Here is a 71,678-nt window from a genome sequence, read left to right on the forward strand (position 1 = left end):
TTTTAAAATACAAGATAATACTGAACAATTATTTTTTTACTGTTTAGGAGAATTTAAAAGAATAATTTTATTAAAAAGAAGAAGTATTTTTGAAATTAAAAAAAAAATAAACCTCACTCAAACTATTTTTGTTTCTTGGAAATGCTTGTAAAAAATTTTAAATTATATCTTAAGTACTTGGACGTGAAAATATTAGTGAAATATAATAAAATAAAAAAATGTAACTAATCGTTTAACTGATACAAGTTTATTTTACACAAAAATTAGCATGCAGTTTGTTAATTTCTTATTGGTTATAAAATAAAATGAGTCTATTATATTTTTGCCGAACATAATTATCTTTAACTGATAATTTTTTGGCTTCATAAAAAAATCTTGTGTTTAAATATACTTCAATAATCCATTTACATAACTGATAACGATGATTATCAGAAAAATTTTGAAGTAAAACATGATCGTTCATTTCTTTATTATCAAACATTAGTCCTATTTTTCGACATATTTCATTTGTAACAATAGTTTTTATATTTTTGTTCAGTAATTCATGAGAACGTTGTCTAATTATTTTTTCTGAAGTCTTACAAATACTAATAACATCTTTCGATGGTATTTTAAATGGTCCTCTATTTTTGATAAGAGATAAAAGAGGCATAGATTCACTTGATTCATCCGAAATTAATTGATTTTTGCAAACAGGACAGAATATTATTTTAGAGACTCTGTGTGAAACATAACCCGCTATATATAGAACAATATTTTCAACAAATGGAGATAAATCCCAGCAATAACGAATATAATCGTGATCCGAAATATCGGGATTTTCAGTGTTTTGAAGCAAATCTGCATGTCCAATTTGGTCGTAACAATTTCTTGTGTTTGATGATACGTGTAAAATGTCTACATTGTCAAAGGCGCAATTACCATTTTCGAATTGTTTCAATTCATGCCTTACTAACAAACGCTTATACGCATTTTTAAATTGTAAAACATTAGGATTATTATTGAAACCTCCACGACTTCTGATAGCGCTAAAAATGTTTCAATGTAATCTTGAGACAGCTTATATGTCAATAAATAAGTCATTCCTTCTTTTTTTAATTGATCATAAAGAGGAAATATATTCCTTAGAGCTATAATCATCCCAATAAAGCCAGTTTTTCGTTTAGTATAAATTAAAGATGTTCCCTTGTCATTACATAAATTAATAATTTAATTTTCAAATTTTAAAGCATGGTCTTTCATTTTCAGATAAGTTTCATCATTCAAAGGGGTATTGAATTCACCCATAGAAAATTTATTTTTACAATTTAACATATCACCAATATTGTTAAAATTTAAGCAAAATAAAGCTGTTTCAGAACTACCTTCGAAAGTCCTTTTGGATTTCTGGATCATCAATTATTTGTAAAAACTTTAAAGCTTTTGACACACTTTCGCTAAGTGTTTGTATGGCTAATTTTACGTTCATTTTATTATTTTGATAATTAACGTGTTTTTTGGTTAACTTATTAGTTACTCTCAAGCCTTCTTTGCATTGTAGGTCATACAATTTCTCAATGTATGACCACAAAATAGATTTATTATCAACAGTTTTGATTATTTTGTGATCTCCAAAAGTATTTCGTATTAGTTTAATCATATGACAGAAATCATAAAATATATAACATTTTTCAGATGTCGCCGGATTAGTAAAGTAAGGCTTAAAATTGGGTCCGAAGTTCAAATTAGCACCTAAAGAATTGCACATGCTTATATTTATAGCTGCTCCGTCAAATGTTAATGAATAAACTTTGCAATTAGCTTTGTGTAGTAGCTCAAATGCCAATCTCAAGATACTTGCCCGCTCTTCACTATTCAATGATCTAACCAAAAAATAACCAATTGGGATTTTCCAATTTTCGTTCATCGAAACTGCCATTAAAACTAATGCATTTTTTGCTGTAATAGGGTTATCATTATCAGAGTAAGCAGAATCTGAATTTTGTACTGTCCCGAAGCTTATGCCTCCATGAAATTCTTTTTTATCATAAATTATTTCTTCTTTTATTGACATTTCATCCAGAACCAAATTAACTATACCGCTCTTCTCTGCACATCGCAATTCAATAGCTTTAAAAGATTCATCTGTAAACCCAGAAGATCCATCCACTACTCTGTACCAAGATTTTATAGTTGATACAGATGGTAAATTGTTATTGAACTTTTCTCGAACGTATCTGTAAGCCTTAGGCGAATAAAAATGTAAAGATAATGCAAAAGAACGGACTTGCGGTGTGTATCCTCTTCCATCTTTAACCTTCATATTTGCAATATTTGTTAAATCTTCTGGCATCATACTCTACATAGAAAAAAATATTATGAAGAAAATTATCGATCTAAAAATTTGACATTTTTTTTTTCATTTCGCCATCTTTCCATTTAAAATAAAACAAACTTAATTTGTAAATAGTGATAAGCGAAATATTTAATATTAGTTAAAATTTTTATACCGAAATCCGCTGAGAAAAGAAAAATAAAGTAAATATGTACAATTGCTACAAATATTTGATGATAAATACCTTATCATAAAACATCAATAAACTAAATTATTAGTTAAATTCGTGATCCATAACATTTGTGTAAAATATTTACAATTTTATAATTATACAATTTATATTAGTTAGAATATACTATACCATTAGAGCATCACCACTCTCATCAGTTAACATACGGTTTTTCTTAAGATGATTTATTAAATCTTGCAAAGATGAAATTTTTTTCTCGAGGTTCCTCGTTTGCCTCTGTAGCTGCTTTATTTTATCCGATTTTTTTTTATCAGTCTCTTTTATTAAAGAAAGGGTTCTTTTACTCCTTTTAGGCGTCGCAAAATCTGATATTGAAATTTCACTAACATGACGAGGCTCGTAAAATTTACGCTTTCGAAATTGATTTGGGGAATCAATTTCATGTGGAACTTTAAATAAGAATAAAACAGTATTAATTAGAAAAATATTTGAAAAATATTAACAATAAAATATAATATTTATTCTCACCAGTATTTTCGTCTTCGCTGATAGGATTTGATTTTGCATTTTCTATAAATTCATTTAAATCAGATTGGTTACAAGAGGCTCCTGGAATTAAAATATTTAACAATATTAAAAAATTAAATTTTTCCATTAAACTTACCAAAATTAATGCTACTATTATTTGAGGTTTGACATTCAGTATTGTCTACTTCAAAACATTTTTTTGGACCTACAAATAGTAGAAATAATATATAAATATTTTTTTTGTTACTATCCTTCTATGTTTATACATAAATCTTATTATTTTACTTTTTTGCAAAGTATTGAGTACATTATATTGGTTGACAATATTATTCTCAGAAAAACATGATGACGATTGATTACTGACTCCATTCTCATTAAATACTTCCGATAGCGGCGTGTTTGGTGGTAATTTACTAGTTTTATCAATACTGAGTGGATTTGTTAAATAAAGTGTAGGAACTGCATTACGTTTTGTAGAAGATTTAACAACTCCAAAAATTTTTGATTGACAAATATCATCAGCTTTGAAATGTCTGGAACATATGCAAGTTCTTTTTACATCATTATTTTCAGTTAATCCACAAGCATTTAGCCACTTCAAACGTATCTCCAAATTTTTCGGAAATCTAAAATTGATCAAATTTAAATATTATTAATAACATAATAAAGGATTTCATCTAAAAAATTAAAAATAATTTGCACTTACTGATGCAAAGAAATATTGTCAGCTCTCGACGCTTTTCTATCACATAAATAACACAACTTCACCACTTTTCAATAACTGATTGTTGGAAAAAGAATATTATTTAAATAAAAACAAAAGTTTTTAAAAATTTATAATTGTTTTTCTGAATTACAATAATAAATATATTTGTAAACAGAATCATAACCACAAAATTATTCCCCTCATTCTTCCCCCTCTATTAATATCATGGGGAATTCTCAAGCATGCGCAACGTGAACCAGGTATCTGGGACAAGAGAGAAAATAGTATATGTCGGCACCTTAATAGTGGGACATTCCTTCCCATTTAAACTGTCCATATAGAAGTATTACATATATGTGTCAAGTTTATAACGTCATATTTTTCATTAACAATTGTTGATAATACTGCATCATAAACAACTGTATTAATGTTTTTTTAATTTATAAAAAGTAATATTTATTTAAAAATGGTAAATAAATGTATTGTTTATGGGTGTACAAGTGGACGAGTCAAGGATCGTAATAAGAATGCTAAATTAAATCAGAGAAATACATCTTTATTCACTTTACCACAGGTAATATAACTTTAATTGATAATTATTAATTACTAATATAAAAAAATGCAATGATGCAAATGGTAAAAAATCTAGTCTTGTAAAAAGTGCAATTTACGATAATAAATTACAATTTACTTTTAATTGAACTTTTTAAATTTAGTTTTCCATCCTTTACTCAACTGCGACTAGGTAAGATGAAATTGAATAGATTTACACAACAAGTTGACGATAATATCTTGGAAATAATTGTAAAATAATAAAAGTTTTTCTTATTGCTATTTTTAACGTTAATTATAAGATTTGGTTAATTTATTTTGACTAACGCGTGAGTAGAATTGTTACATTCCCGCGACAATAAACAAAGTTTTAAAAACCTGATATTAGCCACACTAACGCGCTCTAGTGGCAAAATATCTGTCCCGCCATTTTCGAACATTTGTAATACATTGCGATCGCCCTCCAGTGCTGTCAGATCGTGGGTAAATCTTACCCTCTCCCTGTGCCACTGGGATTGTACACAATGAAAGTTTTCCATGTCCGTGTGTTTGGGATGTCGAGGAAAGCCGAGTGTAACCGAAGTTGGCGGGCACGCCGGAGTGGCACACTATGAAAGCGACTCGTGTCGTCCGAACACATGGATACGAGTCGCTTTCATAGTGTGCCACTTCGTGGCCAACCGCCAACTTCGGTTACAGTGCTTTCCTCGAAATCCCAAACACACGGACATGGAAAACTTTCATTGTGTACAATCCCAGTGGCACAGGGAGAGGGTAAGATTTACCCACGATCTGACAGCACTGTCGCCCTCCTGTTACCTAGGCTCCGTGGTGTTAATCATGTCTCGTTATAATGGATCTCATTGTAGATCATTGTCTCGATTGAAATTATGCTGATAAACACTTCCAATATCACGGAAGTGTTTTTCTACCTATTATCTTACTATCCGACCTTTATCGCAAAACACTATCAGTATCGATTAGTGTTCGGTATCAAATCCTTTATAGACCATAAATCTTATATTTTGTTATTTTTCTTAATATTCAATTTCTGTTAAACAAGATCCTGCGATAAACTTATAAAATAAAATATCATAGAATAACACGTTAAGCGCCACGCGAATTCTTAGGGAAATTCTCGTCAGGCCACAGGCGTTACTTTGTATTGAAAAAATAGTTAAACGTCTGCAGTCACCCGTGACGGACGCGGCCTAAACAAAAGTCGTACTTTACGAAAATTTAAAGTCGATTTTCTCGAAAACAAAGCCTCAAACGAAAAATTGTTATTCTATATTTTCGATTTAATTTTCATGTAGAATCACCACCTTTTCGCTTGTACCACCAGTTACCGATCATCCTGTATAACACTGATGAAAATTATTTTTCATATCGTTTTTTTAATACGTCATCGTACGCCACCTGCAATGATAAGAAATGGCGAATGTGTGATTTGTTAAAATGTTTGTGTAACTAATAAATATATATTAATATTATTTATTTACTTCTCTTAATAAAAAAACATTAAGTAAATTTTCATTGAAAATATTCAATTCTGCAGTAACTCTAAGTATTTAAAAATACATCAATATCAACGAGATGGATAAAGTACCTTTGGATGACGAACCCGCGGTAAATTTTCAAACAGCTACCTTAGAAATTGCTAAAGATCCAGAAAGTATCGATGGTAAGCTTGAAATTATTATTAATAATATTATTATTATTTTAATAAAGAATGTGTTAAATATTAAATAAAATATATATTTAAATTAATAAATTTTCATATATGACTGAATATATTTTTATGTATGCTATCTAATCTATTTAATTATTATTACTATTATAATTAAAATAATTTATACATATTTATTTCAATGCTGTAGTATTTGTTTATATGTATAACAATTATATTTAAAAATATCATATATATATATGTAACATTTTTACAATTTCATATTATTTACATTTCATAATATAACCTATATATATATTTAATTATTAAAAATATTTTATAATAATTTTCAATATTTAGAGATATATTTAATCTAATTAACAAGAAATATATTTTTTTATCTTAAGAGTTAACCACTGCAAAATTAGATACAGAAGATAGTTCTAAAACCACAGAACAAGTTCCATCTATTAAAGATATTTCCTACTTTCCATTTAAAAATGTGGACGTACATACTTTCTTTACTGATAGAAAAGAAGTGGTTGAACGCGCAATAAATGATTGCCAAGAATTTTTGAAGGATGTCAGTAGCAATGACATTGTTGGAAGCTGGCTTTTAACTGAGTAAGCATTACTTATACATAATTATTTATTATAATAAATTGTGATATATATTTAATATTTTAATAAAACAATTATCTATGTAAATGTATAGGTAAAGCATACAAAAATTGATACAAGTAAATTGCATGATTTTGCTAAATATTTAATAAATAAAATATTTTTTTATAGAATCAGTTTGTGGGATACCGAAAAAGAAAGGCTTGTATTGCTTACAAGTACATATCTTTACTCTGTGAAATATGATTTTATTTCATTAAAAATATTGGAGTATAGTAAAATACCTTTAGCAAATCTTGACACGGTAGTTATAGGCGAACTGATTTATCCTATATCATCCCTTGCCCCGTAAGTTTAATGGAAACATAATATTATTGTTCTATTAATGTTAAAGTGCTACTATTATAATTAAATGTAATATTCTTCATTTTATAATATATAAGAAAAATAAACTTTTTATAGACGATTAAATGGTTTGGCAGAAGTAATGTCATACGTAATTAATTGTGCCGTACGTCAAGAATGGTCATCACTCACTACATGTTCCAATCTTACTCAATTTGAGCCTAGGTATATTAATAGAGTGAATGGAATTTCATATTCACTTTAATTATAATTGTTCGCTTTTCATTATTGATTATATTTAACAGCTTTTGTGATATTTATATATATGTATTACATATCATTTATAAAAATCTTTATTATACATAGCAAATCATATAATTATATTCATCTAATAAGAAATGTCGCTTTTGTGTGTTTTTAAAGAGTTGTCTTATATGTGCCAACAAATGTGTAAATGTAAGTTCTGCTATTTTTATATTGTGTTTTGTGTATGTCTTCTATGATTTTTATAATTGGTTATATTTTTGAATTGTACTTTATAAATTGTTTGCATGTTTTATCGATGTTTTATATACTTTGTAGTTTTATGAATTGACAAACATATAATATTTAAAGATATTTAAATTTAGAAAAAAGAGAAAAAAGGTTTGTAAAATTTGAAATTGAATCATATTAACTAGTCTTCAATTTTCAGAAAGCGACATATGTTAGGCACACGATTAATGTGGAATAAAGGTCATCCGCTATCTCTAAGTAAAAAGTGGAATCCATTTGCAAAAAATATACCATGGCTTACGTATGCGAGTCATCCGTTATTTTGGCATAAAGGTAGATTAAGATAATTTATATATTTATATAAATTTTGCATATTATCAATAATAATGTTGCATATATAAAAAAATAATTGATGATATTAGGTTCTGAAATGGACAAGACAAAATTTGACGTAGAAGCTATGCATGCAGCAATTTTAAGTTTATTACCAGAAGAATGTAACATGGTGACTGGACCTATAATTGTAGAAAATTACTGCGGTATTGGTGCATTGGTACATAATAAAAATGCTTTAGGTTTTTTCAAGGTTCGAGGTAAAGTAAGTTTTTAAAAAAAACGTTCCAAAATTTATGTATAAATGTTTAATCTAATTCAAGTATTGCTAGAAGTATTAAGAGAACTTAATGCTATATAGTTTGTCCTACTATTGTCATTGTTCTACTATTTTTACATTCTGTATTTAAATATCTCATTATCTATATATATTTTAAATCAATAGAATGCTACTATTTTACTACTAGTCACATATCTAATTTTTAATAATTTAATTGCAATTAAATGATAGTTTTTATTTTAATAAAGATATAAAACATACAATGGAAAAAAAGAATCTAATATGTATATACCTTTTAATATCCAAATTATTTATACACTTTAAATGTACTTGAATATATAAAAATGTATACATATTTTAAGCCTCTATGGGCCAGTGTTACTTTCAAGTGACATGCTAATTTTTCGGTATTTTACTAAATAATTTTAGTTTTTTTTAATGAGATATATACATCTTAATTCTATAATATCTAACTAATACCAATATTCATGACAGTTGCTATTACCATCAACCTGAAAGGACAAAATAAATGATGGGTAAGCTGTCAACAGTAAAAACAAGCAAAACCATTTTTTCCAATTGATATTATTTGTGCTTCTGTCGGTTTTTATTGAATAAAAAATTATGTATATAATTGTTCTAAGTTTAAATATCAACAATAACTTTTTTGTTACATTTTAAATATCATTTTATTACTATTTTTTTATGATACAGTTCTGTTACTTTGAAGTAATAATGGCCTATAAGGCCTATAAGTATTTCTGTATATTTAAGATAAAGCTTGTGTGTTCTGTCAAATGTCGGAACAAGTTGAGGAATTTGTTGAACAATTCCTGACCATGTTTATCAGTTCTATTGTGGAAGAGCTATAAAGATATCAGAGGAATAAATTGTCACGAAAGAAATGAATGATATTTACTTAGTTTACACCGGTCGTGTATCCGTTGATAAAATTCAACGCATTCTGTAAGCCCCAGAAATTAATATAATTGATTGACATATAAAACTGACATTCCATTTTGTTTGTCAGAAGCACAAAGGAATCTGTAAGAAAAGAGGGCGTCTTGTTTATTCCAAAATAGATAAACAAATAAAAATATAAAAAGAAGACCAAATACAGTACTTCCAGTACAAAACGTCCGAAAAGATTCAATTTTTTTGGACAATAGGAGGATGCTGCAAAAATCCCGGGTATAAAGGAATTCTGAAAATAAAATGTTCAAAATGCAATGTATATTAATATTTAATGCCAACTAATGGTGCAAACTAATTCGTAGAATTTCACACGCTTAAGTTTTTATATGTAGAAGTGGAGACCTTATGGACCGTTGTTACCTGAAAGTAACAGTAAAGGGTATAGCCGGATAAGTATGGGAAATCTGCCCCCGTGGCTTTTTTGACTCGCACTTGGGGGATCGATTTGGTGTCGAATAAAAATAATTCATCTCAAATTTTAGCTTTTACTCAAACGGTTCTCGAGATTTTCAAAAAAACCTGTTTTTTCGATTTTATTTTTTTTTTTATAGTAAAATTCAAAACTAATCAATGATGATTTTTTTTCTAGTTCTTAGGTGTCCAAGACATGAAAAAAAGTATGATCATAATATTTTAACGAAAAGCCGATTTTTGGCGGACGAAAGAAAATTAAAATCTTTTTTTTTTTTAGCTTTTTTGGAATATGTCACGCACCAAAACTCGTCAGAAAATATCTTTTATACTCCTCTACACTCAGGAATTTTCTTGAATTTTTTGAAGTGGTGGAACAATATGAAAAAAATTAAAAATTCATTTTTTTCTAAAATCTCAAGTTTTAACTAACTTATATATATATATTTTTTTTGAATTTGGAACAAGACTTGATTCTTATCTTGATCTTACAAAAAAAATAATTGCTGCCATGAATTCAAAAAAAGATCAAGAGAATACTTTAGCCTTGGAGATAGAAACTAATCGTTGGGCCAGAAGAAAAGTTCCCTTTGCAATAATAACTTCAGAGCAATTAACTGGCTTTCCAGAATTATCAGAGAAAGAACTCAAAATTCTTTTCACTGGATCATATCAAATGTCTCAAGCTGTATCGTATTTAGCTGAGATGATGGATAAAAACGGAATAATTACATTCCATTATTTAAAAATTACACCTAATGTTATAAAGTTCGAAGTCAGATCTTGACATATTAATTCGAAGACATATCGTTGTTTTATTGAATATCAGCCAGATAAGAACGATATTTCCGGAATAACTCGATATTGTTGTGATTGTGCGAATGGTAGACGCACCCCGCATAACATAAAAACTTTCTATAAACTTTCTAAAACATTTCTTGAAAAGCTTTAAACCTTTCAAAAAGGTTTTTAAAAAATCTTTCTACAAGGTGAAAATATCCGCGTTAAGAGACTTGCAAAAGATTACTCTATCAGTAAAATATTTTAGAAATATTTTTGTAAAATATTTTATGAATCTTTTTCAAAATATTTTAGAATGATGCCTGCAAGGTGTCTGAAAGATTTTTTGGAAATATTTTACGAAACTTTCGCTGAAAGATTTCAAAACTTATCGTGTTATGTGGGACTGTTGGATGTTGCTCTCACATTGCTGCTATCATATATTATTTATCTTACGCTCGATATTTGGCGAAAATTGTAAGACTTGCTGAGATCCTGAGTCGCCTGTTCATCGATGAAAAAATTAGTGTCGTAGTGAATGAAGACAGTGATGAAGACTAATATAGTTACATCTTTTATTATAATTTTTATTTTTGTTGCATAAGGTTTAGAATAATATCTAACCGTATAAAAAATATATAAGTACCATTTTTAAGTGTATTTTCAATAATCAATAACCCTTCTAATTACGTTAGACGGAATATATCTTAATTGTTTTATAATAATCTTTATGTTTATTTCTGGCAAAGTGTATTTTGAGTGAAAAATTTTTTCACATTTTTTTTAACTAAAAAAAATATAAGTTAGTTAAAACTTGAGATTTTTCTGAAGAAAATTCACAATATGATAAGTGCCCATCTGGCGATGATACCTGGCGTTCGTATCAAAAAGCAAAAGCTTATAAAACTTTTGATTTTTATAAACATAAAAATTCAATTCCTGTAATTGTTCAAGAAGTAATTAAACCGGTGTACGATAGATTAACTGATACCGATTTATTGGAACGTTATTTGGAAGGATATACCCAAGATATCAGTGAAAGTCTGAACGCTGTAATTTGGTCTATGGCTCCAAAAGTACATTACAATGGGACAAAAATTATTGAAATTGCATTTATACACTATAAAACATACACTATACTAGTGTATTATATATAATACAATTATTAAAACTAGAAATCGGCCTAAATGCGCTGCAATTAGTTGAAAAGTTGGATTCTCAACGAATATCTATAGCTGACATAAGAGCGCAACGGAAGACTAAAGAGGCCAGAAAATTAAAAAGAGCAACACAAAAGGAATCAGAGGACATCACAGCAATAATAGAAGACCTCATGTACGATTCAGGAATCTCAAATTAAAAGTAATTTTAAAAAAATGTGATTTAAAGACGCTTACGTCGTACTTTTTTCTTTTGTTTTTCTTGAAACTACTTTTTTTTTAAACGGTGTACACGATATTTTAAGATTTACTCAACCGATTTGTTTGAAAATTATAACAGTTACACTTCATAGGATTGTCTAAGACCTCATAGGACCGTTTTTTGATTGGGTGTCATGTTCAAAAGTTATTAATTTTTTAAACTCAAAATTTCAAGAAAAATTTGTATTTTTTTTTCAAACAGCTGCTATTTTTACAAAAAAATTTTCTTAATTTTTTTCCCTCGATGAGATCTTAACCATTACTTTTCTTATTATTAAACAATTATTATTTTTTTTAGAACATCTGTTAAGACTTACTGTAAAAGGTGGCGGTGGATCTGTATTGGTACGGAGTGCAATGACTATAAACGGTACGGGCCCTATTCACCACGTCGAAGGTATTATGAACAAATTTAAAAAAAAAAAAGATCTAAAAAACAAAATCTAAATATTGTAAAGGATCAGTTAATACCATTTGCTGACTAGTATATGCCACATGATTGGATTTATCAAGCAGATAATGATCTGAAACACACTGATATATACATAATCGGTTTTCAATACTTTGAATATTTTTGTCGCATACTTTACAATAAAGACAAAAACTAATCAAGTTGAATTCTTCGAGTCTATTATTACCATAATATTTAATCATGGCTTAAAGTATACTCATATGATGTATATATAAAGTTGTTATAAACATTAGCGTATAATTTTTATGCATTTATTCTTTTATTTTTTAAATTTTATTTTATTTTAAACATCTATTTAAATATTACTTTTTAGTTATTAATGTACAATTTGTAGCGTTGTTTTTTCATTAGATAGAAAAATTAATATTCGTTGAAATATAATTACAAATATAAATAAATTTATTTTTTGTATCAAACGTTGATGATTATTAAAGCGAGTATTTCTTATATATTTATCACTTTTATAATATATACTAATAATATTGTTGAGAAAAATGTATAATTTATGTAATATATAATAAACCAACGATTCATCGACGATTTAACAATACTTAGAGTTGATAAAAACTACCCATTTCTAATATATAATAAAATTTATTATTTCTTTTAATTTATTTTTAGAATTATTGTGTGTGTGATGTGCGTCTTCTTTTTTATTTTTATAATGTTCTTTACCTATTTTAACAGGATCATGTGATTAACTCCCTCTCCTTGTTTTCTATTTTTTTACTTTGGTAAACTTATCTTTCTTTTCTTATTTTTTATCTTATCTATTTTTCTTGTTCCAGATTTTCATATAATACAATTATATAGAATAGAATTTATTATCATTGGTTCTTATGTTGTATTAAAATTCTTATTTATGATCTTAAATAAATAAATATATTTATGAAATAATGTATATATTATTTTCTTGAAATGAAATAGAAATACTGATCATTATACAAGAAATAATGTGTATTCATTTAATTATATTTGATATTACTGAAATTCATAATTTACGTAATAAACATATAATAACATAATTATTATTATTTATATCATCACTATGTGTCGGAAATAATCTCATCGTATGATTCATATCTGTACGATCTTACTTTCTTTAATATTTTATATATCTTTTCAGCTAAATTTTTTATCTAAATTTTTAACCCCTTAACGCACAGATTTTTTTTTTAAACAGGCTAAAAAAATCAATTTTTTTTATGTAAAAATACACACTTTAGAACATTGTCTTGGCAAAAAACTAAAAAAAAAATACAAAATGAATCAAAATTTTTATCTTGAGTGTGTACAGTTTGACCTGTTTAGCGCGCTCGAATTAACTCGAGCGCACAAATTAAGGGGTTAAGGCTTGGAAATGTAATATAATTTATTTAGTTAAATTATTTCTTCTTCATTGCTATACTTAATATTAGATTTATTATTGACATTGATTGCGTATTTTTATCAAAACCCGTCATATTGATTATAAATAACCTTTAAAAATTCTTGTTTTGTTTTGTTATAACATTAATTTGCGTTTTATTATTATTATTATTATTAACTAGCGTTAGGAACTGGAAAGTTCATTGCCACGAATACCAAATCCCGCCAGTGTTCCCGTTCTTGAGCGCTACTCCTCCATTTGTGGTTTTTGTACCCCATTTCCTTAAGATCCCTCCTAATATTGTCCTCCTATCTACGTTTTGGTCTATCCAGTGGCCTTTTCCCGTTAGGTATACCGATCAGTATTTTATGCGCTGTTCGTTCTTCACCCATGTGCGCCAAGTCGCCTGCCCCGATTAAGATCGGCGTGATTTTACGACGTTAATAATGCCTGGTTTGTTATACAATCGGTGTACTTCTATGTTACGTAGTATTCTTCATTCGCCCGTTTCTTCATCGCGTTTTGTATCGAAGATTTTTCGAAGAACTTTATTTTCGAATACCCTAAATTTCTTTTCGTCTCGTAATGTAAGTGACCACGTCTTTACCATAAAGGACTACCGGTAGGATGATCATTTGCGTTTTATTATGCAAATTAAAGTCAAAATGGCAGTCCTACCGAAGCAACCGAACCGATCGGACGTGTTTTCCCCAGCTCTGCTCGAGCGCTCTACGTGTTTTATCTCCTACCGTTATCGCCCCTACCATCATATCGCTATGGTGTGGTGTATCTTTGCATAGCGATAGTGCCTATACGTGTGGGTCGACGACTATGTGTACAGCATGAGTTATCCTGCCCGCGTCAAGAACAATCCTCCAGACAAAGAACCCATCAACATGAATTTAAGAAAAGAATGGAAAGTAATATCCACGACAGAAAAAAAATCCACCAATATGAATTCAAGAAACGAACGGAAAGAAATATCCACGACTCTTCCATCCACCCAACCTACCAAATCATATGCCACAGCAGCAGCAATCAACATGTTCCCAGGAAAAGACCAGGCTATCATAATTGAGGCAATTGAAGATGCAACCATTCAAGACTACGCAACCATGGTTGAAAACATTCTCAGGCCCCAAACAATTCATTTTCGAATATCCAACAACAGAATATGCATATACCTCAACAGCAAAATTACAGCCACAAACTTCACAAATAAGCATAAAACACTAACCACCAACAATATAGCCACTACCGTTAGACCTCTTATAAACTCATCTCAAAGAATCATACTATCCAATGTCTCTCTTTCCATTCTGCACGAATTCCTAGAAAACCTCTTTAAAAAAAAACAATATCAGACTTACCTCCAAAATGACCTCTCTGCGAGCTGGTATACAAAACCCTAGTTTCTCCCACGTAATGAGCTTTAGGAGACAAATTTACGTTAAACCAGACGACGCAAAAGAGGTCCCTGAATCGTTCATGGTCACCCACGAAGATACTCAGTATAGAATTTTCACCGCTAACGATAAGGTTATCTGCTCCTTATGTAAGCAAAAAAACAGCAGCAATAGCAAAGACGGACAGAACACAATTCATCAACTTCAGCAACATTGAACCAAAATTCTCTCCCATTACCACTATGGTTATAGAAGACCACTTAATTACCACCTTTAAACCCCTCCCAAACAAAAGACCACTATCTGCTTCCTCAACCAACCAAACAGATGTAGATGAAGCGGCCACCCTACCTGAAATCAAAACCATCTCAACAATTCCTGGAGATGGAAATATGAATTCTTCCTTGGATGATGTACCCTTAAAAACAAACCTGAACAAAAAACCAAAAAAAAGCTCACTTGCGGCGAGAAACATTGAGAAAATAGATGAAATGTTAAAGCCAGCCAAAGCAACCCATAAACGACCCAAAAAATAAATTCATCCTCAATTACAACCAATTTAAAAACCTAATAGAAAATACCTACAACAACAAAAAATCCTTTTGACACCCTAAAGGAGTACACCTCAGAAACGGAATCAATAATAGACATGATCAGAGAAGTACGGACCCTACTAAAGGAAAGAAGCATCAAAAACAGACTACACCGCCTTGCTAAAAAATTGGAGAAAGAAAGAAATCCTCGCGAATCTTTTGACTCCGAATTCGAATCATCATAAACAAACTTAACAACAACCAAATATGCCTTTACGCATAATACAGTAGAACCTTAACGGTTCCTACAGTAGATTAGAACACTTACAAACATTAACTAACGAACTCCAAACAGAAAAAATCTGCCACAAGGAAACAATTTTAAAAAAAACGACAACTCAAGGAAACTGGAAAACCTTAAAACCTTCTACAAGAATCGCAACCTCTATCAAGCATCACATCATCTTGTACGGCAGAAAACTCACTTCAGTCCGACAGAAATTCTTTACGAAATCCACCACTAAAGACAACCTAAATTCCATAACAACTATAATAAATTTACTAAAATATCTTAAGCAAACTAATATGTATAACAAACTTTAATGCATAACTCTTATGTCGCTAATAATCCCCGAGGATTGATGCAACATTAAATAAAGCTATATAAAAAAAAATCAAAATGAATAGTTAAAATATATTTACGATTTTTGTAGTTTTGACCATCAAATTTGATTTTGTTAATTTAATATTTAAATATTCGTTATACTTGCATTGTAATAAATGTAATAATGATAATAGAATTTCTGTACTTAAGTATATGTAAATAATAATTATTAGCAAAAGTATAATATTTTTAATCTATGATTTTAAACCTTTATGTTTTCGTTTCATTCTTGCATATGGACCAATTTCAGGATCCATCACAAAATCATATAAAACAGATGTCCAAGAATCATGTTTAGGTAGATCATCATAAAATTCAGATGCAATACGTTTCACCTAGAAATAAATAAGAAATAAATAAATGTATATTTCTATAATTATCAATTTTTTTTTGTTTTTGTGTAAAAAGATAATTATACTTCAGGTAATCGTGAACCAGGTACAGCAGGAAAATCATGGTGTTCGTTATGATAACCAACATTGAATGTTATAAAATTTAAAGGTCCGTAGTAACTATAAGTTTCAAATCCCTTTTTGTACATATAATGTTCTGATATAAAGTGACCTGCTACAGGATGTAGTCCCATTGCCATAAGTGATCCTCCAATTAAATATATTAATACTTTGCCACCTGATATATATACAAATATACATATTATAATGATTTGATAAGTATTAAAATCGTATAAAAATACTTTCAAGGTCTAGTGTGTTCTTACCAAAAAAATACCACAAAATTGCATCAAATATTAATTGTACTATTAAGTTAATATACTCAAACATTATTGGTACTTTTGGATAAGTTATTAAAGGACGAAAGGCATAAAAAAATGGTTGCAAACATATCCAACAAAATTTGCCAAATGTAGTACAAAATAATTTTGCTTCCAATAAAGTTGGTAAATCTGTATCAAGTTTTTCATCTCCCTGATACTGTACATTTAAAATATATTATTTTTAATCTTTTATTAGCATATAATTAAATTAATCAAATGAAAAATTCTTACCCGATGATGTTCCAGGTGATATTTCTTAAAACTTATTGATATTGGTATCCCTATTGGCAAATTAGTAAACAGACCAAATATTCTATTGGCCATAGGTCGAGCATGTCCGAAGGCAAGATTATGTGATATTTCATGAATGGCTAAAGTATGTAAGCAACACGTATTAGATTTCAAAAAAGTATATAGAGTATTATTAATAGTTTATTTCTTTTTGATTTATTTACTTACCAAGCATAAGAGAATGATTAATTATACCTCCAAAACAATATGCCATTAGAAAAAGTTTAGGATAACTTAAATCTTTTACAATAAATAAAGATAAAAATTGCACTAAAACCATTCCAGTTACTATCCATTTAAATTTAGGATCGTAGCCAAATAATTTTTTTATTTGTGGATATTTTTCTGCAATATAATAAACATGGTTATATATAATTTGAACACAGTTCATTATAAAATAAAACACACACGTATATATGGCATATGAATATAAATGTTTTTCCATCCTTTAAAATGATAAAATGTAAATTTTTTTAAAAATGATTATTATTAAAGATAATCGATGAATCATTTTGCAAAAAATGTTAGACAATAAAGTTCATACAAATGAAATTACTGATAAGAGTGTCACTTACACCATTGTCAATCTACACATACACACATATATATTAAAATAATGGTTGTAAGGTTAGATTTCGTTTTTTACCTAATATTATTTTACGACGACTAGCATGCGGTTCTTCGGTGTAAGTCCATTCAAAGTCTGTTCTCGAGACCCTTTGTCCCATTTTGTTTTCTTAACGTAAACTTTTGCGAATAATAAACTATTATATTTGCCGGATAGCGTTTCATTGAATTTTCTTATATATATCACGCTGGCACGAGATATGAATATTGACACGCGCGCACATGCGCGCATTTCTTGATTAAATAATAAAAAATCACAGCTCAATCGGTAATATTGATTGTTTAACTCATAATCAATTAAAAACGGGTACGAGTAATTATTAAACCTGAATGTAAGAATATAAATAGATTATAGTAACAAATAAATTTATAAAATTATTTAATAATTATTGATATTTTAATAAGTGTAAGTAAATGCCATTTATCGATTAGTTTAAATTTTGAATTTGAAATTTAACAAGACGACTATCGATATATATTGTTTAAATCGAGAGTATTCGATTATTATCGAACTGTGAATATCGAGATTTAATCCGATGGTTGATCATAGAGACACTACACATAGAGCAGCAAGCCAGCATAAAACCTGTCGACGAAATAAAAAGAGATAGAACATGGGAGGTTGATGTTGTCTCTCTCTAACTTGCGCTGAGCGGCGCATGCGCATTAGTCTGCTGGTAGAGGTTAAGGTAGCTGGTATCGTATTCTTACGTGTACGACAAGCACGACAAGTCTAATGCGCATACGCCGGTACCGCATGAGTAAAGAGAGATAACATCAACCTTTCGTTTTTTGCTATATTCATGCAGAGACATTTCCACTTACACAACCGCCTATGGTTTGTCTACTCTATCTGTAATATCTCTATATGGAGTAAATTCAGTGATCCCATTCGTACGATAATTATCGTCACGTCACATAATTTGAAGCATTGTACGATCGTAAATCCGACTTGTACGATAATTTTACGATAATTCGATATGTAAATATAATTTTCGATATGTCTCGATCTTGTTTTTGTTTCGATTGTGCAGCGCAGTGCTCGCTCAGTGCCTCCTATTGCCCTACATAGTCGCATAGTCGCATATCCCGAAAAAGCTGAAAAAAAGGAAAAAAAGGAGATGACAAGTTAAAAAGAAAAGGTCATTAAGTCGCGAAAATATACTTTTGTATACATACTTTTTTTGCACTTTTGTATAAAAATTGCATTAAAAAAAAATCTGAAAATCCGGCGGAGAAAATCTTTTTTATCTTTGTTAACCTAGTGTTAACCTAGTCAAAACTAGTCAAAATTTTTTTCCTGTGCGTACGATAATTTTTACTAAGAACCCGATAATTTTACGGCACTGTGTCGATCAGCAAGCAAAAGCTTCTGGGATCACTGTATGTGGTTGACACGTTGAATAACGTCAACGATTTATAATGTAGTAGTATGTGCAAATTATCGTCAATTTAATAACCTTAACGCTATCGTTGAAAGGATTAATATTATTTTATGATAAATGATACTCGAAAAAGATTTGTTTAAAGTTTCTTTCGTTACAATGTCAAGGTAGATTAATTAATTTTACATATTAGGGGAGGTTAGGCTATCGTTAAGCTGTCGTGCGATGTAAATTTTGGAGGCCTATTTAATACCAAGTTTCTTTTGAGATGCCAAAATTCAGGATGCTTCCGCGCACATCGCGGATCGTTGCACTTTGTTCCGCTGCGAATTTTATTAATGCAGCCGATCGAGTTATCATGCCGATAGCAATCGTTCCTATGACCGATGAATTTAAATGGAATCTTCATTGGCAGGGTTGGATATTATCCGCTTTTGCGTTTGGTTATTTTACTAGTCAGGTATGGAATTTAAACAAACAAAAATGTCATTAAGTTAATACTCGAAGCGCTAGACTCCCTTTAATATACACATTTAAAAATTAATTATTATTTTATCTAGAAATTGAGTTATTTCAAATCTTTATCAAGTTCTAGCTAAAATTTCTAATAAATTAGTCGGCGCTTTAAGCTTTAACTGATCTATAAATGATGTTATACGACCATTTGAACTATCTTATTGTGTTAATGTTAATTAGATTATTGGTGCAAGTATAGTAAGTCGTTTTGGTTGTAAAACAGTACTAATGTTGGCTGTTTTATTATGGTCTATAAGTACCGTAGTAACACCAATCTTGGCACAATCTGTTCCATTGCTTATCATCTGCAGAGTTATTCTTGGTCTGGGCGAAGGATTAGGTAAGAATTCTTAGAAAACTTTACAATATTCATATGTCGGATATATAACTGTGAATGTTTTAGGCTTGCCAGTGATATTTCATTTATTTGCGCATAGTGTACCTATAGAAGAAAGGTCAAGAGCGTTTGGTTATCTCGTAGCTGCAGGTTCTGTTGGTCAAGTTGTTGCATCTGTTGTAAGCATTTTTTAAATTTAATTATTATTATTCGTAATTATCTCTAACAAGCATTAAATTATTTTATTTATTATTATTATTATTATTATTATTATTATTATTATTATTATTATTATTATTATTATTATTATTATTATTAGATTTGTCCTAATTTGTTCTGGCAAAGTGGATTTTATTTATTTGGTATTATTGGAATTGTATGGACTTTGTTGTGGCTATTATTATATCAAGAAACTAATTCTCAGGATGAAATTCCTCTCTTCGTACCAAAGGTAAATTTTTTATTACATTAATAATTTATTTTTATAAATAACATTTTTTTAATTTATATTATTAGGTGACACAAAATAGAAACTTACGCTGGACTGAATTTATTACCCATTGGCCTTTATGGGCTTTGTATATAGCACATTTTGCAATGAATTGGAGTAATTATATAATTATGCAATGGTTGCCTACTTATTTGACGAGAAATATATCTGCTAATAAAGAAAGCATAAGTTTAACGGCACTTCCATATATTGTCAATTCTCTTGTTGGTATCGGTATGTATCTTACACGCGTATTTTATTTTTTTAAACAGATGCATTTTAAATAGATGCATAGGGTATAATATATGGGATAAAATTTTTTTATAGTTGCCGGACATAGCGCTGATAATCTTATACAGAAAAGATGGTCCGTCTTATCTGTAAGAAGACTGATGACAAATATAGGCTTAATAGGACCAGGAGCGTTTTTATTAGCATTTTGTGCAGTGGATAATTTACTCGCTGCAGTAATGTAAGTATTTCTAAATAATTTTATAAATATATATTTTAGTATGTTCTAATAATATATACTTTTTTATTGAACAGTTTTATTTCTATATCAATGGGACTTTGCGCATGCAATTCTTCTGGACATCTCAGTAATCATGCAGATATAGCACCAAATCATGCAGGCATTACTTTTGCTGTATCAAATACTATCGTAAATATACAAGTTTTAAGTTATTCATAAAAGTTGATGTGTCAAGTAGTTAGTATCAATATTTTTATATAAATCAATTAATTAAATTTTTTAGGCCACTATACCTGGTATTCTTTGTGGTCCATTAACGGCTGAATTAGTAACTGCTTCTCATGGTCGATGGATGCCAGTGTTTGTATTAGCTGCAGCAATTAATTTCACAGGTGCTATAATATACCAAAGCCATAGTTCAGCACTTCCAGTATTGTGATATGATCAATTATAGGAAAAATTATCGATTGTTCCGTGAAAAAGAATAGCTTGTGATGTTTATTTGGATGTGTATATTTGCATTGAGATTGTAGTATATAAAAATTATATACGCAGAGATATATAGTTTCAGAATCTTAGCATATATAGGTCCGACATGGCATATATACATTTATTATATTACATAGAAACCACTGAAAAACATATCAAAATATAAGAAATATATATTTTAACAAACTCGAAACACTATAAATAAATGCAGTGTGAAAAGTGTTTAGTGATGACTATTGTAAAAGCGATGAAGACAGTGCCATTTTTGATGCATAAACTGGAATTGGTTAAGACTCATGACGAACATGTATGAATCTAAAATAACATACATAATCGTCTTTAATTTATGCATCATAATAACACGAATTAATAGGTAACATTTTGTGATATGTTCTGATATATATATACAAGATTTTAATTTTGCACATAAAAAAATTGTATATTGTGTATAAGTCGATAATGTACATAAAGAATGTGTTTTAAGATGCAATTTTTATATATACAAAATAAAAATTAAAACAAATAAAAAACACCAATTCTGTTAAAATTATTTTTTCTTTTTAAATATTATTTTATATAGGATACAACGACAATAATTCTTTTTTTAAATATTCCGACTGAAGGACTTCGTTTAAGACATTTTTCGGTAGATTTAGATTATTACAGCTCATTTTTACGAATGCATTTCCTTTTGATAATTTTTCATTAAATTCGTCAAAAATTTCAGTCGATTTTGTGTCTATATTTGGTGTTTCGCTAGCTGATCTTTTATTTTCTGCAAATTCATTATTGTTTACAGATGTTTCGTTTCCATTTTTCTTAAAATTATTTATATCTTCTTGATTGACGTAAAAAGAATAACTTAAATTTTTATTAGAATTTTCTTGTATACCATTTTGAGATTCCATTACTTTTATAGTTAAATTTTTTTGTTTTACTGTATTAAGTTTATCGAAATTTGCGGTATACTTTAGTAAATATTTGTCTATCTCGGTTTTAACTTTACGTGATGTATTATTCAAAGAATCATTTTTATAAGGATTTAATAAATTCGATTCATAAGTTAAGATATCGTTTATATTCCACAAAAGTTTTTCCGTAAATAATAATTGTTGCTCAACAATATCTCTTTTTTCGTTCCCTAAAATATCTTCTTTAATTTCTTTACTAGGTAAATTGGTACTCGTAGATTTTACAACGGTCAATTGATCTCCTTTTGGAAAAAACACCTTTTTGATATGTTCAACATCGCATTGATTAATTTTAGAATTTTTGGAAAATTTGCTATCTTTTAATAATATATCCTGATCATTTGTCGAGTCAACATTTTCTTTTATTTTATTTTTATCACACACAGTGCTTTCTAACACTTTGTATAATTTCTTCATATGTGGATTAAATATATATTTTTCTTTTCTGCGATCATGTTTTTGAAATTGTTCCCAATTTGTTTTAACTTTTTCTATATTTCGGTCTATATAATTTAATTTTGCTAATGCCATTTTACCTATACGCAAAAAAATTATATATATATATATATATATATGTAGGATATGTTTAAAAAATGAAATTCGATTCTGGTTATAAGACTTACATTTCATATCTGATTCTTTCGAAATCGTTTCATTTTTCGTTAAATCTGTTTTTTTAAGAATACAAGGTAAAGAAGTCTGGTTTTCATAAACGTTCGTAAGATTTTCATTTTTTTCAAAAATGTTTAGTGAATTATTAAGAGTGGAATTTAATTTCGGTAATGTTATAATAGAACGTGCTTTTGTATCTTTTACAATATGTTTTTTGACGTTCGTTGTAGATTTATAAATTGTTGAAACTGTGCAAGAAAACAGATACCACCAAAACTTGATTACTTTCAATTAACCTATACTTCTATTTATTTGGTCAATATTTTTATACATTTTTAATCAATATTTTATAATATAAAAGGCTGGTATACATTATTATTTGTTTCTAGTATAGATATTTTGATCATTTATTTAAAATACTGATAAACAAATGTTTAAAAATACTGACCCAATAAATAACAGTTTTTCAAATTATCGTATATTTTTCATCATTTTTATATTCTAATATTTTTTAAGCCATTAAATAAACCACAGGAATTTACAGAATTTTAAGAATTGTTAAAACCTTTTGATGTATCGTTATTTTCAACATTTCCAAAAGGATTAAATTCGTACACGATGTTGTTTGTTGCAGAGATCCTTTTTGCAGGCTGCCATGTACGTGCTGGTCTAGTTATCCAACGTTCATCTTCTGTATTCTATTAAAAAATTGTTGAATCATTTAAAATTGATTTACTTGTGAAATTAAGATCATTTTTAACATTATTAAAAAAAAATTAAATTACGTACGATATTCTGCTTAATTTTACTTATTCTCGCCGATATCATTTTCCCATTATTTTTTCGCCCTTTCACGTTACGGTGTTTAGAATTATTTCGTGATTTTAAATTATATGGATCTACATCAGAATTGAATTGATTATCGCAATACAACGAGCATAATGCTTCCGAGATTTTCTGTTTGTCAATTTTAGCCAGTTTGCTTCTATTCGAAATTTTCAGGAATATATTTATGTTTTTTTTTTTTAATTTTTATAATCAGAAATTATGTTAATTATTTACGAGGCAAAATTATGGCTCGTGAAATTTTCCAAAAATTTTAACAAAGTTTTGTTAATTATTTAAAAATGATTCAAAATCGATTTAAATGTTAGACTTACGAAGTGGTAAATACTTAACTTTATATATAATTTTAACCCATCATTAAAAAGCTTACTTGTTATAAATATTAAAATCAATGTATTCCCTTAAAATTTTCTCAGGACTTATGAAGTGTTGAAAATTAAAAATAACTTTGTCACCTTTTCTACAAAATAATGGACGAGCTGTAACAGCAGCAGTTTTTCGCATAGGATTCAATTTTCGTGATTTTTTGTTAATACTAAAATTCAATAACTCATTTTCTATTATCAACTTTTCTTCATTTGAAAATAAATTTTCTGATCAGCTTGTATTACTTGTAGTGTTTCGTACCTGTTCGAAGGTTTGACTTTAAGTTCAAATTTAGTAAACTTTTCGTCGAGTTCTTTTTGTTGCACTTTTTGTTCGATGTCTTGAACGAAATAAGAAAGTCCTTCGAGACGAATTCTTTCTTCCCGATTTAGCGATCTCGATCCCCGAAGGGATTCCACACGACTTGATAAAAAAGTAGATAGATAATGGGATCGCGCGTGCGAACAATTCGGAAAACTACTTTCGATATACGCCAGCTCCAAAAGTTTTACCAAGAAAAAATTATATTTTTTCTTAGATAGTTTTTTCTTTATCAAAAGATTTTTTAGGATCCTAATATGTTTTCATTATTAAGCTGTTACTATTTTATTGTCAAATGTTAACCATCATATTTTTGACAGGATTCTTTTAAAAAATCGATTACTATCGTCTTTTTCCTTATCGATCATGATTGATAAATTTCCCTCAAGGATGGTCGAGCAAAAGAATATAAAATTTCGATTTTGATAAAAATTTCGGAAGTATTATATAAATTTTATCTAAAAATTTGATCTTTCGTATTACACTTTAATAATATAATATAATTAAAAATATTATTAACATATATCTACTATTTTTAATTTTTTAATTATATTATATTATTAAATTATATATATTCTTAAATATTTTATTAATAATACTACAATTATACATTCTTTTACTCGTTCACACAGAGAAATTTATATTTTAATAAAAAAATTATTGTTTCATTTTTATTATTAAAATTATATATATGCCTACATAAAAAATCATAACAAAACGCATGATACATTTGTAAGAGGTATTTATCAGTCTTTATTTTGTAACTAATCGACAGATCAAAATATATATTTGCATTTATATATATTCGCGTTAACATAGTGTCTGATATAACGAGAGACAAAATGTAAGAAGGGAAGGAATTATTGATGGAGAGGGGGGACTTGGTTTAGAGACATTTTCTTTAAATCCTCCTTTTTAATCAGGATGCAATTTGAAATTTCTGATTTATAGCGAAAGCTAGATCAAGACTCTAACTTTATATTATGTATATTTTGTGCGATTTATCATCGAACCAAGTTGATCAACTACTCGCGAGTCCTACTCGCGAGTCATAATTTGAGTCATTATAATCATCGTATTAACGATGACGATAATAACAGATAATAATAATAATTATAATCTAAACAATTAGAATAATAATACTAATGATAATATAATATAGGATCCATGCTCTTTTTACAATCGGGTTTGAAAAAATAGATATTCAGAGCAATTCGAATGATCCTCGTATTCTTTTTTATTTTTTTTTATTTTTTAAACATATTTTATAGTACGTTCTCTTTCTTTTTCTTTTTATTTCTCGCGTATGTTATTTAAATAAATCTCTCTCCTTCTCTCAATATTGTTCAAATAATAATAATGATAATAATAATAAGAATCATTATTATATTATGTTGATCATTAATTCAGTAGCAAAGTGCACCTAGAGTCATTATAAGCTCACTACGCGGGGAAAGTGTTCCTGTGGAATTACTTATTTTTATCTTTTAATTCTTTTCTTGTTGTTGTTGGGGTTCGTCTTGTACTGCTGTATATATTTATTTTTTCGTACTATGTACTTACAATCAGCCGAGGCACGTTTGATACGCACTTATTTACTCATACGTCTTTCGGATTGTCGGAAAATGGAAGATGTGTAAAAGGGAAGAAATTGAAAAGCAATGAAGATATATTTACGCGTTTGTGAAAACTAACAGAGTTCGAAAATCGATATTAATTTTCGTTTTCTTTTAAATTTTCTTCTTTTTTTTGTTGAAAAAGTCTTTATAAAAGAGAATAAATTAAAAAAAAAATCATCACTCCATTGTTCTTCGTATACTTGTATTAACTTTTTAACTTTAACTATTAGCTCGTATTAAATTGCTTAAAAAATATAAATAATTAAAAAAATTAAATCAATAAAAAAAATATGATCAATATTAATCGATTTTCGATATCCGTAAGTTTTTACAACGAACGCGTGTTTAAAATTTCCTTGCGACGAAATAATGCAAGATAATTTTTGCTAATAAAAATGCTTGTTCTTTTTATCTTTTTCATTTTATCGACGATTTGTTCTTTCGCGTGTATGAGTACTAATTTAGATACTTGGTTGCCTCGTTAGGTAAAACGACACGTTTCGTGAGACCAGGTTGCGAATCGTAAACTTCGGATTCGATATGATCTTCGTCAAGATTAGGTGATTTCTCGAACCTTTTGGACGGGTTGCCAGACTGCAGACACTCGTTGATGAAACTGTAAACCGTGTTAACGTAGACCTCTCGATACATTGCATAATGTTTAACATGGGGTGAATTTGTGAAGAGTACTAGCTGTACACGTACTCCGCGTTCTGCACGTCGGCTTGCGAATTTCTCAACGTCCTAAAAATATAATTCTATTTTATAATATAAAATTTATTTTGTTAAGTACTCGAGATCAAAATCCTAGTTTGTAAGCTTGAGTTATAGAATATTTGTATGAACTAACTGCAGCAGGAATTAAGGTGTCGGTATTCGAGTAAAGAAATAGTTGTGGCCAAGAGGAGGATTCTTCCATCAATGCGAAAGGATTCGATTGGATGGTAAAACCTCGTCCAAGTGCATGAGCGATCACCTGTATATAGATTACATTTCTATTAAATTTGTTATTATCAATCCTTTTTGAAATATTGAAGAGTGCCAAGATTTACGCTTGATATTATAAATTTTAAGCGAAGATACAGTATTGCGATTGTTATTATTCCACAAGATACTGCATAACTATTCAACTACCATTTTATTTTCAATATTTGGTTTTTTTAAAGATGAGATCGCAGTAAATTCATAACATCGTATGAAATTTATGGTAATGAGCCTAAATCTTACATTATTTTTTTCCTTAAACTAATTTACCCTGTACTTGAAGAATCAGGCTTATCACTACAAAGTAAGAGAGAAACAAGTGGACGATAAAAACCTCGAAGAACCAGAACATTGATAAGAAGATTGTAATAAAGAATGACATCGGTATATTTGTTAGAGGATGTCCACCAATGATTGCACTGATAGCTTTGAACAGGGATGTAACTCTTCTTTCACCTGGTGCACTGTCAAAGATCACCCCTTTCACTTGTGACTGTGGAATATAATTAAAATGAACATTTATGAATAAATTAATATTCTTATAGGAAAAAGCGATTAAGAAATAAATTGTTCCGTTACTTGGATCGGAGAATTCATTTGTTGCATTGCAATACTGATGTGTTGATAAAGTAAGGCGCCACCATTGCTAAATATGTGGAAGAATATCGGATGACCGTTCAAACTGTTTTTAGCAATTACTTGTAACAATCTTTTGCCTATATAAGGCATTTTGTTTCTTCGTCCAAAAAGACATTCCATAGGTGCTGTATAACGAAGAGTGATGCAACTGCAAATAATCGAATTCTATGATTCGTTAGCAATATTATGTAATATTTTTATTAGTTGATCTTAAATCAAACTCAAGTAATTATCGTTAATATTTGATGTAATGGTTAACAAAGATTTTGTGCCTTTATTAAATTTGAGCATTTTTGGGTCGTCTCTCAGGCCAATTTCATATTCAGAAAATTAACTTGTTATTATAAAAAATATTATTTTAAATATTATATTATGTAACTTTTAGTTGTGCCAAAATGTACTTCACGAAATCAATAAAAATTAGCTACCGTCATATAAACTAATCTATGAAAAATATTCTCCATATAAAGTAGTAATTAAAAATAACTTCTGACACGTGTCTATTGATCAGTCACAGCAATGAACATTTTTAAAATCACTGTACAGTAATTAAAGCGTCTTAAGGAAAGTAAAACTAGCGGAATTCCTAAACTTTTGTCAGATGACAACAAATATATTATAATATTAACAAACCGAATTCTGGTCAGGTGAGCAGCATCTGTGCAAAGCCGGTACGGAGCGGTCGATAATCGTCGACTACAAACGTACTACCGGCTGCCGTGCTGCTGGTTGACATCAAATTTATAATCAAAATCATATCGAATGGAATGTTAATGGAAACAAAAAAAAGGAAAAAAATGGAAGAGAAGCAGGACAGACTCATTTCCTTCAATAGTTATCACACCGATTGAATGAATAAACATGTATAGATTTGGAGGCTGACCTTGAATTCTAATGACAGAGAATGAGAGAAAGAAAGATACACGATGTTACCTATGAAATGATCCTACCTCTTCTCCTTATAAATAGCACTGTATTTAGCCAAATATCTATCCTGACATCCAGCCCATCCAAGAAGAACAACCAATGGTCGTTTGTCCTCTTCATAGACAAAAACAAATTCTTCTTTATGATCCTGTCCATTGGTTGTGGAAGACGTCAAAGCTGGGTCCTTTGGTGATGGTGGAAAAGACGGGAACATTATGCAGTATTCTAGGTCCTCCTGATCGCTCATCTTCTCTGACATAATCGTATCGTTATTCTATTCAATCCAGAAATGATTTTCCTTAATACGTAGGCCTATATAGTTACATGTGCCTATGTATGTATATTTTCGTAGATGAATTCAGTAAGGTGATAAAATGAAGACGAGAAATAGAGTACCTCGAGGAAAAGTAACGTAACGTAACGTTGAGCGCGGGTAACTCCAAAGAGGGAGGCAAAACGAGGTGGAAAAGATGAAGTGGGATATATGTATATAGATATATGTATGTGTCTATCTTCCTATCTATTTCTTTCTCTGACTTTCTCTCACTCTCTTTCTCACTCTTTCATTTAAACACACACATTGACCTAAGCAACACATAAAAGCACCCTACCATTACAACATGGAAAGCTTTCCTCTCGTTCGGTACGAGCTTGCGTCGTACTGTTCGCGTTCTTCGAAAGCGCGAAAGCGAATCAGAAGATCGATAAATGGAGTTTCCTGAAGGTGCACACGAGTCACCTCATCGTATCAAGTTCAAACAAGATTATTTTATACGAGAATTATTATTTTCGTCTCTTTTTTCTTGTTTAATTATTTTTTTATTCTTTTTGTTTCCACGGTGAATAAAGTTTGGAAGATTAATACGTTTCTTTGCAAAACTTACCATAAACTGATTCTTTCCAAATAGATTTGTTTGTTCATCGATGATACACTTTATGAGACAAATGTTACATTCCGAAATATCGACTAGGTACAATAACAAAAAATCGAGAATAATTTCAGACTGTTCAAAGCATTAATTCAATTGACATGAATATGTTCTTGTATTTTTAGATGGGAAGAAAGATGATGCGATTGTTTTTCGAAACTTCGATCGGTACGTTTAAAAAGGATAAAGATTCGCCGCCATTTCTATGGATGCGATACGATTGGTGTGTTTACCAGCAATAAGAGAAATAGAAATTTAAAAATTCGATAGTTATTTCTAACTGAATGCCAACTTATGCAGATCTGATATTAAATTTAATTTAGTTTGATGCTTTTTTGTAACAGAAAAGAATAACTTTATTTTTAATGGATTCATTTTTGTTTCATATGTTTTTGAAGTGAAAACTTCTTTAGAATGAGGGTGATTTGAACGAAAATCCATGTAACGAAGCGATAAAATGGCTACGAGACTAAAAAGAGAAAAAGAGAAAAACATATAGGATTGAACCTGCGAAAGAATGAGACAAAATATAGCTATACATTTTTTCCTATTCTCGGTCTCTTCTTTGTGCGCTGCTTCGTAGTCCCCATTCCTGGCTACTAAATGTTGTAGGTGTGTGTGATGTGTGTGACTGCATACTCCGAAGCGTAGACTCCATATTATCTCAATACACACACTTAAAAATATAAGTTATTTCTTCGACTGGCCATTAAACTATCCACGTTTCTCATAAGCAAAATTTATCATAGTTTCTAAATAAGACTCCAGTATTAGAAAAATTTAAGATCTCTATTTACAGTATAATATCTGTAATATAAAAATTGAAATCTTTACATCGTAAGGCCGAGTCGATGCAACTGCGATCAGGAGTTGTAGCTCTCTTTTGTAAGAGTAATGACGATTCAACATGTTATTGGTAAATTGATGGGTCGATTCGCACCTTTTACTTAACCCATTAACTGCCAAATTTTTGTTGTTGAAATTTTTGGCCGGATAAGTTATATATGTAGGGAATTTTATTTAGGGTGAGAGATGCGAGGTGAACATACACCCAGTTTAATCCTACTAATAAGATTTATTTAAAACAGGTATTAGAAAAAGTATAATAATAGTTTCACAATCTTACGGTTAAAACTTAGATGAGCGACTATATTCTTACAACTGATAACGACTTATAATACAACTGCGACTGTTACGACTGATGACTAACTACGACTGTGACTGCGACTGCGACTGCGACTGCGACTGGTTTCCTATTTCTTTCCACGTATTTTATATCAGAAATGACCCACACCCCTTTGGATAGGGAAGGAGCTTACGAATCTTATTTACCAATAGCATAACTATATGGACCCCTATAGTCCACCGACGAGTACAGCCTATGGTTTTTGGTAGTGGGAACTATGCATAAAGAAACTTGATCTAGAACATCGGAATGTTATCTCTTTTTATGGTATCGCATATGTTTATAGGAATTTAATTTAATTATTTATAGGAATCCGAAATTCCTCCAAGGGTCCCGACACTGCACAAAGGGTTTTTATTGCACCAATATATCCCGATAATCCTTAGGTTTGTTTATGGTTTTATGGCCTTCCTAATCTTTTCTTTTAGTCTCTGAATAGAGTTTTCCTTTCCAGAAAATAAAATATAAAGAAAAGAACTGAATACTAGTTTTTCGTCTACATCTTCGACACTTACAACTCTTCTACATATATATGCACAAAAGTAAATGTAGCAGTATAATTTTATTCGAATTGTTTTTTTTTTTTTGAAAATATTTAATATTTTTGAAGAAGTCCCGAATGGGGATTGTGGCAGGTTGCATAAAAAAAAATTAATAGGAAACTAATTCTTTTATTATATGCGTTTTCTCATATATACAAGAATAGTTGATATTTATGCCATTCTTTCATACAGTCCACATGTAACCCGACATTAAATTTGCCACATTGTTTTCTTACATTTGTTTTGTACACTGCGCATTTTCTTTGTTTTCCTTCAAGAGTTCTTTCTAAATAATGCCCTATTGGGTCCGTCCTTACGCTTTCGGGAACAAGTATTGATGCTTGCTTGTATAGAGAACTACCATGATTGTTAGGATTAGAAGGAGATGCTCGCTGCAAATATGCTCGGGTGATATTTCGTTGAAATTCCAATAATGGTATGGCTTTGTTAGCATGGCAATATAGTACTATATTTAATGATAATTAAAAATTTATATTAAAATAGAATAGGTTACACAAAAAAATTATTATAAATTCAAATAGAAAGATTCAATTAAGTTTGATTTGATAAAAGGCATTACAGTATTTGAAATTTCCAAACAACTTGTAGAAATTTATACAATTTTAATAAATACAATTATCTACTATATATATTATATTTACAATTATTTTAATCACTCGTACAATTTGTTTTTAATTTCCAATATTAATAAATCAGCTAGGATTCCTGGGTATTATATCTTCATAAAATGGCATCAACATCAATTCCCAATTTTCGATAATTGTAATAAAAGCTTCTTTCTGGAAATATATTTCTAGAAAAATAAAAAAATTGTATAATATTTGAATGATTAATATTTTAGTATTTTATATTTAATATTTTAATATTTGGTTATTATTGTTTTAGATAGTATTTTCGTTAGTTTTAAAATATTTTACTAATTCAATATAATTTTGTAATAATCAGTATGATTAAGACTGTTGATGAGACAAATGATTTATTTCATTTAATATTTATTAGTTTAGTTTAAAATCAATTAAAAATTAGTATAATCAGACAAAATTTTACAAACCATAAAACTGAATATTTTTTCACGTTTTCAGCTGACATTACTATTTTGCAACCACAATTTTCGACGTTCTTCTTTTTTTGGAAAACGAAAAAATTTACGGTCTTGCGTAATTCGTGTTGAACTTTTGCAGTAATTAAGAATACACTGTCGAACCATGATTATTTATTACAAACAATCATTCTTTCTACGGTCAATAACAAAAATTATTTTATAACATTCATTGACGAATATACGCATTATGGCGTAACTTATTTATTAGAGCATAAGTCCGATGTTTACATAGTTTTCAAAGATTACGTTGTAAAGAGTGAGGCTCGGTTTAATTTAAAGTTAGTCAATTTGTATTGTGATAATGGTAGAGAATATCTATCAAATGAAATGAAAGATTATTGCGTTCAAAAGGGAATAAGTTACCATTTAACGGTTCCGCGTACTTCTCAATTGAATGGCGTTGCAGAACGCATGAATAGAACTATAACCGAAAAAGCACGGGCTATGATAAATAGTACTGATCTAGAAAAGAAATTTTGGGAAGAAGCAGTCTTAACTGCAACTTATTTAATTAATTTAACGTCAACGCGGGCTCTTACAATAGATAAAACTCCGTTTGAATTATGGCATAATAAAAGGCCGAGTTTAAAATATCTGAAGGTATTTGGTTCCACAGTCTATGTGCATAATAAAATTAGAAAGTCTAAATTCAATAAAAAATCTTACAAAGCTATATTAGTTGGATTTGTATCGAATGGATATAAAATTTGGAATGTTAAGTATAGAAAATTTGAAATAATAAGGGATGTAATAGTAGATGAAATAAATTACTTGAACTTTCGACCGGTACTGAAAGAAGTAAATTCGGAAAGAGATTCACATGAAACTGATGCGTCAAGTGTGATGCCAAAATCAGTAGAAATGAGAGGTGAGATAAATAAATCTGATAGTGAGAAATCAGATGTATGTAAAAGAAATAAATCAGATAGTGAGAAATCAGATGTATGTAAAAGAAATAAATCTGATAGTGACTACCACAAAAAATGTGAAAAATCCTATATCGTTCGGATTCCTGGTATCTATCTTTCGTTGTTTCGTTGTATTCGTCCTTTTTTCGCTTGACTAAGGAATATGACTGTAGCCAATCAAAAAATTGCTTTTGCGAACTTTTCGACACATAAATAATTGAGTGCGCTAGAGTACGCTGCAACCTAGGGATCCTATAGGAGGGATGCGGCATGTACATTGCTGAGGAACCGGAACTCGATTTTGCGCGCGAATGATTCAAACATTGAAATAATTATGAAATTTATATAATACTTTTCAACACATAAATAACTGAGTGCGCTAGAGTACGCTGCAAACAAATCGTGTAACAAAAACAAAATCAAGACATATCGAAAATTATATTTACATATCGAATAATCATTAATTATCGTACAAGTTGGATTTAGGATCGTACACTGCTTCAAATTATGTGACGTATACGATAATTATCGTACAAATGGGATCACTGAGAGTATACCTTTGAATTTGCCCAGCAGAGGGCGTATGGTGGGGACGCGAGAGGTGGAGGTGGCTATCGTTAGCCACCGAGTGGTTGGCGCCGAGTTGTGTACCACGGAAGATAGATACCAGGAATCCAAACGATATAGGATTTTTCACATTTTTTGTGGTAGTCATTTCTTGACCCAGATCATAGTTCTCTTTTTTGCCACTGGCTGCGCAAGTATTCAGAACGTACCGATACTATTATTATTATTACATGTAAATTAAATATAAAATATTAATTTAATTTTTTGAATTATTTTTATTAAAAAATGGGAAAGTGTTGTGCCGTTTATGGTTGCCTTAGTGGCCGAAAGGCAAGTGAGAATTTAGGAAAAGTGACTTTCTTTAAAGCACCAAAAGTGAGTAACCTCAAAATAATATTAAAAATTTTATGTTAACAAATAATTGATTATTACATTTGTGTAGTTTTTAAATAATATTAATTCCACGTTTCTTAAAATATTTTTATTCAGAGCTGTCAATAGCAACTAGACTTCCCGCGTAAGTATTTAAACGAGTACTCTGTGAAAAGCAGCGCGCCCTAGCGGCAAAATATCTTGTCCCCTAAATTGATACCATTCTTTCAACATTACGTTCGAACTCCTGGTATCTATCCTCCGTGGGTGTACGTAAAATATATTTGGTACGCGTAACTGTTTTGTTTTATTCTATATATATCAGTCACAGTATTGTGGATGGCGGAAAGTGTGTATTCTGTGCTTCGTTTCGTTACAATAAACGAACAAATTTGAAATTCGTCTGTAAGTTGAGCAGAACAGAATTGTCATACTTGAAGCATTATATTTTTGGTGTGGTTTTTATATTATAATAAAATACCGTGGATAAATATGCAATTTAGAGGTTTTAGTAACGATCTTTTACTTACTTAGTCTTCTTTTTTTTATTGAAATGATTTTATTGATCATTTTATAACGATACCCATTTGGGGATTGTGGCTAATATCAAGTTTCTTTTACTCTCCCATAGGGTTTATTCATACGGGTTCAACCGTATTGCATAAGTGACTATAATAAGTTTATGAGAGGTGTTGACAAACTGAACCGCCACAGACGTGTAGCGGTACGACCGAAGATCGCGCCCTCTAAGGTTACTAGAAGGCTAGGGAACCACGCTAATAAGAAGTAGTTACTAGTCTGTACGTAGCCGTTGAGAAGTGTACTACAAAGAAAAGCAAGTCGCATCCTTTAAATAAAAATAATAAATAAAATTCAGTCTAATATTACTTTTACTATAGGGAAACCCTCTACAGTAAATTGGTGCCGAAACCCGGGAACGTCCGCGTAAAAAATAAAAAAAAATAATACATAAACTAAAATAAAAAAAATAATAAAAAAGAAAAAAAAATGGCGCAACTAACCAGCGAAGCCGACGTGACCCGTGCCGATAAATACACAAAGGAAATCAACGCCAGTGAATTTAGAAATATAACGCTTCCAGCTTTTTGGAAAGAAGAACCAAATTTATGGTTCGTAATGTTGGAAAAGGAATTCGCGGCGTACAACATTAAATCGGATGCTTTAATGGTTTCAGCGGTGGTAAGGAATTTGGATACCACGCTGATAAAAGAGGTATACGACATCTTAGCATCCCCCCCCCCCGAGCAATGTACGTACACACATTTAAAAGAAGCATTAATACACAGACTAACTAAATCCGACGAACAACGGCTAAGGCGATTATTAATGGGGATTGAATTAGGAAACAAAAAACCATCCGAACTTTGGAGAGAAATGAAACGCTTAGCAGGTGATAGTGTTATTGAAAAAATGCTCCTAACTTTATAGATGCAAAGGATACCAACCAGGGCACAAGGGATCCTGGCTATTGCAGACGAAAATACGTCACCCGCAAAGTTAGCGGAAATGGGTGACAAGATCCTAGAGAGAGAGCGTCTGCCGGAAACGGCCGCCATTTCGGAAGAAGCGCCAATAGGAAGTGCCGCTCAAACAACAGGGTAGCAGAACAGGCCGCTCAAAAACGAGGTAGCAGAATTCAGGCGGGAAATCGCGCAACTAACAGAGAAGATAGAAAAATTGATGCGCGGCAGAAGAAAATACCGAAGTTTCCGCGGAAGATACCGAAGTCGAAGCCGATCGTCAAGCACTCACCGAAACGATGACGGCCTATGTTACTACCACTGGAAATTCGCGGAACGATCGTGGAAGTGCAGATCCCCGTGCAAGTGGACAGGCCCGGATAAAAGAAAGCCTTCGGAAAACTAGTGCAAGCGTCTCAAATAGAGGCGGTTGACGACGCGACGAAAAACCTGCGCCTCATGGTAAATGATAGGAAAACAGGAGCATGTTTTCTAATAGACACTGGTGCAGACGTCTCAGTGATTCCACTTACTTCGTTAAATGAAACCAAAGACAATATGTGTAAGTTATATGCGGCAAATGGTGCAGAAATAGAGACATTCGGAAAAAACTTTTAAACTTAAATCTTGGACTTCGTCGAGATTTTTCATGGAGATTTATTATAGCGAATGTTTCTAAAGAAATAATAGGCGCCGATTTCTTACATTTTTATAATTTACTACCAGATTTAAGAAACAAAAAATTGTTGGACGGCAATACATTGCTTTCTAGGAAAGCAGAATTAGTAAATATTGACGTTCCAACCATTTTGACCATTAATAGTGTGACGTTCCGCCACGATTCGCCACCCAAAATTTTTCGCAGTGATTCAAATCCAGTTGCGCGAGACATCATTCCAGTAGTTCACCAAATAACAATAGAAACAATTATAAGTAGTACAGATAGAAGAACAATTATGACTCGTAACTCTCGAACATTCGTTCTCTTTATCAAAATAAACTAGTGGAAAGACTGTCCCGTGCAAAGCACAAGTCGGAACTATAGAAACATTCCTTGAAGAATGTTTTCCTAGAAGAATAAATATCGGTTTATATATTAAATTCCGACACCACTCCAAGATTTTCCGCGGCATCAGTAATATTTACTGCTGAACCCCTAACTTCCTTTAACCAACATCCAAGGGCAATAAAAGAGTAAATAAATGCTAAAGGGTAAATAAATGCTAAAGGAAAAGAGTCACGTCCGAGACTCGCTATGTAACCAACTAAAAGGTGTTAATAGCAATCGATATGTTCCGATTTTCTCGCATGGGCCCACTAATAAAAAAGGGAGATCTCCCCGGAAATTCCTCCACCTTCGCAAGCCTGTTATAAAACCACCGCCTATAACGCAGGTAGGCAACCCTTACCTGCATCCTGAGAATGACCGTCCCCCTTGCAACCGAATGTTAACCCCCTCAAGTCATAAAACCTTTTCCCGCGACTGAGTGCCGCCAGGCTAGGAGATGCTGGCAAAAGCCACGTAGGCCCAACGAAATATTACTCTGTAGAACCTTCGAGAATCAAAGAATATTCTAAAATACTTTCGCGTCGAGACAATGTAATTTGCGACATTATGCGCCTGTTTGAATATGTGTGACCAAAGATAATTCTAAAATACTCTCGCGTCGAGACAATGTAAATTGCGATATTATGCGCCTGATTGAATATATGTAATTAAGGATACCTTAGGATAAAGAATGTCTTAGGATAAAGTGCAAATAATTAATTTCTAGAACTGCGCTAAGTACGTAGCTAATCGAAGGATAATATAATGCAACCGTTCGAGAATAACGAATTCATGGTTGACTAAGTATTAACGAGATGTAAACGAGAATAATTGTAATAAGCATAAAGAAGATGTTAACACACGAGTAGTAAGCTACGAGGTCATATGTATATGTAAGAAAATGCTAGATATATAAATGTATTTGTAGTCCATGCAGACGAGAGAATTTTCTCGAACGAGGATGCCCGGGACGCTTGGGCCAGCTAGGACTAGGAGTGGGGGTACCAGAGCTACCCCCTCCACGAAGGATTTTCGGGGGCTATATAAGCCAGAGTTCATCGCCCCCGCACTCACTTCAGTTTTCACTACTTACTTGCAGTTTTCACTTTTAACTTATAGTTCCTTTTTCGGTCCACACTTATAGTTTACACTTTCAGTTCTCACTTATAACTTATAGTTTCTCACTTAGGGTTTTAACGCATAACTTACCACTTATAAATTATTTCAACATTTATAAATTCAGTTAGTCATTTCGATACTTATAATCTAACTTATAGTTTGGCTTCGAATATTATTTGGACGCCAATTACTAGATATCAGCTATTCAATATTTAAATAATTAACTTCGGGTCTTTGAGTGTCTCAACCCCGTTGGAAAGAAAACCAGCCCAAGCCTCCCGTGCAATCTCGGAAGCAACCAGCTACTAGGTATACTAAATACTGTAAGTCACAAATCATTTTTATCATCATTAAATTGTTGTTAAACCAGAGCTGCGGTCCTCTAATCTTCCCCCTACTTCAAAACCTTCCTCAATCCACCCTCTTACCGTACGCTTTTTGCCAGGTTATATCACTATTCTAAACGAGAAACGAACCAGCCTGGTCCCGGTTAAACTCGGTGAAAGCAGAGTGACCACAACAGGCATTACTATTACTACTTAACTTACTTCGTCCTCTAGGACGTAACAATAGTAATAGTCCGTATTTAGAACTTTTTAGGGAGTACGCAGATTTAACGAAACCAATTTCAAGGAAACCCATCAGCCACACGGTGAAACATTATATAATCACAAAAGGTCCTTCGATAGCAGAGAGAGCAAGAAGACTAAATCCGGAAAAACTGCGAATTGCACAAGCCGAATTTCAGCAACTAGTCAACGAAGGAATCTGTCGCCCGTCCAAGAGTCAATGGGCGAGCCCTCTGCATATGGTACCAAAGAAAAATGGCGAATGGAGGCCATGTGGAGATTATAGACGATTAAATAGCGTTACGGTACCAGACAGGTACCCCATTCCACATGTACACGACGTCATGCAACAATTTCGTGACTGTAATATATTTTCTACAATAGATTTGTCAAGAGCATATCACCAAATTCCGTTGACTGAGGAAGATATAGAAAAAACAGCGGTAATTACACCTTTTGGTTTGTTCGAGTACACAGTGATGCCTTTCGGTTTATGTAACGCGGCGCAATCATTCCAAAGGTTTATGAATATAGTATTAAGCAAATTAGATTTCTGTGCCTGTTACATAGATGATATAATTGTAGCGTCTAAAAGTAAGGAATCTCATGAAAAACATCTGCGTGCAATATTCGATAGACTTAGGCAATATGGACTAACAATAAATATTTCTAAGTGCAATTTCTTTCAAAATAGCGTAAACTACTTAGGTTATAAGATAGATAATAAGGGTATAGCGCCGTTGGATGAGCGAGTCCACGCTATACAAAACTATACCAAACCAAAGACTGTTTCAGATATGCGACGTTTCCTTGGGGTAGTGAATTTTTATAGGAGGTTCTTACCAAAGGCTGCAGAATGGCTTGACCCACTTAACAAATATATAATAGGTGCCAAGAAACACGACAAAAGACTGATAGAATGGAATCAAGCATCGGAAGAAGCTTTCAAGAAAGCCAAAGAAGCAATTGCCACAGCAACGTTATTAGCATATCCAAAAGAAAAAGCAGTATTAAAGTTAAAGACTGATGCTTTCGATAACGCAATTGGAGCAGTTTTAGAACAATTCTGCGACAACGAATGGGAACCACTAGGATATTTCTCAAGGAAACTAGAAAAAGCGCAAATTAGATATAGTGTTTATGATAGGGAATTATTAGCTATCTATAAAAGTTTAAAGTTTTTCAGATATTTTGTCGAAGGAAGAGAATTAATAATAGAGACTGACCATAAACCACTGTCATACGCTTTTAATCAAAATACGGACAAAGCAAGCCCAAGACAAGCCAGACAGTTGGATTACGTAGGACAGTTCACTTCCAAAATTTTTTACGTTGCTGGAAAAGACAATGTGGCAGCTGACGCTATGTCAAGACTGGAAACCATAGACATGCCAGTCCTAGTATCGACAGAAGAGCTAATGGCAAAGCAGCAAGAGGATGACGAATTAAAGAATATTTTGGCAGAAGAAAAATGGAACCTGCAAAAGATTTTCCTCGATAGCTCTGATAAATATATTTATGGCGACATAGTAGGAAAAAGCATAAGACCATACGTTCCAGTCTCTTTACGGAGGCAGATTTTTAAGAACGTACACAATTTGTCACATCCCAGCGGCAGAGTAACAAAACATCTTATAGGAAAAAGCTTCATGTGGCCAAAAATGAACAAAGATATTGCAGAATGGTCCAATACATGTTTAGCATGCCAAAAGTGCAAAATAAGCCGTCATAACAAACAGGTACCTTCAAAAATAGAAGTACCACAAGGACGTTTCGAACATGTACACATAGATATAATAGGTCCATTACCAACGATTAAAAATATGAGATACTGCCTAACTATGATCGATAGGTTTACTCGATGGCCAGAAGCAATTCCAATGCCGGATACCTCAGCAGATACAGTGGCAACAACATTCTATTCGCAGTGGATCTCAAGATTTGGTTCTCCTATTACAATTACAACTGATCAAGGAACACAATTTGAAAGTCAACTATTTGAAGCGTTAACCAAATTAGTCGGAGCGAAAAGAATTAGAACAACAGCATATCACCCTGCATCAAATGGAATAATAGAAATATGGCATAGATCACTTAAAGCAGCAATAATGTGCCATGAAGAAAAAGACTGGGTAGGAATACTACCAACAGTGCTCCTTGGTCTACGCACAAGCCTAAAGGAAGATATAAAAGCTTCAGCTGCGGAATGTATATGGTGAAAACATCAGACTACCAGGAGAATTTTTCCTCAGCGAAGAACTATTACAAGATCCATACATATTCTTAGAAAAATTAAGACAACATATAAGACAAATCAGACCGCTACCCACAGCGCACCATATCAAAAAGAAACATTTTATTCAGGATAGGTTGTATACATGTACGCACATATTTTTAAGGGTCGACGCTGTAAAAAAACCATTAGAAGCGCCTTACGAAGGTCCATACGAAATTATACAAAGAATTACAGATAATATTTTCAAAATTAACTATAAAGGAAAACATATAAATGTATCTATTGAAAGACTAAAACCAGCGTTCGTCGAAAAAGATAGCAATACCGATTCGTATGTACCAATTAAAACATTAAGTTAGGATAGAGATAGTGCAATATTTTTATATATCTTTATATATTTTTATATTTTTATATACTTGTAAATATCTATAATTTTAAGTTTCGCATTTTATGTAATAAGAAAAATGCTCCGAAGGGAGTAATGTAGCGGTACGACCGAAGGTTGCGCCCTCTAAGGTTACTAAAAGGCTGGGGAACCACGCTAATAAGAAGTAGTTACTAGTCTGTACGTAGCCGTTGAGAAGTGTACTACAAAGAAAAGCAAGTCGCATTCTTTAAATAAAAAAAATAAAATTCAGTCTAATATTACTTTTACTATAGAGAAACCCTCTACAGACGTGTGGCGATACGTGCCTAGTGCATCGATACGGCATACTGGCGCCCTTCCTCCCTATGCGGGTACTAGACTAACTAAACCCAAGTTGAACGTAACGGTCGAAATGTAAGTTAGTCCTATATATGGCGTCCAAGAGTTTAGTTGTATCTTATTAATAAATTTATATATTTTTGTTACTTAAATTGACGACTATCGCATAAATCTCCAGATCAACCTTTTCCGTTGACCTAGTTCCCCACATAAATAATTGGTGCCGAAACCCGGGAATATAAAAAAAAAAAAGAAAAAAATGGAAATTCAGGGAACAAAGACCGGTACAGCAAAAAATGGCGCAGATAGTCGAACAGAGAACAAAGGACCCGAGATACAGGCAAGCGAATTTCGTAGCGTTAAATTAGCTCCTTTCATGAGAGACGAACCAATGCTATGGTTCATGATGCTAGAGCGTGAATTCGCAGCTTATAATGTACGCTCTGATGCCGTAAAAAGCGCAGCAGTTGTCCGACATCTGGACGTTCCGACCTTGAAAATTGTGGCGGACATAATTGCCACCACGTCTAACGATTCATATACTGAAATAAAGGAGGCACTGATTACACGCTTAACAGCGTCGGAAGAATCAAAATTTCGACAACTCCTTACAGGCTTGGAGCTACAGAACAAAAAACCTTCAGTTCTGCTAAGAGAAATGAAATTATTAGCAGGAGACAATGTAAGTACCCAAGTCCTACAAACCCTATGGTTACAGAGATTGCCAACGAGAATACAGGAAGTACTAGCAGTCGTAGAAGACGTTGGTCTCGAACGTCTAGCAACCCTAGCCGATAAAACAATAGAAAGAACAGGGCATTATGAGGTAGCAACCATAGTTGACAAAAGCTCGGGAGACGAAACACAAGATAGAAAACTACACGACGAAATGGCACAGCTCACAGAAAAAATGGCCCACCTGGAAACCTTAGTAAGAGGTAAATATCATGGCAGACGATATAATCGACCAGTTTATCATTCCAGGAATAGATCAAGATCTAGGAGTCGTGATAGGAATAGACCATGCTATTTCCATGCAAAATTTGGCGAAAAGTCATGGAGATGTCGTAGACCTTGTAACTGGACCGTCCCAGATCAGCGAAAACAGGGAAACTGGATACACCATCTAATATTGAGGCGATTGGAGATGGTGCACAGAGACAAAGCCGCCTCATAATTCCAGACAGAATATCCGGAATAAGATTTTGATAGACACAGGCGCTGATATATCTGTTATCCCAAAAACATCTGGTGACAGGAGAACATTAGACAGCGAATATAACTTATATGCTGCAAACGGTTCAACCATTCATACGTATGGTAAAAAAGTACTTTCCATAAACCTAGGCTTACGTAGACAATTTATATGGAAGTTCACAGTTGTAAAAACAACAAGAGCAATTTTGGGAGTAGATTTCCTAGGATATTATAATTTACTGGTGGACATAAAAAATAAAAAATTGATTGATGGCAAAACGCAACTTTCTAGCAGAGGTGAAATTAGCAATTCCAGTCACCCCACAATTACTACAATCAATAGCAATAATGGATGTCACGAGCTGCTAAGGAAATTCGTGGCGATCACCAAGCCAAACTTCACCAATAGTACAAAGCATCGAGTTCAACATTACATAGTAACTAAAGGCCCTCCAATTACAGAAAAAGCGAGACGTCTTCCACCCGAAAAACTTACAGCTGCAAAAACAGAATTCGAATTAATGCTAAAACAAGGTATTTGTCAACCGTCAAAAAGCCAATGGGCTAGTCCTTTACATATGGTAAGGAAGAAAACTGGAGAATGGAGACCATGCGGTGACTACCGTAGGCTCAATAGTATGACTCAACCAGATAGGTATCCTCTTCCTCATATACACGACTTTACACATCAGTTAAAAGGCTCAAAAATATACTCAGTTTTAGATCTCGCTCGTGCTTATCAACAAATTCCCATAGCTCCTGAAGACAGAGAAAAAACAGCATTAATTACACCATTTGGTTTATTCGAATATCTGGTAATGCCTTTTGGGTTATGCAATGCAGCACAATCTTTCCAGAGATTTATGGACACGGTATTACGTGACCTCCAATACTGTTATTGCTATATTGATGACATATTAATAGCTTCTAAATCAGTAGAAGAACATTACCAACATCTACAAACAGTATTTAAAAGATTAGAGGAGTACGGTTTATCTATAAATATAGACAAATACATATTGGCAAAAGAAAAAGTCAGGTATTTAGGTTTTCAAATAAGCTCTGCTGGTATTGCACCGTTGACAGAACGAGTTCAGGCAATCCAGGATTACCCCAAACCTAAAACGATAGCAGACCTAAGACGTTTTCTAGGTATACTAAATTTCTACAGGAGGTTTATACCTAAAGCAGCAGAAACTCATATATTGCTAAACTCCTTACTAACTGGAACAAAAAAAGAGACAAACGTCCGATAAAATGGACTCCACTCGCAGAAGAAGCATTTGAGTTATGTAAAAAACAAATATCAGATACATCACTGCTACACTATCCTAAGGAAAACGCAAAACTACGATTATCAACTGACGCTTCAGACAAAGCGATTGGAGCTGTCTTGGAACAATTGGAAAATGACGAATGGAAACCTCTCGGATTTTTCTCTAGAAAACTCGAAAAAGCTCAACTCAAATATAGCACTTATGATCGAGAACTTTTAGCCATCTACAAAAGTATAAAATTTTTCAAACATCTTCTAGAAGGCCAAGACATAACTATACGAACCGATCATAAACCATTGACTCAAGCTTTTCACCAGAAATCCGACAAAGCCACTCCAAGACAATTAAGACACCTAGATTATATCGGCCAATTTACAACAAATATAGTACATATAACAGGCCAAAATAACCACATAGCAGACACGCTATCAAGAATCGAACAAATTGACATGCCAACCATAATTTCCACTGAAGAACTCATCAGAGAACAAACTACAGATGAAGAACTTCAACAGATTTTAAAGGGAAGCATGCCCATGTGGAAGCTGTACAAAATTAGAATAAACGATTCAAACTCCCACTTGTATTGTGACATAGAGAAAGATGATATACGTCCATACGTACCGAACAGTCTACGTAAAAGAATTTTCAATGCCACCCATAACTTATCGTACTTCAGTGGTAGAAACACCAAGAGAATCATCGCGAAAAGTTTCGTATGGCCAAAAATGAACGCAGACATCAGAGAATGGAGTAGAACCTGCATTAAGTGCCAGAAAAGCAAAATACAACGCCATAATAAAATCACTCCAAAAAAAATAGAGGTACCCAAGGGACGATTCGAACACATACATATAGATATCGTAGGACCATTACCACCATCAAAAGGATATACATATTGTCTTACAATGATAGATCGTTTTACAAGATGGCTTGAAGCCACTTCAATAAAAGATATAACAGCTGACACAGTGGCAACCGTATTATATAGCACATGGATCGCTAGATTTGGAGCTCCGGTTACAATTACTACAGACCAAGGTACACAATTCGAATCTCAGTTATTTAATGCACTGACTAAACTTTTAGGTTGCACGAGAACTCGCACAACAGCTTATCACCCAGCTTCAAATAGAATAATAGAGCGATGGCATCGATCTCTCAAAACAGCTATAATTTGTAGCGGTTCAACAGAATGGGTTGATATTTTACCAACAGTTTTATTAGGTTTACGTACTAGCTATAAGGAAGATTTAAAAGCAAGCGCAGCAGAAATGCTATATGGAGTAACGCTAAGACTTCCCGGAGAATTTTTTCGAAACGAAGAGCTACCAGATAATCCACAGATGTATATAGAAAAATTCAGAGAACATATGAGAAGAATACATCCTGTACCAACAGCACATCATATAAAAGGCAAACTTTTCGTACACAAAACCTTGTACAGCTGCACCCATGTTTTTGTAAGAGTAAACGCAATGAAAAAGTCATTAGGTGCACCATACGAAGGACCATTTCCAATAATAGAAAGACTGACAGATCATGTTTTTAAAATAGATTACAAAGGAATAGCAACAAATATGTCTACAGAACGTTTAAAACCAGCATTTTTTGAAAACCTACAAGAAAAGAAAACTGTGCAATTTAAAATTTATTAGGTACCAAAGATTATTAACCTCAAAGACTGTACATATTGTTAAGTATAAGATAGGTTAAATGTTAGGGAGGAGTGGTTGTGGCGATACGTGCCTAGTGTATCGATACGGCACACTAGCGCCCTTTCTCCCTATGCGGGTACTAGACTAACTAAACCCAAGTTGAACGTAACGGTCGAAATGTAAGTTAGTCCTATATATGGCGTCCAAGAGTTTAGTTGTATCTTGTTAATAAATTTATATATTTTTGTTACTTAAATTGACGACTATCGCATAAATCTCCAGATCAACCTTTTCCGTTGACCTAGTTCCCCACAGACGCTGTGTAACAAAAATATATAAATTTATTAACAAGATACAACTAAACTCTTGGACGCCATATATAGGACTAACTTACATTTCGACCGTTACGTTCAACTTGGGTTTAGTTAGTCTAGTACCCGCATAGGGAGGAAGGGCGCCAGTGTGCCGCGTCGATACACTAGGCACGTATCGCCACAACCACTCCCTCCCTAACATTTAACCTATCTTATTCTTAACAATATGTACAGTCTTTGAGGTTAATAATCTTTGGTACCTAATAAGTTTTAAATTGCACAGTTTTCTTTTCTTGTAGGTTTTCAAAAAACGCTGGTTTTAAACGTTCTGTAGACATATTTGTTGCTATTCCTTTGTAATCTATTTTAAAAACATGATCTGTCAGTCTTTCTATTATTGGAAATGGTCCTTCGTATGGTGCGTCTAATGACTTTTTCATTGCGTCTACTCTTACAAAAACATGGGTGCAGCTGTACAAGGTTTTGTGTACGAAAGGTTTGCTTTTTATATGATGTGCTGTTGGTACAGGACGTATTCTTCTCATATGTTCTCTGAATTTTTCTATATACATCTGTGGATTATCTGGTAGCTCTTCATTTAGAAAAAAATTCTCCGGGAAGTCTTAGCGTTACTCCATATAGCATTTCTGCTGCGCTTGCTTTTAAATCTTCCTTATAGCTAGTACGTAAACCTAATAAAACTGTTGGTAAAATATCAACCCATTCTGTTGAACCGCTACAAATTATAGCTGTTTTGAGAGATCGATGCCATCGCTCTATTATTCCATTTGAAGCTGGATGATAAGCTGTTGTGCGAGTTCTTGTGCAACCTAAAAGTTTAGTCAGTGCATTAAATAATTGAGATTCGAATTGTGTACCTTGGTCTGTAGTAATCGTAACCGGAGCTCCAAATCTAGCGATCCATGTGCTATATAATGCGGTTGCTACTGTGTCAGCTGTTATATCTTTTATTGGAGTGGCTTCAGGCCATCTTGTAAAACGATCTATCATTGTAAGACAATATGTATATCCTTTTGATGGTGGTAATGGTCCTACGATATCTATATGGATGTGTTCGAATCGTCCCTTGGGTACCTCTATTTTTTCCGGAGTGATTTTATTATGGCGTTGTATTTTGCTTTTCTGGCACTTAATGCATGTTCTACTCCATTCTCTGATGTCTGCGTTCATTTTTGGCCATACGAAACTTTTCGCGATGATTCTCTTGGTGTTTCTACCACTGGGATGCGATAAGTTATGGGTGGCATTGAAAATTCTTTTACGTAGACTGTTCGGTACGTATGGACGTATATCATCTTTCTCTATGTCACAATACAGGTAGGAGTTTGAATCGTTTATTCTAATTTTGTACAGCTTCCACATAGGCATGCTTCCCTTTAAAATCTGTTGAAGTTCTTCATCTGTAGTTTGTTCTCTGATGAGTTCTTCAGTGGAGATTATGGTTGGCATGTCAATTTGCTCGATTCTCGATAGCGTGTCTGCTATTTGGTTATTTTGGCCTGTTATATGTACTATTTTTGTTGTAAATTGGCCGATATAATCTAGGTGTCTTAATTGTCTTGGAGTGGCTTTGTCGGATTTCTGGTGAAAAGCTTGAGTCAATGGTTTATGGTCGGTTTGTATAGTTATGTCTTGGCCTTCTAGAAGATGTTTGAAAAATTTTATACTTTTGTAGATGGCCAAAAGTTCTCGATCATAAGTGCTATATTTGAGTTGAGCTTTTTCGAGTTTTCTAGAGAAAAATCCGAGAGGTTTCCATTCGTCATTTTCCAATTGTTCCAAGACAGCTCCAATCGCCTTGTCTGAAGCATCAGTTGATAATCGTAGTTTTGCGTTTTCCTTAGGATAGTGTAGCAGTGATGTATCTGATATTTGTTTTTTACATAACTCAAATGCTTCTTCTGTGAGTGGAGTCCATTTTATCGGACGTTTGTCTCTTTTTTTGTTCCAGTTAGTAAGGAGTTTAGCAATATATGAGTTTCTGCTGCTTTTGGTATAAACCTCCTATAGAAATTTAGTATACCTAGAAAACGTCTTAGGTCTGTTATCGTTTTAGGTTTGGGGTAATTCCGAATTGCCTGAACTCGTTCTGTCAACGGTGCAATACCAGCAGAGCTTATTTCAAAACCCAAATACCTGACCTTTTCCTTTGCCAATATGCATTTGTCTATATTTATAGATAAACCGTACTCCTCTAATCTTTTAAATACTGTTTGTAGATGTTGGTAATGTTCTTCTACTGATTTAGAAGCTATTAATATGTCATCTATATAGCAATAACAGTAGTGAAGGTTACGTAATACCGTGTCCATAAATCTCTGGAAAGATTGTGCTGCATTGCATAAACCAAAAGGCATTACCAGATATTCGAATAAACCGAATGGTGTAATTAATGCTGTTTTTTCTCTGTCTTCAGGAGCTATGGGAATTTGATGATAAGCACGAGCGAGATCTAAAACTGAGTATATTTTTGAGCCTTCTAACTGATGTGTAAAGTCGTGTATATGAGGAAGAGGATACCTATCTGGTTGAGTTATACTATTGAGCCTACGGTAGTCACCGCATGGTCTCCATTCTCCAGTTTTCTTCCTTACCATATGTAAAGGACTAGCCCATTGACTTTTTGACGGTTGACAAATACCTTGTTTTAGCATTAATTCGAATTCTTTTTTGCAGCTTTAAGTTTTTCGGGTGGAAGACGTCTCGCTTTTTCTGTAATTGGAGGGCCTTTAGTTACTATGTAATGTTGAACTCGATGCTTTGTACTATTGGTGAAGTTTGGCTTGGTGATCGCCACGAATTTCCTTAGCAGCTCGTGACATCCACTACTGCTATTGATCGTAGTAATTGTGGGGTGACTGGAATTGCTAATTTCACCTCTGCTAGAAAGTTGCGTTTTGCCATCAATCAATTTTTTATTTTTTATGTCCACCAGTAAATTATAATATCCTAGGAAATCTACTCCCAAAATTGCTCTTGTTGTTTTTGCAACTGTGAACTTCCATATAAATTGTCTACGTAAGCCTAGGTTTATGGAAAGTACTTTTTTACCATACGTATGAATGGTTGAACCGTTTGCAGCATATAGGTTATATTCGCTGTCTAATGTTCTCCTGTCACCAGATGTTTTTGGGATAACAGATATATCAGCGCCTGTGTCTATCAAAAATCTTATTCCGGATATTCTGTCTGGAATTATGAGGCGGCTTTGTCTCTGTGCACCATCTCCAATCGCCTCAATATTAGATGGTGTATCTAGTTTCCCTGTTTTCGCTGATCTGGGCCGGTCCAGTTACAAGGTTTACGACATCTCCATGACTTTTCGCCAAATTTTGCATGGAAATAGCATGGTCTATTCCTATTACGACTCCTAGATCTTGATCTATTCCTGGAATGATAAACTGGTCGATCATATTGTCTGCCATGATATTTACCTCTTACTAAGGTTTCCAGGTGGGCCATTTTTTCTGTGAGCTGTGCCATTTCGTCATGTAGTTTTCTATCTTGTGTTTCGTCTCCCGAGCTTTTGTCAACTATGGTTGCTACCTCATAATGCCCTGTTCTTTCTATTGTTTTATCGGCTAGGGTTGCTAGACGTTCGAGACCAACGTCTTCTACGACTGCTAGTACTTCCTGTATTCTCGTTGGCAATCTCTGTAACCATAGGGTTTGTAGGACTTGGGTACTTACATTGTCTCCTGCTAATAATTTCATTTCTCTTAGCAGAACTGAAGGTTTTTTGTTCTGTAGCTCCAAGCCTGTAAGGAGTTGTCGAAATTTTGATTCTTCCGACGCTGTTAAGCGTGTGATCAATGCCTCCTTTATTTCAGTATATGAATCGTTAGACGTGGTGGCAATTATGTCCGCCACAATTTTCAAGGTCGCAACATCCAAATGTCGGACAACTGCTGCGCTTTTTACGGCATCAGAGCGTACATTATAAGCTGCGAATTCACGCTCTAGCATCATGAACCATAGCGTTGGTTCGTCTCTCATGAAAGGAGCTAATTTAACGCTACGAAATTCGCTTGCCTGTATCTCGGGTCCTTTGTTCTCTGTTCGACTATCTGCGCCATTTTTTGTTGTACCGGTCTTTGTTCCCTGAATTTCCATTTTTTTTCCTTTTTTTTTATATTCCCGGGTTTCGGCACCAATTATTTATGTGGGGAACAAGGTTAACGGAAAAGGTTGATCTGGAGATTTACGCGATAGTCGTCAATTAAAGTAACAAAAATATATAAATTTATTAACAAGATACAACTAAACTCTTGGACGCCATATATAGGACTAACTTACATTTCGACCGTTACGTTCAACTTGGGTTTAGTTAGTCTAGTACCCGCATAGGGAGGAAGGGCGCCAGTGTGCCGCGTCGATACACTAGGCACGTATCGCCACAACCACTCCCTCCCTAACATTTAACCTATCTTATTCTTAACAATATGTACAGTCTTTGAGGTTAATAATCTTTGGTACCTAATAAGTTTTAAATTGCACAGTTTTCTTTTCTTGTAGGTTTTCAAAAAACGCTGGTTTTAAACGTTCTGTAGACATATTTGTTGCTATTCCTTTGTAATCTATTTTAAAAACATGATCTGTCAGTCTTTCTATTATTGGAAATGGTCCTTCGTATGGTGCGTCTAATGACTTTTTCATTGCGTCTACTCTTACAAAAACATGGGTGCAGCTGTACAAGGTTTTGTGTACGAAAGGTTTGCTTTTTATATGATGTGCTGTTGGTACAGGACGTATTCTTCTCATATGTTCTCTGAATTTTTCTATATACATCTGTGGATTATCTGGTAGCTCTTCATTTAGAAAAAATTCTCCGGGAAGTCTTAGCGTTACTCCATATAGCATTTCTGCTGCGCTTGCTTTTAAATCTTCCTTATAGCTAGTACGTAAACCTAATAAAACTGTTGGTAAAATATCAACCCATTCTGTTGAACCGCTACAAATTATAGCTGTTTTGAGAGATCGATGCCATCGCTCTATTATTCCATTTGAAGCTGGATGATAAGCTGTTGTGCGAGTTCTTGTGCAACCTAAAAGTTTAGTCAGTGCATTAAATAATTGAGATTCGAATTGTGTACCTTGGTCTGTAGTAATCGTAACCGGAGCTCCAAATCTAGCGATCCATGTGCTATATAATGCGGTTGCTACTGTGTCAGCTGTTATATCTTTTATTGGAGTGGCTTCAGGCCATCTTGTAAAACGATCTATCATTGTAAGACAATATGTATATCCTTTTGATGGTGGTAATGGTCCTACGATATCTATATGGATGTGTTCGAATCGTCCCTTGGGTACCTCTATTTTTTCCGGAGTGATTTTATTATGGCGTTGTATTTTGCTTTTCTGGCACTTAATGCATGTTCTACTCCATTCTCTGATGTCTGCGTTCATTTTTGGCCATACGAAACTTTTCGCGATGATTCTCTTGGTGTTTCTACCACTGGGATGCGATAAGTTATGGGTGGCATTGAAAATTCTTTTACGTAGACTGTTCGGTACGTATGGACGTATATCATCTTTCTCTATGTCACAATACAGGTAGGAGTTTGAATCGTTTATTCTAATTTTGTACAGCTTCCACATAGGCATGCTTCCCTTTAAAATCTGTTGAAGTTCTTCATCTGTAGTTTGTTCTCTGATGAGTTCTTCAGTGGAGATTATGGTTGGCATGTCAATTTGCTCGATTCTCGATAGCGTGTCTGCTATTTGGTTATTTTGGCCTGTTATATGTACTATTTTTGTTGTAAATTGGCCGATATAATCTAGGTGTCTTAATTGTCTTGGAGTGGCTTTGTCGGATTTCTGGTGAAAAGCTTGAGTCAATGGTTTATGGTCGGTTTGTATAGTTATGTCTTGGCCTTCTAGAAGATGTTTGAAAAATTTTATACTTTTGTAGATGGCCAAAAGTTCTCGATCATAAGTGCTATATTTGAGTTGAGCTTTTTCGAGTTTTCTAGAGAAAAATCCGAGAGGTTTCCATTCGTCATTTTCCAATTGTTCCAAGACAGCTCCAATCGCCTTGTCTGAAGCATCAGTTGATAATCGTAGTTTTGCGTTTTCCTTAGGATAGTGTAGCAGTGATGTATCTGATATTTGTTTTTTACATAACTCAAATGCTTCTTCTGTGAGTGGAGTCCATTTTATCGGACGTTTGTCTCTTTTTTTTGTTCCAGTTAGTAAGGAGTTTAGCAATATATGAGTTTCTGCTGCTTTTGGTATAAACCTCTTATAGAAATTTAGTATACCTAGAAAACGTCTTAGGTCTGTTATCGTTTTAGGTTTGGGGTAATTCCGAATTGCCTGAACTCGTTCTGTCAACGGTGCAATACCAGCAGAGCTTATTTCAAAACCCAAATACCTGACCTTTTCCTTTGCCAATATGCATTTGTCTATATTTATAGATAAACCGTACTCCTCTAATCTTTTAAATACTGTTTGTAGATGTTGGTAATGTTCTTCTACTGATTTAGAAGCTATTAATATGTCATCTATATAGCAATAACAGTAGTGAAGGTTACGTAATACCGTGTCCATAAATCTCTGGAAAGATTGTGCTGCATTGCATAAACCAAAAGGCATTACCAGATATTCGAATAAACCGAATGGTGTAATTAATGCTGTTTTTTCTCTGTCTTCAGGAGCTATGGGAATTTGATGATAAGCACGAGCGAGATCTAAAACTGAGTATATTTTTGAGCCTTCTAACTGATGTGTAAAGTCGTGTATATGAGGAAGAGGATACCTATCTGGTTGAGTTATACTATTGAGCCTACGGTAGTCACCGCATGGTCTCCATTCTCCAGTTTTCTTCCTTACCATATGTAAAGGACTAGCCCATTGACTTTTTGACGGTTGACAAATACCTTGTTTTAGCATTAATTCGAATTCTTTTTTTGCAGCTTTAAGTTTTTCGGGTGGAAGACGTCTCGCTTTTTCTGTAATTGGAGGGCCTTTAGTTACTATGTAATGTTGAACTCGATGCTTTGTACTATTGGTGAAGTTTGGCTTGGTGATCGCCACGAATTTCCTTAGCAGCTCGTGACATCCACTACTGCTATTGATCGTAGTAATTGTGGGGTGACTGGAATTGCTAATTTCACCTCTGCTAGAAAGTTGCGTTTTGCCATCAATCAATTTTTTATTTTTTATGTCCACCAGTAAATTATAATATCCTAGGAAATCTACTCCCAAAATTGCTCTTGTTGTTTTTGCAACTGTGAACTTCCATATAAATTGTCTACGTAAGCCTAGGTTTATGGAAAGTACTTTTTTACCATACGTATGAATGGTTGAACCGTTTGCAGCATATAGGTTATATTCGCTGTCTAATGTTCTCCTGTCACCAGATGTTTTTGGGATAACAGATATATCAGCGCCTGTGTCTATCAAAAATCTTATTCCGGATATTCTGTCTGGAATTATGAGGCGGCTTTGTCTCTGTGCACCATCTCCAATCGCCTCAATATTAGATGGTGTATCTAGTTTCCCTGTTTTCGCTGATCTGGGCCGGTCCAGTTACAAGGTTTACGACATCTCCATGACTTTTCGCCAAATTTTGCATGGAAATAGCATGGTCTATTCCTATTACGACTCCTAGATCTTGATCTATTCCTGGAATGATAAACTGGTCGATCATATTGTCTGCCATGATATTTACCTCTTACTAAGGTTTCCAGGTGGGCCATTTTTTCTGTGAGCTGTGCCATTTCGTCATGTAGTTTTCTATCTTGTGTTTCGTCTCCCGAGCTTTTGTCAACTATGGTTGCTACCTCATAATGCCCTGTTCTTTCTATTGTTTTATCGGCTAGGGTTGCTAGACGTTCGAGACCAACGTCTTCTACGACTGCTAGTACTTCCTGTATTCTCGTTGGCAATCTCTGTAACCATAGGGTTTGTAGGACTTGGGTACTTACATTGTCTCCTGCTAATAATTTCATTTCTCTTAGCAGAACTGAAGGTTTTTTGTTCTGTAGCTCCAAGCCTGTAAGGAGTTGTCGAAATTTTGATTCTTCCGACGCTGTTAAGCGTGTGATCAATGCCTCCTTTATTTCAGTATATGAATCGTTAGACGTGGTGGCAATTATGTCCGCCACAATTTTCAAGGTCGCAACATCCAAATGTCGGACAACTGCTGCGCTTTTTACGGCATCAGAGCGTACATTATAAGCTGCGAATTCACGCTCTAGCATCATGAACCATAGCGTTGGTTCGTCTCTCATGAAAGGAGCTAATTTAACGCTACGAAATTCGCTTGCCTGTATCTCGGGTCCTTTGTTCTCTGTTCGACTATCTGCGCCATTTTTTGTTGTACCGGTCTTTGTTCCCTGAATTTCCATTTTTTTTCCTTTTTTTTTATATTCCCGGGTTTCGGCACCAATTATTTATGTGGGGAACAAGGTTAACGGAAAAGGTTGATCTGGAGATTTACGCGATAGTCGTCAATTAAAGTAACAAAAATATATAAATTTATTAACAAGATACAACTAAACTCTTGGACGCCATATATAGGACTAACTTACATTTCGACCGTTACGTTCAACTTGGGTTTAGTTAGTCTAGTACCCGCATAGGGAGGAAGGGCGCCAGTGTGCCGCGTCGATACACTAGGCACGTATCGCCACAACGCCTCGCCGGTCACCCCATCTATCGGCATACAGCTAGCGACGATCGTATACCCCCTCCATCGGGCTACCACTAACAATAAACGGATACCACTTCCAACGATTTACAGCATCAGGACCGTACCCGCGTGATCGAGAACCCAACGCACAGCAATACATCCGTACAAAGGAGATTTTTATATTTACCATAAATTGATTTGAGTAGTTTTCGCGGAATAGAATAGATGATACCGATCCATAATGACATCGCAAAAACAGCTCGAACAAAAGCAGAATTTAGGATCGCGATTAACGCACTTCGAAAATTTAATTGAAGAAGGAAGTTTAAGTGTAGATGAACTAAGAAGGCGTTACGAACGTCTTACCAAACAAGTAGATGATTATGAATCATTGTATGAAAAGTGTGGTAATAACAGTGCCGGAGAGACAGGAGTCGACGATCTAGACCAACTCATAGAAAGATATCACGTGATCGGAGACAAAATTCATTTAAACGATACCGCCGCAGTTAACAACCCGAATAACTCTAACGAAAACAACGATATCACGAAAACTCGCGATCAACAAATACAATTACGGCGTCTTGAGATCCCGCGATTCGACGGGAATATAGGGAAATGGATCCCATTTAAATCTAGCTTGTTAACCCTCGTAGACGCGCGTAGTGATATATCGGACTTAGAAAAACACGTATACTTTCGCGACTCCTTTCCCGGCGAGGCCCTTCAAACGATCGAACATTATCAATTAACCGGGGAAAAATATAAGGACGCGTGGGGAGCCTTACTGAGGGCGTTCGATGTACCACGTATACTATTAGCCCGGGTAATCGACGCGTTAATCGACATACCCCGACCGAAGGCCGGATCAGCGAAGGACGTAACTGCATTTTTGAACGAACTGCGTTCTCACATCTCCACACTTGAGACATTTAATGAAAGTTCAGTGGCCTGGCAAGTACGCCTCGCTGAACGCGCGTTACCCCCCGAGATGCTACAAGAATGGAACAAACAGATAGATTCCGACGAATATCTGACTATCGAGCAATTCTTTAATTTTTTAACCCGATATGCGCGTGCGTGTGCTTCGCTGGAAACGTCATCAACTCCGCGAACCTCGAGCCCCGCGCAAAACGTAAATATCCCGAGAAGATGATTTTACGACCACGAAAGCGACAGGACACACGTCCGACACGCACGTTTTTTACTCGTGCAATGACGAGATGTATTCTTTGTAGACGAGCTGATCACCCTTTATATCGCTGCCCCCGATACAATAACATGACGGAACAAGACAGACTGACGATGGTCAAACGTCATAGATTATGTCAAAATTGCTTACGGACGCATCGAAGTCTATGCAACTGCTCACATTCTCAAATCTGTAGACGACCTCACCATACATCACTACATATGAATAATAGCTAACAGAAGGCCGCGATACAGGAGACCTCCACGAAGCAGGAGACCGCGTCAACGTCCCAAACTGAACCCATCTCCACGTGACTAACTCCGATCTTTAATAGCAACGCGCGCGGTATATCGAATCAACTTCTTATGAGCGCGATGTGCCGCGTAAGAAAGGGAGACGGAACTTTCAGACTATGTCGGGCGCTATTAGATACGTGTACCGCCGCACACTTCATCACCGAGAAGGTCGCGAGAGACCTACGTTTGCAGATCAAACCATATTCGATCCCTATTCACGCTATCAATGACACCACAACTCAAACGACGGGCGTTATCGAGATAAACATTCGATCATTAGATAACAAATATAGTCGAAACCTTTCACTACTCATCGTTCCAAAGATAGCCGATCAGGTACCCAGCGAAATCTTCCCGCGAGAACTCATTAAAATCCCGTCCGATCGAAAACTGGCAGATCCCCAGTTCCATTTACCACGACCGGTCGATATCTCTGGACCGGACCGATAGGCTCTGGAGCAACACTAGCGCTCATGACAATAGGACAATTTTCTTTATCACCAGGACGCGGCTATCTGATACTCCAGAAAACACAATTAGGTTGAGTAGTCGCCGGGGGAATCGAATCTAACGATCATAAGAGAAACCATACGTTTTTTGCGACAACCGAATTGAAGGAACAATTAGAAAAATTTTGGTTATGGGAGGAAGCGAATATAACGCGATCGGAGTCGGTAAACGAAATAGACTCTGAAAATCATTATGTCTAAAACACCAAGCGCGATGAATCAGGGCGATATATTGTGCGTTTACCTTTTCGCGAAGAAGGACACGATTATAGTCATCTACGCGGTATAGCTCTACGTCGATTCCATAATCTCCGGAAGAAATTATACGCGAATACTGAACTTCGGAAGGAATATGAACGAATTATGCGGGAATATATCAATTTAGGACACATGTCGATCGTCGAAGATGAACCTATAGGGGGTTGCTATCTTCCCCACCACGCGGTTATCAAATCAGCTAGCAAGACAACAAAGGTACGGGTCGTATTCGACGCCTCCGCAAAAAATGATAAGAGACTTTCTCTCAACGACACCTTATTAGTCGGACCTACAATACAAGACACGTTAGTAGAACACTTGTTACGATTCCGGACGTATCGGTACGTATTAACAGTGGACATCGAGAAAATGTATCGGCAAATATGGATTCATCCAGACGATCGCCAATATCAACAGATATTTTGGTGGCATAACGAACAAATTCGCACGTTCGAACTTAATACGGTGACATTCGGAATAGCGTCAGCACCGTTTCTTGCCATACGAACCATCAAACAACTCGCGAAGGATGAAGGCGCAAATCATCCGCTCGGAGCCGAAATATTAAACCGGGATCTATACGTTGATGACCTCATTACCGGAGCGGATAACATCGAAACCCTCGGAAGGATACGCGATCAAATCATCGAAATATTGAAACGAGGCGGGTTTAACATACGACAGTGGGCGTCTAACTTCCGACCGGTGCTCGAATATTTAGATATAAAGAACGTCGACGTCGAACTCTGCTCGGGGGACAATCATATTTTAAAGACACTCGGTATTTCATGGAACGCCCACCGCGATTATCTAATCTATTCCGTCGCGCCCGTAGACACTCGCGAAAGAATTACCAAACGACGAATTCTATCCGAAGTAGCAAGGATCTTCGATCCACTAGGACTGTTAGGACCCGTCATTCTAACAGCTAAGGTCTTCATCCAAGACTGCTGGAAAACACACGTTGACTGGGACGAATCTGTGCCCAGCGCATTACATGCCTCGTGGATAACATTCGCGGAACAATTGAAATTAATCGATAATTTAACGATCGAGAGACGCGTTACACTCGATGACCCGATCGACGTGTAGTTACACGGTTTCTGCGACGCGAGTCAATCTGGTTACGGCGGCTGCTTATATGTAAGATCGCGAGATAAATTCGGTAATACACGCGTACGTCTACTTTGCGCTAAAAGTCGTGTGGCTCCTCTTAAGGACACCACCATACTACGTTTAGAATTATGCGGAGCATTGACACTCGCGCGATTATATAGAGAAGTCCGGACCGCCGACGGATTGAAACCCGACAAGATAACGTTCTGGTCCGATTCGATGATTGTATTAGGTGCTAATTATCCAGTCGGAGCCGAAATACTCAACCGCGATCTATACGTGGACGACCTCATTACGGGAACTGATAATGTCGAAACCCTCGGAAAGATACGCGATCAAACTATTGAAATATTGAAACGAGGCAGTCTTAATATACGACAGTGGGCGTCTAACTTCCGACCGGTGCTCGAAAATTTAGACACAAAAAAAACATCGACGTCGAGTTCTGCTCTGGGGAAAATCCTATTTTAAAGACACTCGGTATTTCATGGAACGCACATCATGATTGTTTAATCTACTCCGTCGCGCTAGTAGATATTCACCAAAGAATTACCAAACGACGAATTTTATCCGAAGTTGCAAAGATCTTTGATCCACTCGGACTCCTAGGACCCGTCATTCTAACAGCCAAAATCTTCATCCAAGACTGCTGGAAAACACACGTCGACTGGGATGAATCGGTACCCAGTACGTTACGTACCTCGTGGATAACGTTCGCAGAACAATTGACATTAATTGACAGTTTAACGATAGAAAGACGCATTACACTCGACGACCCGATTGACGTGCAGGTGCATGGTTTTTGCGACGCGGGTCAATCTGGTTACGACGGCTGCTTATATATAAGATCGCGAGATAAATTTGGTAACACATATGTACGTCTACTTTGCCCGAAAAGTCGTGTGGCTCCCCTTAAGGACATCACTATACCACGTTTAGAATTATGCGCGCGGTTATACAGAGAAGTCCGGACTGCCGGCAGATTGAAACCCGACAAGATAACTTTTTGGTCCGATTCGATGATTGTACTGGGTTGGCTGAAAAGAAACTCCAATACGTTAAAATTATACACGGCGAATCGCGTGCGTGAAATACATGAAATCTGTGAAGATATCACATGGCGACATGTGCGATCCGAGGACAACCCAGCGGACGCTTTATCTAGAGGACAACTTCCGCGCGATTTTCTGAGGAACGAGGCATGGTTCCATGGACCACCCTGGCTCGCGCAACCAGAAACTGAGTGGCCCAACACGACAAAAAGGGAAATTCTCGAATTACCGGTCGTAAAAGGATTATCGGGACTAACGACGCGAATTGAATCCGGAAATGTATTTCAGCGATTCTCTAGTTACGCGCGATTATTGAAAATTGTAGCTCGATGCCGACGATGGCTTAAAACTAACTCGTATAAGGGAGAATTGTTTACGGCGGAAATAACAGAAACGGAACGACACGTTTTAAAGATCGTGCAAGGCGAACAATTTCACGCCGAAAGAGAAAGATTAAAAACAGCGGGGGGAGTTAAGAGCACAAGACTAGCCGCGTTAGATCCGATTCTCGACGAAGAAGGCTTAATTCGAGTGGGGGGCCGACTTCGAAACGCGAATTTAAGTTTCTATGAAAAATGTCCGATATTATTGCCCTCACATCATCACGTCACCGATCTCCTTATCCGAAAATTCCACGAACAAAATTTTCACGCTGGCATACAAACTACCCTCTATGCTCTTCGACAACGGTTTTGGTTTCTCGACGGCAAGAATCAAGTGCGAAGAATCGTACGTCATTGCGTACGTTGCATTCGATTCCGTGCGTCCGGCATCCGGTATAAAATGGGGGATTTACCAAGCTCTCGAGTGCAGGAAGCCACTGCATTCTCCCATGTCGGAGTAGATTTTTTCGGGCTGATCTATGCGAAGGAAAAGAAATACCGTAATAAGGGTCGCGTTAAAATATACGGGTGTATCTTCGTCTGTATGACTATAAAGGCGGTATATATCGAATTAGTCAGCGATCTGACTACGGATGCCTTTCTGGCCGCTTTTAGGCGATTTGTGAGTCGAAGAGCTGTTCCAACTCACGTTTATTCTGATAACGGAACCAACTTCGTCGGAGCTAATAATCAATTAAGGGAGTTGTACGCCCTGATGGAATCAGACGAATATAAAACAAGGGTCCGTGATTTCGCGATAGATCATAGAATATCGTGGCATTTCAATCCACCCCTCTCACTTCATTTTGGAGGTTTATAAGAAGCGGCTGTCAAATCTTTCTAACACCATTTTAAACGGGTCGTCGGTGAACTTGTCTTCACGTATGAAGAATTAACTACATTCGCGATCGAAATTGAAGCTATTTTAAATTCACGTCCATTATGCCCTATCTCGTCAGATCCGAATGACGTGACAGCACTAACACCCGCACATTTTTTAGTTGGAAGACCTATTACGACATTACTAGAGGAAGATTATGTTAAAACCCCAGCCAATCGATAGTCTTCATGGAAACATATCACGAAGGTGCGACAAGATTTCTGGCGACGCTGGCATATTGAGTATCTACGAGAACTGCAGAAACGCCAAAAATGGATACAACCCCAGCAGAAAATCGAAAAGGACACCATCGTCATTCTCATCGACAAGAATCAACCTTGCATGAGATGGCTGTTAGGCCGGATCGTGAGCATACATCCAGGAGAAGATGATGTAGTACGAGTGGTCACCGTGAAGACGGTCCACAGAATTGTCAAGCGCAATGCGACAACTATTTGTCCATTGTTAAATCATTGTTAATTTCTTGTATTGTCTTTAAGACCCAACTATTCCCTTGTACGTACGAGAAGATCGCCTGGCCAGCGATTATCCGAAGGTGCTGACCAAGTCAGCGGAGATATGCTGAGTGATTCAGCAAATATGTCCAGCGTTATATTATAAGCAATGAAATGAACATGTTCAATAACTTACACAGCTAGCGGTATATTTAACTGATTAAATGACATAGGTCGAAAGTATTGTAAAATCGATTGTAACAAGCGCACAACACAACACATGTATTAGGAATATCATTGATCGTTACACTCTCAACGGGGGGAGTATGTACGATCCGAAAGGATCATACGGTAATTAGCGGTATTTAAAATTCGCGCGCGTCCACCTCCATCGATTAGGATTCTAGGTTAGTCGATAAGTAAGCGTCGGTACTACCGACATTGGGTTCTTCTAGTACTGGCTTATCAGTCGACATTATAGTGGAATGATTGATTCGAATTTATTATTTGAACGTGCATAAAATATTCACACGTTATTTAACTTCGTATTATATTTCTTACTCATAGTCTGTATAAAATATCAGCACGTGCATTTTTATTGTCAGCGCGGTTCCCAGAACTCGCACCGCACGTGCATTTTATCTGACGGCGCAGTTCCCAGAACTCGCGCTTGGTAACATTCCAGTGTAAATGACGCTTATCTTTCTTCGGAGATGTCGCGTTTGATAAGATTCTGTAGCGGACGCGTATCTACAGTCATGCCTCTACAGACCGCTCATACAACTACACTCAAATGATAAAACAGACCAACAACTCATAAAACAAAAGAGAACAATAGTTAATGGCATTATACACGCTACACGACACACAACGCATTGCATCCACCACGTGTTACTAAAACTCATTTCAACCAGTTGTTATACCTCTTTTGATACCGTATTATTAATAAAGCTTTCTATACACGTTAACCATTTTGTATATCTTTTATCTCGTGGTATTAATAAGAAGAGATACCACAAATTGGTGACCCCGACGTGATATACAAGTGGTTAACCTATACGCTGTATTTTTGTGCGACGGAACTCAACTCTGGCTGCCATTCAACCAATGTACAGGACACCTGAAAAAGCAACATCCAACATGATTCGCCAGAACGACAAGCGCTCTGGCAGCATAACAACTCCACAAACAGAACGACAGTTACTAGAAATCAACATTGCTTTAAAAGACTGCCAAAATAGTTTAGCCAACCTACAAGTAAGTCAACAGCTCATTCAAAAACAACTGTATGAGATGCAGTCTCAGCAGCAACAACAACAACAGAACATAAACGAACTACAAAACTCATCACGATACGAAAACCGTGCACGTTCGAGACGGAGATCACTAACACCTAACCGCAATGGCATTTGTTACTACCACACAAAATGGGGTAACGACGCTCACCGATGCACGCTTCCTTGCCACTTCAAGTCCTCAACCAACAACCAGGGAAACTAGACACGCTGTCAACGATTGGGGCAGTAGGTGACGGCCAAAACAACGGACTGCCCACAGAACTGCGTCTACACATTTATGATCACAGAACCAACCAAAAATTCCTCATAGATTCGGGATCGGTGGTATCAATCATTCCAACTTCTTCTTTAAAACATAAACTAAAAAAACGTTCTCTCACACTCTACGCAGCAAATTCTTCAGTGATTCACACCTATGGCACAGAAACCCTGGACTTGGACCTCAACCTTCGTAGAAGCTTCGTCTGGTCTTTCATCGTCGCTGACATACAAACGGCTATAATTGGTGCGGATTTTCTCACGAATTTTAATCTTCTGGTTGATTTAAAAAATCAACGTCTGATCGATCCGCTGACTAATCTGTCTTCAAAAGGACAAACAGTGAACACAGACACATACAATGTCTCAACCTTAGGCACTAATTTGCCACCACCATATGGAGATTTGCTCAAAAAGTACATTGAGGTTACAAAACCGATTCAAAAGCCAAACACCACCAACATTCAGTACGCTCATCAAATCATTACAAGAGGACCACCTGTGACGGCGCGTGCATGGAAACTCGCTGGTGAAAAAGCGGCAGCAGCAAAGTCACAGATCTCTCAGATGCTCAATAACGGCACCATCAGATCTTCCAGCAGTCCTTATGCCAACCCAATACATTTAACTCGGAAGAAGAGCAATGAATGGCGATTATGTGGCGACTACAGACAACTCAATGACACCACGGAACCTGACATGTACGCTCCTACACTGATACAAGATCTCTTCACACGTTTACCAGGTACCAACATCTTCACAAAACTAGATCTCAGGAAAGCTTACAATCAAATACCCATGCACCCGGATGACGTCCATAAGACGGCAATCACTACGTAATGGGGACTTTTCGAATACGTGGTAATGCCTTACGGACTAAAAAACGCTACTCAAACTTTCCAGAGATTCATGAACACAAATTTCCAAGATCTTGATTTTGTTTTCATCTACATCGACGACATCTTCATTGCGTCACCTGACAAGGAGACTCACGTAAAACATGTCAGCACCGTTCTCGAACGACTTCAAAATCTTTCACTCAGCATAAACACCGAAAAATGCGAATTCAGAAAAGCTAAAATTGACTTTTTAGGTTATCACATAACAGCTCAAGGGTACACTCCAACTTCTAATCGTGTAGAGGCTATACTGGACTACAAAAAGCCTGAGACCATCCAGGAGCTCAGACGTTTCCTGGGACTAACTAATTACTACTGTAGGTGCATTCCTCAGATCGCTCACACGCAAATACCATTAAACAGTTACCTGAAACAGTCGATAATAAATGACCAAAAAAAAATAGCTTGGACACCTGAAGCCAGTAAAGCATTCATAGAATGCAACAGGAATTGTTAGACTATACATTCCATCGTCCCTCAGAAAGACAGTCTTCCAAACAGTTCACAACACTGCACATCCAAGTGGCAGAAACACGTCGAAACTCATCAGGGAGAAATACACATGGCCTGGAATACGCAGGGATTCTCTACAATGGTCTCGTGAGTGCATAGCATGTCAGAGAGCCAAGATTCATCGACATACAAGAACTGAACCTAACCACATTGAAGTACCCAGCAACAGATTCAACCATCTACATATTGACATAATATTCCTGCCAAACGTTCGAGGATACCAATACTGCCTCACAATGATTGACAGATTTTCAAGATAGCCAGCTGCGGTACCGATAAAGGACATGTCAGCGGACACAGTCGCAACAGCATTATTCAACGAGTGGATATCCCACTACGGAACTCCAATCACCATAACGTCGAATCAAGGCACACAATTCGAATCAGCTCTTTTCCAATCTCTCGTCCATCTAATAGGTGCCAAGAAAACAAGAACGACTCCTTTTCATCCTCAATCAAACGGCATCGTCGAGCGCCTGCATAGAACCTTAAAGGCCGCTTTAATGTGCTCTCCAAAACCTTGGCTCGATATCTTACCCGTGGTACTACTCGGACTTCGAACTTCATTCCAGGAGGATATCCAAGCCACTCCGGCAGAAATGTTATACGGAACATGCTTAAGAGTGCCCGGAGAATATTTTACTTCGACCGATCAACCTCTCGACTCACAGATCTTCGTGGAAAAACATCGAGAATACATGCGGGGCATACGACCAACGCCCACCGCACACCACTCCAAGGCAAAAGTATTCATACTCAGGACCTAAACACCTGCACGCATGGGTGGTTACGCTATGACCACGTAAAGGCACCGTTAGAAGCGCCTTATCAAGGTCCATACAAGGTGATTGACAGAATCTCAGATAAACTCTACAAAATACTAGTAGAAGGTGAAGAAAAAAACGTCTCAATCGAAAGACTTGCTACATTAGCAATACTGATCTCGACAAAGTCGAGGACCAACAATTAGTACCTGAGAAGATGAAACCACATCATTGGGGATCTTCAATGGATATACCAAAGAAAACGTACAAACGCACCGTGACTTTTAAGCTTCCCGCGCAAAGTCACTCGGGGGGAGTAGTTATAGCGGACGCGTATCTACAGTCACGCCTCTACAGACCGCTCATATAACTATACTCAAATGATAAAACAGACCAACAACTCATAAAACAAAAGAGAACAATAGTTAATGGCATTATACACGCTACACGACACACAACACATTGCATCCACCACGTGTTACTAAAACTCATTTCAACCAGTTGTTATACCTATTTTGATACCGTATTATTAATAAAGCTTTCTATACACGTTAACCATTTTGTATATCTTTTATCTCGTGGTATTAATAAGAAGAGATACCACAATTCCAATGTAAATAAAACTGATTTCTCTTCAGGGAATTCGCGCCTAATAGTAATTAATATTTACTCAGTTCCGAGAATTGTGATTGTCTGCGAATTCTTCTCCTTGACTTGAGTCTCACAGTTTGGAAGTCAGTAGTGGGGGAAGCGTTTTGCGTTAGTGGGAGGTACTCCCACTCTTCCGAGGTGGACGCTTCTTGGGATGCTGCGTTCATCCATGAAGTTAGTCTACAAAGTATAAATATTAAGTACGCGTCTAAAATTGTCTTAATTGCATAAGTTTGTCTAAGTTTGTCTAAGTTGTCTAAGTTTTTCAAGTATAATCTAAATTCGGTTATAATAATCTACTACATATTCTCTTAATAAATTTCCTTAAATATCGCATCATATTATTTTTCGTATCAATTGTGTTTTTGTAAAACGATTTGTTTGTATTTAAAATTTTTATCAATTGTGTTTTTGTAAAACGATTTGTTTGTATTTTAAATTTTTATCAATTGTGTTTTTGTAAAACGATTTGTTTATTGTGTAATCTGTTAAAAGTATAAATTTATTTTTAAAATATACTTTATTGTTTTTAACCTGGTGATTGTGATTTAACCTGTTTACTCCCTTCAAACATCAAGAGTAGTGAATACAAAAGGGATTACAGTTCTGATCTGTCGGCTCCTGAAACAAGGTTGGCGATTAAAATTTGTGGACATCTTGTTTAGGGATTAGTAACATCTAACGTCCGACGCTCGGTATCTGGTATCCTGTCACGTCCCAGTGACGACTAATTTCGAGCTTTGCTGGGCTAATTATGCAAGTGTCCTATTTATAAGTCGTTAGTCGATTACTATTTAGCTATATTCGTACCTTGTAAAATTTGTATTCTTAATTTTGTCTTATAACCACTTTCATGAAAGACCATCGATATTGGCATTAGTTGATCACACGTAAATATGATAGCAAGGATCCATTGTCGTTCATGATCGTGAGGAAGTAAGTAATAGGTAGACTTTTGCAGTCCTACAGTACCCACTTTCTTGCTGACTATAGTTGAGATCACGCCTCAAAGATAGAACGCGCGTGACTTTTTGTAAAATTTACGGGTAACCGTAACTGATATTTGTTTAGACGAAAAACGATATTTTTCTAAATTAGCAGAATCCACAGTTGATAGAAACTGATATTTTTCCATTTCGAGGAATCGTAGTCAGCAGCATGTAATATCACAAAATTTGCAGTTTGCCGAATGAAAGTGGGTAGTAAGGGAGGCATATTGCGCAAGTGGGAGGTGTTCCCACCCTTTCGGATTGGGCCCGATGGGAAAAACTGTGTTCTTCCCTGCCGGCAGTCTACCATATTCCGCAATAGAGTTGGCATTAAAATTAGCCTTTACTTTGTTGTTAGTGATTTACAGCATCTATCGTTTACTTATTCTTCGCAACTAAACTTAACTTCTAACTTAGCCATATTAGTACTTTATTTTGCTTTACTGTTAATAAAGATCTTGTGTAATTTTAACTTTATTTAGTAATATACTGTTATTTTCGTAAAATTGGAAGTGTTTGTGCAAAGTTGAATTAATTTCCTCATCATACACAAATCCTGTTGCCTACCTACACGGCGCTAACACTACGGAACTCGAGGAGCTTCAGGGGTCTGACGATCAATCGCCAAGGAAAGGCCATCTTCCAGGCAATCTTAAACATCTTAAAGCAATAGTAACATCGGGTAAAACACTATCATTTACTCGTTTGGTGGGTTACTCTCTCTCTCTCTTAGCCCAGATCCTGGGTAAAGTCTGGCTTTATAGATTGACCCAAAATAGGGCACATCTTCTTCTGACCGAGTAAACGCTGTTCGCGTGACTGAGTCAAAAGAAATTATCTTTGGAATTGTTCTTGTTCGTTGAGATCCCCTTCTAAGACGTCACATTGATAAAAAGTGTGCTAAAAATAAAAATCAATAATATTTCTACCTTTAGTTAATAAAAATATCACTTTATCGAAAAAACTATAAGTTTATAGTAGTCTATCTAATCATATAAAAATTGTACGCATTTTTAGCTTTTAAACTAAATTCATTGAAGAAAAATTCCTTGTTTTACGATAATAAAACCCTATGTATAAAAATCAATAATATTTCTACCTTGAGTTTATGACAAGGAATCGTTTTCGAAAAAATTATAAGGGTTTAGTAATCTTGCTAAATCTTATAAAATTGTACGTATTTTTAGCTTTTAAACAAGATTTATTAAAAAAATTCCTTTTTTTTATATTAAAATCCTATGAATGTATATCAATAATATTTCTACCTTGAGTTCACGAATCAGATCCTTTTTCGAAAAAATTATGAGTTTTATAGTAATTATGCAGAATTTCATAAAAATGTACATATTTTTAGTTTTAAACGAGATTCATTCAAGAAAAATTCCTTTTTTTCGATATTAAAATCCTATGTATAAAAATCAATGATATTTCTACTTTGAGTTTACGAACTGAACTCTTTTTTGAAAAATTTATGAGGATTTAGTAATTTTGCTAAATCTTATAAAATTGTACGTATTTTTAGCTTTTAAACTAGATTTATTCAAGAAGATTTCATTTGTTTTTCGAAATCGAAATTCGAATTATAAAAATCAATAATATTTCTACCTTTAGTTCACGAATCGGACTCTTTTTAAAAAAAAAAATAAAAGGTTTTAGTAATCTTACTAAATCTTATAAAAATTGCACGTACTTTTTGCTTTTAAACTAGATTTATTAAAGAAAAATTAATAATTTTTTTGGTATTAAAATCCTGTGAATTAAAATCAATGATAATTCTACTTCGAGTTCATGAATTGGACTCTTTTTCGAAAAAAATTATGAGGATTTAGTAATCTTGCTAAATCTTATAAAATTGTACGTATTTAATGCTTTTAAACTTGATTCAATAAAGAAAATTTCCTTATTTTTTGGATATTAAAATCCTATGTATAAAAATCATTGATATTTCTACTTTAAGTTTACGAATTGGACTCTTTTTCGAAAAATTAGGAGGTTTTTGTAATCTTATTACCTCCTATAAAATTTGTACGTATTTTTTGCTAATAAAATAAATTCCTTGAAGAAATTTCCTTTTTTTCGATAATAAAATCTTATGAATAATAATCAATGAAATTTTCTCTTTGAGTTTTGATCAAAGTCGTTTTTTCAGAATAATGATTAGTTTCTGTTTAATCCTACCTCTTATATTAATTATTCCTTGCCCTAAAACTTTAATCTATATCCTTTAAAGGAAATTTCTTTTTTCTTGATAAGAAGTGTGCTAAAAATAAAAGTCAATAATATTTCTACTTTTAGTTAATGAAAAGATAACTTTTTCGAAAAAATTATAGGTTTATAGTAATCTATCTAATCTTATATATATTGTACGTATTTTTAGCATTTAAACTAAATTCATTGAAGAAAAATTCCTTGTTTTACGATAATAAAACCCTATGTATAAAAATCAATAATATTTCTAGCTTGATTTAATGACAAGGAATCGTATATGAAAAAATTATGAGTTTTATAGTAATCTTGATAAATCTTATAAAATTGTACGTACTTTTAGCTTTTAAACTATATTCATAGAAGAAAAATTCCTTTTCTTTTTGTTATTAGAATCCTATGAATAAAAATCAATGATAATTCTGCCTCGAGTTCATGAATTGGACTCTTTTTCGAAAAAATTTTGAGGATTTACTAATATAGCAAAATTTTTATAAAATTGTACGTATTTTTTCTATTTATATAAATTCATATAAGAAAAATTCCTTTTTTTTCGTTAATAAATTCCTATGAATAAAAATCAATATTATTTCTACCTTAAGTTCACGAATCGTAATCTTTTTCGAAAAAATTATAAGGATTTATTAATCTTGCTAAATTTTATAAAATTGTAAGTATTTGTACGATCTTAAAGGATCGTACGGTAATTAGCGGTATTCGAAATTCGCGCGCGTCCGCTTCCATGGATTAGGATTCTAGATCGATACTCATTGTGAGCATCGATCAACTAGCATTAACTATCGAATCGCTTCTCTAGCTACCCCCACCTCTCGCATCCCCACTTGTCACTCCTAGTGCGTACGTCCTTCTGGGCCAGTACAAAAGGACATTCTTTCATTCCATCACTGGACGCCTTTGAATATATATCTAAATCAAAGGAGTTAAGTTAAATTAGTTAAGGAACGTAAGCGAAGCTAGCGGAAGGGGAGATCTTTCCATTGTATACATTTCACATCGACGGTATTTTCCCGTGTGGTAACACCACGTGGGGGACCATCATTATTATAATTAAATAACATCCAGGGTTTTTATGCCGCAAGACTTTTCCCTGACGAGCCAATAAAAAAGGCATTGTTTCTTTGTTTGGCTCAACAACGTGTTTGATTAATTTTATTCTAATCCCTCCTTCCTCATCCCCAGCAACTAATTACCAGAGGACTCTTAATTAATGAATTTGGTAATGAATTTTGGTGCAATCCTGTAAAGTGCGAATTCTCGACTTCTGATTTACGAAGCAGCGTCACATGTCGGATTCAGAAATACATATATACCTCCGCGAGTCTCTTACCGGTAGAGCGCTTTAGACAATCGCGACATATGCACCGACCGGGCAGAATTATAAGAACACGTGGGAAATTTTATTGAAAACTTTCGACCGGTAACGCATACTCTTGGCACGGGCCATTGACGCCTTCATAGACACTCCACGGCCGAAAAACATGTCAATAGAAAAGATGAAACGGCTTGCGGGTGACTTGCGGGCCCATGCAGATACTATCACTTCTTTCAATATACCACACGCACTGATGGTCCGCCTCGGCGAACGCATCCTACCTCGCGACCTTCGACAAGAATGGGACAAACAGTTAGATTCTGATAATTATCCGACCATGAATCAGCTTTGCAACTTTGTAAACGAGTACACACTCCGTAGCGTCGCGTCGTCGAATATTCCATCGACATCGGGAAACGAGCCTCACGTAAAACGTAGACATACTGATACGATGACTTTACGGCCACTAAAGCGACAGGAGACTCATAAAACGCGTACATTTCTTACTCGGACCTTAACTAATGGTATTCTTTGCAAACGAGATAAACATCTTTTATAACAATGCCCCCGGTACCATGACCTGACGAAACGAGACAGATTGGCGATGGTTGAACGTTATGGATTATGTAAAAATTGCTTACGGAAGCATCGAGACCCATGTAAGAGTACACATTGTCAAATCTGCAGCCGATCCCATCGTACGTCATTACATATAGACAATGACGAGCATGAGATCACGAAACAGGAGAGCCACACCCCCACGAGGACGTAGACCGCGTCGACATCTCAAACGAACTCATCACTACGCGACTAACACCGATCCTTCATGTCAATTCGCACGGTGTACCGAATTAATTCCTTATGAGCGCCAAGTACCGTGTTAGAAAAGGCGAAACGGGACCTTTAAACAATTTCGGGCATTCTTAGATACGTGCGTTTCCGCACACTTCATAGCCGAAAATGTCACGAGAGAGTTACGCTAACAGATTATACCATATTAGGTTTCCACTCACGCTATCAATGATACCAGAACTTGATCGATGATCGTCATCGAGGTAATCATTTAATCGCTAAACAATAAATATAGGCAGAACTTTTCGCTACTCATCGTCCCTAAGATAACGCGATCGCATTCAGTAAACAAATTAGAAGGCGAAATTCATTATGTCTAAAATGCGAGACGATACGAATCGGGAAAATGCATGGTGCGTATGTCCTTTCGTGAGGAAGGACACGATCACAGTCATCTACGTAGTATAGCCTTACGCCGATTCTACAATCTCTCGAAGAAATTACACGCGAATACCGAACTCCGGAAGGAATATGAACGGATCATACGGGAATATGTCGATTTAAGACATATGTCGAATGTACGATCCAAAAGGATCATACGGTAATTAGCAGTATTCAAATTTCGCGCGCGTCCACCTCCATCAAAATTCTAGATCGATACTCATCGTGAGCATCGATCAACCACCAGTAGCTACCGAAGCGCCCCTCTAGCTACCCCCACCTCTCGCCTCCCCACTTCTCCATCCGCTAGTGCGTACGCCCTGCTGGGACGGTACAAAGGGATATTCTTCCTATTTCTTCACCGGACGCTTACGAATACACATCTTCACGGATTATAGAGGCCACAGTGGACAAAGGGCTTTAAGAATTCACAAAGGACAACGAAAGATCACCTTAATCTTTAAGTCTTGTGAAGGCAAGCCTATTCGACATCACAACCCTTAAGGTCGTGATTGCTATAATTCAGGAGAGCGAGAGGTGAGATCTTTCCATTATTATAATTTCTATCAACGATATTTTTCCCACGTGGTTACACCACGTGGTAGACTTTCTTGTTACAATTAAAATACATCCAGGGTTTTTATGCCGCAAGGCTTTTCCCTGACGAGCCAATAAAAAAGGCATTGTTTCTTTGTTTGGCTCAACCACGTGTTTTATTTTACACCTTAATCTAATCCTTTATTCTCCACTTCATAGCGTATAAGTAATGATCAGA

At 34.5% G+C, this 71,678-nt stretch overlaps 7 protein-coding genes and 1 long non-coding RNA gene across 14 annotated transcripts; 4 read left to right on the forward strand and 4 right to left on the reverse strand.

Annotated features, from left to right (window-relative positions):
• The first annotated feature begins 4,051 nt into the window (after positions 1-4,051).
• Positions 4,052-9,571, forward strand: LOC107069587 (tumor protein p63-regulated gene 1-like protein). 4 transcript variants are annotated; one of them, XM_089170172.1, is made up of 7 exons: positions 4,052-4,312; positions 5,849-5,974; positions 6,367-6,583; positions 6,752-6,928; positions 7,043-7,150; positions 7,620-7,753; positions 7,843-9,571. In XM_089170172.1, exons 2-7 carry the CDS (start codon positions 5,887-5,889, stop codon positions 8,028-8,030), a joined length of 912 nt encoding a protein of 303 aa, XP_089026298.1. In that variant the 5' UTR covers positions 4,052-4,312; positions 5,849-5,886; the 3' UTR covers positions 8,031-9,571. The 4 variants fall into 4 exon arrangements, with proteins under 4 accessions (XP_089026298.1, XP_089026297.1, XP_089026299.1 ...); XM_089170171.1 differs by lacking the exon at positions 4,052-4,312 and adding an exon at positions 4,871-5,064; XM_015327030.2 differs by lacking the exon at positions 4,052-4,312 and adding an exon at positions 5,086-5,750.
• A 2,897-nt stretch (positions 9,572-12,468) lies between these two features.
• Positions 12,469-17,997, reverse strand: ifc (delta4-sphingolipid-FADS-like protein ifc). 2 transcript variants are annotated; one of them, XM_015327031.2, is made up of 6 exons: positions 17,777-17,997; positions 17,299-17,475; positions 17,071-17,210; positions 16,783-16,996; positions 16,483-16,694; positions 12,469-16,399 (listed from the first exon to the last, which is right to left on the reverse strand). In XM_015327031.2, the coding sequence occupies exons 1-6, from the start codon at positions 17,856-17,858 to the stop codon at positions 16,259-16,261; spliced, it is 966 nt and encodes a 321-aa protein (XP_015182517.1). In that variant the 5' UTR covers positions 17,859-17,997; the 3' UTR covers positions 12,469-16,258. The 2 variants fall into 2 exon arrangements, with proteins under 2 accessions (XP_015182517.1, XP_089026294.1); XM_089170168.1 differs by lacking the exon at positions 17,777-17,997 and adding an exon at positions 17,541-17,667.
• A 482-nt stretch (positions 17,998-18,479) lies between these two features.
• On the forward strand, positions 18,480-21,978 carry LOC107069590 (uncharacterized). The gene is made up of 8 exons (XM_015327032.2): positions 18,480-19,602; positions 19,839-19,998; positions 20,062-20,174; positions 20,315-20,446; positions 20,512-20,719; positions 20,813-20,957; positions 21,032-21,146; positions 21,241-21,978. The coding sequence occupies exons 1-8, from the start codon at positions 19,411-19,413 to the stop codon at positions 21,394-21,396; spliced, it is 1,221 nt and encodes a 406-aa protein (XP_015182518.1). The 5' UTR covers positions 18,480-19,410; the 3' UTR covers positions 21,397-21,978.
• A 15-nt stretch (positions 21,979-21,993) lies between these two features.
• Positions 21,994-25,150, reverse strand: LOC107069592 (uncharacterized). Of its 2 annotated transcripts, XM_089170162.1 has the most exons (4): positions 23,819-25,150; positions 23,595-23,727; positions 23,041-23,277; positions 21,994-22,953 (listed from the first exon to the last, which is right to left on the reverse strand). In XM_089170162.1, exons 1-4 carry the CDS (start codon positions 23,855-23,857, stop codon positions 22,019-22,021), a joined length of 1,344 nt encoding a protein of 447 aa, XP_089026288.1. In that variant the 5' UTR covers positions 23,858-25,150; the 3' UTR covers positions 21,994-22,018. The 2 variants fall into 2 exon arrangements, with proteins under 2 accessions (XP_089026288.1, XP_015182524.2); XM_015327038.2 differs by having other exon boundaries at positions 21,994-23,277.
• A 141-nt stretch (positions 25,151-25,291) lies between these two features.
• Positions 25,292-29,359, reverse strand: LOC107069591 (transmembrane protein 53). Of its 2 annotated transcripts, none has more exons than XM_015327033.2 (6): positions 29,343-29,359; positions 28,755-29,005; positions 27,745-27,952; positions 27,500-27,658; positions 27,032-27,157; positions 25,292-26,925 (listed from the first exon to the last, which is right to left on the reverse strand). In XM_015327033.2, the coding sequence occupies exons 1-6, from the start codon at positions 29,343-29,345 to the stop codon at positions 26,638-26,640; spliced, it is 1,035 nt and encodes a 344-aa protein (XP_015182519.1). In that variant the 5' UTR covers positions 29,346-29,359; the 3' UTR covers positions 25,292-26,637. The 2 variants fall into 2 exon arrangements, with proteins under 2 accessions (XP_015182519.1, XP_015182520.1); XM_015327034.2 differs by lacking the exon at positions 29,343-29,359 and adding an exon at positions 29,128-29,333.
• A 2,500-nt stretch (positions 29,360-31,859) lies between these two features.
• LOC149033261 (uncharacterized) lies at positions 31,860-33,385 on the reverse strand. The gene is made up of 2 exons (XR_016175896.1): positions 32,461-33,385; positions 31,860-32,202 (listed from the first exon to the last, which is right to left on the reverse strand). It is a non-coding gene; the product is annotated as an uncharacterized LOC149033261 (long non-coding RNA).
• An 8,391-nt stretch (positions 33,386-41,776) lies between these two features.
• Positions 41,777-42,694, forward strand: LOC149033262 (uncharacterized). The gene has a single exon (XM_089170134.1). The coding sequence runs from the start codon at positions 41,777-41,779 to the stop codon at positions 42,692-42,694; it is 918 nt and encodes a 305-aa protein (XP_089026260.1).
• A 14,285-nt stretch (positions 42,695-56,979) lies between these two features.
• Positions 56,980-60,785, forward strand: LOC149033263 (uncharacterized). The gene is made up of 4 exons (XM_089170135.1): positions 56,980-57,962; positions 58,074-58,392; positions 58,464-60,167; positions 60,513-60,785. The coding sequence occupies exons 1-4, from the start codon at positions 56,980-56,982 to the stop codon at positions 60,783-60,785; spliced, it is 3,279 nt and encodes a 1,092-aa protein (XP_089026261.1).
• The last annotated feature ends 10,893 nt before the right edge of the window (positions 60,786-71,678 follow it).

Source organism: Polistes dominula, unplaced genomic scaffold (genome assembly GCF_049000335.1).
Source record: "Polistes dominula isolate Pdom_NZ unplaced genomic scaffold, Pdom_raw_medaka contig_15, whole genome shotgun sequence".
NCBI classification, from domain to species: Eukaryota; Metazoa; Arthropoda; class Insecta; order Hymenoptera; family Vespidae; genus Polistes; species Polistes dominula.

Coding starts and splice junctions, on each gene's coding strand:
- LOC107069587 (XM_089170172.1), top strand. CDS start 5,887: ATGGATAAAGTACCTTTGGATGACGAACCCGCGGTAAATTTTCAAACA. Junction 6,584..6,751: donor GGAAGCTGGCTTTTAACTGA/GTAAGCATTACT, acceptor ATTTTTTTATAG/AATCAGTTTGTGGGATACCG. Junction 7,754..7,842: donor TCCGTTATTTTGGCATAAAG/GTAGATTAAGAT, acceptor TGATGATATTAG/GTTCTGAAATGGACAAGACA.
- ifc (XM_015327031.2), bottom strand. CDS start 17,858: ATGGGACAAAGGGTCTCGAGAACAGACTTTGAATGGACTTACACCGAA. Junction 17,211..17,298: donor TAATCATTCTCTTATGCTTG/GTAAGTAAATAA, acceptor TACATACTTTAG/CCATTCATGAAATATCACAT. Junction 16,400..16,482: donor CTGGTTCACGATTACCTGAA/GTATAATTATCT, acceptor ATTTATTTCTAG/GTGAAACGTATTGCATCTGA.
- LOC107069590 (XM_015327032.2), top strand. CDS start 19,411: ATGCCAAAATTCAGGATGCTTCCGCGCACATCGCGGATCGTTGCACTT. Junction 19,999..20,061: donor TGGTCTGGGCGAAGGATTAG/GTAAGAATTCTT, acceptor TGAATGTTTTAG/GCTTGCCAGTGATATTTCAT. Junction 21,147..21,240: donor TTGCTGTATCAAATACTATC/GTAAATATACAA, acceptor TAAATTTTTTAG/GCCACTATACCTGGTATTCT.
- LOC107069592 (XM_015327038.2), bottom strand. CDS start 23,857: ATGATATCGGCGAGAATAAGTAAAATTAAGCAGAATATC. Junction 23,728..23,818: donor GTAAAATTAAGCAGAATATC/GTACGTAATTTA, acceptor ATTTTTTAATAG/AATACAGAAGATGAACGTTG. Junction 23,278..23,594: donor AAATAACGATACATCAAAAG/GTTTTAACAATT, acceptor TTTCTTGCACAG/TTTCAACAATTTATAAATCT.
- LOC107069591 (XM_015327033.2), bottom strand. Junction 27,953..28,754: donor GCTATTTATAAGGAGAAGAG/GTAGGATCATTT, acceptor GATTATTTGCAG/TTGCATCACTCTTCGTTATA. Junction 26,926..27,031: donor ACACCTTAATTCCTGCTGCA/GTTAGTTCATAC, acceptor TTATATTTTTAG/GACGTTGAGAAATTCGCAAG.
- LOC149033262 (XM_089170134.1), top strand. CDS start 41,777: ATGGAAATTCAGGGAACAAAGACCGGTACAGCAAAAAATGGCGCAGAT.
- LOC149033263 (XM_089170135.1), top strand. CDS start 56,980: ATGCGGGAATATATCAATTTAGGACACATGTCGATCGTCGAAGATGAA. Junction 57,963..58,073: donor CTCGATGACCCGATCGACGT/GTAGTTACACGG, acceptor TTGCGCTAAAAG/TCGTGTGGCTCCTCTTAAGG. Junction 58,393..58,463: donor GGGCGTCTAACTTCCGACCG/GTGCTCGAAAAT, acceptor CCTATTTTAAAG/ACACTCGGTATTTCATGGAA.